Consider the following 72089-nt stretch of genomic DNA (forward strand, 5'->3'; position numbering starts at 1 on the left):
TGTGCTATAGGAAAGAGTTGCTGCCATTTCTTCTAATTAATTTCTATTTGAATCTGGATTCTAAATCATTATCCCAGCTCACCAGTGGCTCATGCTTCAAAAATGCCTTGAAGCTAACTGAACCTCGGAGTACATTTTCCCATGGAAACATGTATCATAACGTATACTTTGGTTTCTAGACCAGTGTACAAATCTTATACAGATGTTATTGCAGGAATGGTAATGTCAATCAGTCATTTTGTCTTCTAAGTTTTGAGGAACTCTATTTCTCCAAAGAACACCTCTCTAAGTGAGTCATGCGTTCCCGTGAGTTGGAAACAAGTGCCCAACAATCAACGATCTTTAGGTGAGTTCTAAGGGAGAGTAAGGTAGAGACCAGTAGGAAAGGACTCGCCAGCAAGGCAACCCAGGTTGCCGAGGTGAGGGTAAGCACGTACGCTCAACCCCTCTGCCACGCTGCAAATAGCCAGTACACTTGCCTCTAGCCTAGCCTCCAGCCTTCTTCCATCAACCACCTGGCGCATCCTTCTTACTTCTCTTTGCTTCGGAATCCAAAGTTACAGTGTGAAAGAAAATCTGTGCCGTGGTTCCAATTACTAGCTGTGAGAACAGTTGAGAAATATTTTGAAACCAGAGAGTCACTGGTCTATGTCATTTGGTTTGTTTCATTCATTCATGTATACAATGTTTGAGAAATATGTACTGAACATATACTATGTCCCAATTTGTGTCTGAGTCCATCCAGTTTGTTGCTGTAGAAGCTACCTTCTCAGGCTAAGGTCTTTACCTGGAGTAGAGGGCAGTTAACTCTTTTCCAACCTGTCTGGGCCATCTGCATGGTCACATACAAGAGGAGCCAAAGAGTGGAAATAAAACATATCTAGAGTTTTCACCACCACTTCTTCATAAACAATTCAAAATGCATACAATCATTCCACCTGTAATGCTGAGAGCACTGCTCTAAAAAAGGGGGGGTGGGGAGAGAAAAAATGCACTAGATTAGCATCAACAATTTATTACTGGTATGTAAGTTTGATTTCTGCAAAATCCAAATATTCCTAAAAGGAACAAACCTGGTAATAATTATCAAAACTGATAATGATAAGTCAATCTCAGATTATTTGGTAAGAGTTCCTTGGTGAAAAGAGAAAGAAAGAAAGAAAGAAAGAAAGAAAGAGAAAGAAAAGGGAAAGAAAGAAAGGGAAAGGAAAGAAAAGAAAAGAATAGAAAAGAAAAGAAAAGAAAAGAGAAAAGAAAAAGAGCAGCTGCCTCAGGGGGGAAATATTACAACAGTCACTGAAGTTCTTCACAACCAACTAAAATTCCAAATGGATAAATTGAAAGGAAAGGTCATTATTTAGAAATATTGCTCTAGGTAGAGGCATATCTGATAGAAGCTGTGCCAAAGAGGTTATTTTCAAACTAAACAGATTTGACCGAAGACTTTTAAGAGCCAAAGCTTTCAAACTAATGAAATACTGTGATGTTTGCTTTCTGAATAATGACCCTCCTTTTTTTCTTTATACATCTCATTTGTCCATCTCAATATTCACTTTCCATTTCTTTTTTTTCTCATGTTTATCCAATTGAATCTACTTCTTAGAGTAATGGCAAATCAGATTCCCCAGATCGATTACTCACACTGAGTAAAGCACTCAAAAAGGAAACAGAATGGACCAAGCAAGTATTTTACAAAGAAAGTGAATGATATAAATTAGAATCACACATATACAATGGATATATGTATGTAGGTATGTGCTTATGTGCTGTTAAAAAATCTCTTTGCCACTATTTGTATTTACTAGTGACTCTAAAGGAGTCAGTCTTGCTAATGTTTTTCAAATGATCGTCCAGTATCAATCTAGCCATCATGAGATGACATTTTTTATACATCTTAATGCTAATGATGTGCTGACTGGCCTAATAGACATGTTTTCAGTGTGATCTAACATTTTAAAATTTCATATAAAAAGGAAAGCTTATTACGAGTTCCAGTCTATATTTTCTTCCAGCGTAAACCTAACAACACATTTTGATTAGTGCATACATGAGATAAAAATGTGATTGCTAACAATATTTCTTGTTTAGTATCTATAAGGAACAGTTTTTAAATAAAAAAAACTGGGGCTCCGGGGTGGCTCAGTCGGTTAAGTGCCCGGCTTCAGCTCAACTCCTGATCTCGCGGTCCGTGAGTTCGAGCCCCGCGTTGGACTCTGTGCTGACAGCTTGGACCCTGGACCTGCTTCGGATTCTGTGACTCCTTCTCTCTCTGCCCCTCCTCCTCTCACTCTGTCTCTCTTTCAAAAATAAATAAACATCAAAAAAATTTAAAAACAAATAAATAAACTCAGTTTTGCATTCTTCTCAAAGGAAAAAAACCAAAGAACCATTTCAGGATATTAGTAAGTTCTGGAACATTGACAAATTGCTGGTATAAAATTGAGTGATAAATATTTGAAGGATGTAAATGAAAGAAATGTACCCTATTACAAATCAAATTCTAGTATGAAGGCATCAAAATTCCCAATGTTCATCTATGATTGGAGAGAGTTATGTTTTATTTAATATTTTGCGAAGTTGAATAACTTCCAATGATTAAAACCTTATATTCTCCTAATTAATGTTCATCTAATAGCTTGATTGTTCTATTCCTGATGTTCTCAATTTTAGTGTATTTTTTCCTGTTTTATATAAATAACTTGCTGCTGATTTATCCAAATTCTGATGAACTTTTTTTTAATCGTCGACCAGTAGTGCCTGTAATAAAGAAAATAGTGTCTGTCACTAAAGAAAAGTCCCCTGCCTGAGTAGCTAAAAGGTGTGCTAGGTGCCAACTTGTCCTTAAAGTATCAATTGTTCACCTGGCCACCGTTGGCTGACTGGTTTCTCATTTAAAAAGAGCGAGAAGGACTCCCAGTAATCTACCCAGGGTCCAGAAAGTAAGTTCTTTCATGCATCCTGCATACATGAAGGTTTAAATTAATGAAGCTTCAGGACAATTTCTGGGAGCCGTCTCCAAGAGAAGAACTGATCTATAGTAAAGAACAGACACCAAAATATTTCTTTAGGTCAGGAGGGCACAGGGCAATCTGAACAGCCCCAAGTATTATCGCAACTGTGGCTACCTGCTGTTTTAATTCTCACTTAATGCTGCTTTCCTAGGTGTAAATCATTCTCAGCAGGGCTTCTTCTGGAACATTGCCGCTTTTCTTCACTGCTCCCAGTCTCCCAGCCTAAACCAACCCACCAGATGCCTTTCTCTTTCCAATATGACGATTTTTTTCCAAGGTCTCCATTCACGTCCTTGACGCTGAACTTTGGTTGGATCCACCCAAATCCATTCCAAAAGTGATTTCAAACTCTAAGTCCTGGGGAGAGATGTTTGGAGACTATTGGTCCTTTCCTCCCAATCAATGATAAACACGTAGACAAATTGACTTGACTTGCCGTGGGCTTAGGGGCAGCCCAAACAGAAGCCGGTCAGAAGGCTGTAAATGGTCACAATATCTTTTTTCCTACCTATGACCTGCCGAACAAAGTCTCTGAGTAACAAAATCCCAGAAAGCGTACTCCAAATTACTTTCTAACTTTGTTCTCAAGTGGAGGGGGGAAAAAGAAATTAGCAGGCAAAGAGAAAAAATGCTTTTGTGGTTCTCCATTCTATCTTACAAGTCCATCACTGACACCTTACAAGAGTCCCCAAGGAACACCAAAGATCCTTTGTCACACTTTGAAAATCATTAATTTGTTATAATTGGGCACAGTGGCTTTCACGGCCTCTTCTCCCTTCCTTTTTTTTTTTTTTTCTTTTTCCATTTACATCCAAATCAGCATATAGTGCAACAATGATTTCAGGAGTAGATTCCTTAATGCCCCTGACCCATTTAGCCCATCCCTCCTCCCACAACCCCTCCAGGAACCCTCTGTTGGTTCTCCTCTAATGATATCATATGATTTACAGTTTCAGTGTAAAAACTCTGGAAAGGTTCAATTTCATTTAGCACCACTTAGGCCTTTCCAAGAAGCCTACGGCTGGGTCTGAGTTTTCAACTTAAATAGGACAAGGTTAATTGGAAGGTAATTCAGAGAACAATCTGATTTCATATTGTTGGCAAGTTGTCTTTCTTTTGATGGCCAATTCCGCTCATTCCCATCTCATTGACTCCATTATTCCCTAGCCCTAGATAACAGTGAACGCTTTCACCTTGTGGACGAGATATTTTACTTCATTTGCTACTTTTCTTTAGGAGTTTTGCATCTTAAACTCATGCTTAAAATTTATTAAACATTTTCTCAATAATTATGCATCTTTCTAGTCTCTGCCTTTTAAAATTTCAGGATAACATTTCTTTCCTTTTTTTTTTTTTTAACATTTCTGCCACAATGTTTTATTTTTTCATGCTGGCTCTTAATGGATGTAAGAAGAAAAAGTATCCAGTAATACTAAAGAGTGTGGAAGTTTTACTTTGTAGAGATTTCCCATTTAGAACCATCTCCTGCTAAATGCTTAATCTATCACTTAGAAATAGAAAAAAAATAACCTTCACGGTTTGTTTCATGTATGCTGAGAAAGTGCATTCTTCTGTAAGTTTTTATGAGGTTCAAGAAAAACTTGGAGTGTTTAAATTTGTTTTACTTTATTCTTAGAGAATTGAAAATTATCTTAATTTCCATAACCTGAAATCCCTAAAAGATTGTTTGTAAACTCAAACATTTTAAATCAACTTGGTAAAATTAGCTTACGAAAGCATTATGGTTTCATTCAATGATTTTATGAGAGTTGGGTGTGTGTGTTGGGGGCTGTTTGAGTGTGTACTTACTAGCCCTACTTTTTCACCCTTTTTTCTAAATGTATAAAATTGAACTTATATGCATTCCCCTATACTTGAAATCTTATATTAATGAAAGATTAAAATATGATATTATAGAAATTGCCTAACTTTATTTTTTACCAAATGAGGTCATGATTATATAGATGTCCTGGCTGATGGGTGAAAAATTGCCCTTGATTAGCACAGAAATATGATGCATACCTGTGTGAACCACATTCATAAGTCAAATATTCTGTTTAAAGATATAATAACATATATGTATTTAAAAAATATTTTGTAATCAAATTTATTTTATCTATCTAATGTTAGTGACACCAAACACTAAAAGGACATATGCTTCTCTGGAAAGAACTCTGATTTGTCTTATTCCTTATGCTAATCCATATGCGTTAATTTATAGAAATTATTCCATGGCCAAAACTCTATTGTGCTATGATTTAAATATCATATTTATATAAGATTAGAAATAGCTAACAAAGAGTATCTTTAAGAAGAACACAACGATAAGACAATTACCCTAAACAAAAACTAGAGAAAAATGGGACATATTTCTCACTTGTAAAATACAATATGAATTAATAATGCAGATTAGGTGAACGAGAGCTGAAGGTTGTTTTATGTGAAGGCATTATATGTAAAAATAGAAAATAATGGGTTATCATATAACTAGGTTTCTTTATTAGCACATAGTTTTATTCTATATATATCCCTTAGCTCTATTTTTTTTTTAACTCCCAGCTCTTACTGTCAAAATCAGATCTTTTTAAATTAAACATTAAAATACAAAGTGTCACCCAGATACCACACAATTCCCCATATGGCGCTGTCTTCACATTCCACACACTACTCTCGCAGACTTTTGCACATATTCTGTTGCTATGGCTAAAAAAAAAGAGTAAATTTAGCCTATGTGAAAGCAAAGGACCCCTATCATCACAGATACGTGCATCCCACGCAATTAAGAGGCTTCCTTCCTTTACTCATCTCAAGGCCACATTTGCAAAAGAAATCCTATATCGCCTTGAATTTGCAACCAGACAATCTTGATAGATAAATTACACGTAACATTCTCCTAATCGTATGGGAGTAAACTTTTCATTAAGGAACAGGAATTTTATACAATTAATCCTCTTTTACTGAGCATCTCTGAAATGCCATGTACTATGGTTGGCACTGCTATAAATAAATATTTACAACTGTAAATGAAATAGACACAGCCCCTGCGCTCAGAAAACCTTTGTTCATATGTGCAGAATAAGGTATTAATTAAGTCAAAAAGTAAATAATTACATTAGTTTGCTTGCTACCATAGAAAGCAGACCCCAGAATTGGGTGGCTTAAAGCACAGAAATTTATTGTCTCGCAGTTTTAGAGGCTAGAAGTCTGAGATCCAGGTATCAGCAGGATTGGTTCCCGCCTTTGGCTGTGAGGCAGGTTTCATGTTCCTCTCTGAGCTCTTGAGATTTTCTGAAAAGCTTATTGCTTGGCTTGTGGACACATGACCTTGATCTTTACCTTCACGTTCACATGGTGATGTGTGTGTGTGTGTGTGCATTCAAGTGTGTAAAAATTCTCCTTTTATATAAGGGCACCAGTCATTTCGGTTTAGGGACTCATTCTACTCCCATGTGATCTCATCTTAACTATATCTGCAATGATGTATGTCCCGGGTACCTAGGGTCACGTTCTGAGATACTGAGGGTTAGGACTTGAACATAAGAATTCAACCTGAAATAAGTGATAAGTGTTTTTTAAAGGGAGGACCACTATTTTATAAGAGTCTAGCAAGTTGGTCTAGGGTGTGAGGGCTGGAGATGGGCGTAGAGATAGTTTGTCTAGAAAAGTGCAAAAGGAAGGAAATAGAAAAAAAGGAATCGAAGATGGATTCAGAAATGGGGGAAAAAAGGTCATCAGAGACACTCCCTAGTTTCCAGGTGATTTTGTTCAATCGCGCCCAACACCAAAGTAGATAACTCCTTGAAACATTGAATGGGCTATCCTACTCAGCAACCGAAAGGTGAGTGGTGACCTTTTCGACTGGAATTGGAATGCATACCTACGAATGTTTATGGTGTGGACAACACTTACAAATAGGAGAACGAATGAAACTCACATGTAGGAAACATGTATTGGAATTTCACTCATTTATCAGAGACCTGAGTGACTTCCCTGATGACTGGAGAATAGACTTTGAAGAATATTTTCTCCGTATTTTTTTAAGATTTTTTTTTTAGTGTTTATTTTCAAGACACAGAGAAACAGGGCATGAGTGTGGGAGCAGGGGGCAGAGAGAGAGGGAGACGCAGAATCCGAAGCAGGCTCCAGGCTCTGAACTGTCAGCCCAGAGCCCCCACACGGGGCTCGAACTCAGGAACTGTGAGATCAGGACCGGAGCCGAAGTCAGATGCTTCATAATGTAAATACTTCCATTGTATTGGATTTCAAGCTGCCAACCTGATATCACCCAATGCAAAGTTGAGAAAAGATCAACAGCATTGACAGATTAGTAGTAGATATGTAGTAGTTCCACCACATAAATACAACTACCTCAAGAACATAGGTAATAGCAAAATAATTAGTCACAAATGGTGAATATTTACCAGGTTTCGTTTTAAATTATATAAGCCTAATGGTTTACCATTTAATTTTCAGTAATCGCCATGTTTAGCAACCGGCTCAAAAATTCCTGAAAACGTAACAAGAGAGCCAGCCCCAGCATACCATTGGAAAGAGCTCACCCTGCTAGAAGAGCATTAAGTCATCTAAATTTGGTTCAAGAATAAGAATGAAAAAGAAGATTCTGGCAAAAGATAATGTCTACCGTTTCAATTAGCACCAGGACCCAAAATCTGGACAGCTGAGCCTGAAGGAGCTATAATATAAGAATAAAAACTGAGAATTGTTGCTTTAAAATAAGGACGGCATTTGATTGTTGGGAGTTTGATCTGAAAACGGGGCCAGGAGAGAGAAATGTGGAAAGTTTTCAGTATTTCTCCTAGAAAAATGCCCAGATAGTATGAGTGGAAAGAGGTAACAGAACTATCTGTAAAACCCTAAGAAAAGCTGGGGCACCTGGGTGGCTCAGTCGGTGGGGCATCTGACTTTAGCTCAGGTCATGATCTCACGGTTGGGGGGTTCGAGCCCCGTGTCAGGCTCCATGCTGACAGCTCGGAGCCCGGAGCCTGCTTCACATTCTGTGTCTCCCCCTTTCTCTGCCCCTCCCCGGCTTGTGCTCTGTGTCTCTCTCTTTCTCTCTCTCTCTCTCTCTCTCTCAAAAATAAAATGAACATTTTAAAAAAATTAAAAAGAAAACCCTAAGAAACGCAATGAGATGGCCATCACTCAAAAACTAATAGTTCATCAGATTTTTTAAGAAAACCTGATCCCAGGTGGCACCTGAACCTGCCACCCTAAATAAATAAATAAATAAATACACTACTCTTGTTAATCTTACCAGTGACCTTGAAGTTGCCAAATATGTGTGACAATTTTAATCTTTAATTGACTTGACCTTTCCTCAGTATTTGACATCGATGTCTATCCTCTTCTTGCCGCATTTCACTCTCTGTTTTCAATGGTATCATTTTTTGTTTGTTCGTTTGTGTTTGCTCAACTTCTACATTCCCAGCACTCTCCTTATGCTCCTTCACTGACGTATTTTAATGCCAATGTTCCCTGAGGATCCACCATTAGCTTTTTTCCCTTCTCATTTCACGTGGTCCAGTGGTTTTCAACTGGGGAAATTTATTTTACTCCCAAGGCAATATCTAGAGATACTTTTGTGGTCACAACCAGGGTGTGCTACTGATTTCTAGTCGGGAGATACCAGGGATGTTGTTAACCATCCTACAATGCATCAGACAACCCTCCACAACTGAGAAGTATCCGCCCTAACGTGTCCCCTTCTGCCTCTACACTGCTAAGTTTCAAATCTGTGTCCCTGGGCCAGGATGAAGCCTGAAATCGGCCTCTGTCTTTACTCATGCATGGGTTCCATTTCGAGTCCTACAGGCATCTCACGTGAAAAGCTAAAAGGAAAATTCATCTAAAATGAAACTCATCATCTCGTTCCCAAATCTGCTTTTTCCCATGCAGTCTCTAATTTTGCCAGGGACAGCAAAAACAAAAACAAATTTATCCTAATAAACTCTATATCTTTGACGCGTATCTAATCAGCCTCTAAGTCTTGTAGCTTCTCTTTCCTGGGCCCCTCTCGAAGGCACTCCCATTACCCAGGCGCTAAAATCTATTATATCATAAGATCCTCTTAACTGATTCTCCTTTTTCCAGCCTTAGCTCCATTTAAGCCAGACTCTGACACTGCATTCATAGGCATCTTTCTAAAATGAAAATCTGAGTATGTTCTTCTCTTCTGAGCTACTGTAATGGTTTTTCCAACCTTCCAACCTTAAAATGGATTCAAACACCCCATGACCACCAACCTCATTTTGAACTTTAACTCCACACTAAATTCCCACGTTCCTGAAAAGCACAGCATTTTGAGAACAACATTCCCTCTGTGTTTTCATGTATTTGCCCAAGATTTCATTTTACCCATTCCTCCTCCGCTACATCCCCACTGCATGGCTGCATTCTTTCATCCACCACGACACTACTGAAATACCACCTGGTTTCTAATAGAATGACAATATTTTTTAAATAATAATATCCAGTATGGTAAAAGTAGGAGCAAAAAAAGCATTCTTATCTATAATCGGTAGATGTATAAATTCTAACAAGCATTTAAAGAACAATTTGGCATTTAATTGTTAATATCCTTGGGGCGCCTGAGTGGCTCAGTTGGTTAAGAATACGACTTTAGGGGCGCCTGGGTTGCTCAGTCGGTTGAGCGTCCGACTTCAGCTCAGGTCATGATCTCACGGTCCATGAGTTCGAGCCCCGCATCAGGCTCTGTTCTGACAGCTCAGAGCCTGGAGCCTGTTTCAGATTCTGTGTCTCCCTCTCTCTCTGACCCTCCCCCGTTCATGCTCTGTCTCTCTCTGTCTCAAAAAATAAATAAACGTTAAAAAAATTAAAAAAAAAAAAAAAAGAATCCGACTTCGGCTGAGGTCATGATCTCGCGGGTTCGTGAGTTTGAGCCCCACCTCTGTGCTGACAGGACAACATAGAGCCTACTTCAGATTCTGTCTCCCTCCCTCTCTTTATGCCTCTCACCTGTTCATGCTTGCTCTCTCTCGCTGTCAAAAATAAATAAACATTTATAAATAAATAAATAAATAAATAAATAAATAAATAAAATGTTAATATCCTTACTTGTAGACATTTAAAACATTCATTGTATACGTAAGGTTTGTATAAATGTGCAAGGATATATTTGAAAAAGATATCCTTTGCGGCTTTATTTGTTAAAGCAACATAATGGGGATGACTCGACAGAATGACTTTAAACTATGTAAGTTAACATTTTGGGATAACAAGTAATTTTCAAACTAAGGTTAGATTTGTGTGTGTTGATTTGAAAGTACGCCCTATACTATTGGAGGTAAGAGGACCAGTATGTTTGTATGATCTTAATACCAATGAAAGAAAAAAGTCTCTTTCACTTTTTAAAAAATAACCTTTTTATTTTGGAATAATTTTATATTTATTATATTTACAGAAGTTACAAAGGTAATACAAAGTGTTGCTGGTTACCCCTCCACGCAATTTTCCCCATGATTAAAGTCTTACATTTTTACAATATATTTCTCAGAACCAAAATACCAACATTGATATATTGCTATTAACTAAAGTTCAAACTTCAGAGAGATTTAATTTGCTTTTCCATTAATATTCTTTTTCTGTTCCAAGATCCAATCCAATAAACCACATTACATTTACTTCTTTCATTTTTGACTTTATAGGATTCTGTAAGGTTTGTATTTTTTTCAAAGCGCATATGCAACATCCAGGGTATTCATAAAGATTTGAGGGCTACCCCATCCAAAATTCTCCCCTGTCTGAGTTGAATGGCCCGCTCCAGTCCCCAAGGAATCTTGAACATCCCTCCAAGATCATACACATTAAATCCTGTCATACTCATTAATTTTCTTTTCTGTCTCCAAAACTGGTTCTAATGAGGTAACTCTGAAATAAGTGAGTTCTTAGAATTATTAGCCTATTTTGTTTCTTCATATCATGATACCCCTGGAGCCATCTGCAAGCACATTAATATAAAAACACAATAAACTAAATAGATAATAAATATTGAACATTGCGGTAACAGAACCAAGGGATAAAACTATATAAAATATTAATGCATACATCTTTATACATGGTAATGAAATCACTGAATGCTGAGAGGAAAGGTACAAACCTCACCAGCAGAGGCTCAGACCCAACTAACAAAATTTCCCTTTAAGATTAATTAGGTCAGGGGTGCCTGGGTGGCGCAGTCGGTTGAGCGTCCGACTTCAGCCAGGTCACGATCTCGCGGTCCGTGAGTTCGAGCCCCGCGTCGGGCTCTGGGCTGATGGCTCGGAGCCTGGAGCCTGTTTCCGGTTCTGTGTCTCCCTCTCTCTCTGCCCCTCCCCCGTTCATGCTCTGTCTCTCTCTGTCCCAAAAATAAATAAACGTTGAAAAAAAATTAAAAAAAAAAAAAAGATTCATTAGGTCATTAAACGATTTCATGACCACATTCCAGTCAATGTCATAGAAGATATCAGTGAAACCTGGTTATTGGATATGCTAGCTAGAGATAAGCTAGCAGAGCAAAGAGCGCTTATCACTTTTCAGTGAATGACAAACATTAATGCCAATCGTTGAGAGGTCTTAGTTGGGAATTCTAAAATATTCTTTCAAAAAGACGGTTCTCTAGGAACCATTGTATTGATGAGGGATTTTGGAAAAATCTTTCCAGAACAGTACACATCTGACCAGTGGACTTTTCTGCGCTCGTCTATAACTGAGCAAAGGAAGGCTCACAGAGGAAGAAACTTGATTAGGGTCATAGATACAGCCAGTCAGTGGTGGAACAGCACTTAACTGAAACTGACTAACGTTATTCCCCACTTCTGACTAAGCAGAAAACCCAGACTCTGTTTACCATCACTACCCGCAAAATCATATTATCATAGGGGAAGCTTCTAAATCAAAAGGCTTATTTCACATAGGTAAGGGTTTTGTTTGTGCTTAGCACAAGTGGGAACAGCTAAATGTTCAAGATTTTGTTTTCTTTCATTTTATTTTAGAAGTTGTAGAATAGGGTTGAAAGACAGAAGTCTGCCTGTTTCTAAATTGTGGTGACATCTACTTGGTTACGTGCTTCTGGGTGATGGACTTGAAGTGTGTCCGCTGAACTAAGCTGGAACTGTTTTCCAGGATTCCCTTCCCTGCACAGTTCCTGGGGTGGGGTGGGGGAGGGGTGAACCCAAAGCTGTATTTTGCGTGAGATTTGAAAGGCAGAAGTGAAGCCCCGGCCGTGTTCCTGCGGGAGGCTGAGCCCCTCCTGGTTCACCCCTGGCACCAGGGGCCCCACAGCCCCTTCCGCTCCTGCCAGACCTACTGGGTCAGCTCCTCCTCAGCCCGGTTGCCCTGCGGCCAGCACGCCCTTCCCCTGCAGGGACGCTTGGAACCAGGGAAAGATCAATGCAGGTTCCAGCCTGTTCTCAGCGTCCCAACTCGGCTGGTTCCGGTTGCACTTTGTTCACGAGTTTCCTAATTACACCCATTTTTCCTTCCAGACTATACTGCCTGTGAACTTGGGCCACCAGTGTCAGATGAACATCAAGGTCACAAAGACTGCTTAGCCCCCACACTTGTGCAAGGGCAAATACGCCTAATAAGCTCCTTATTGTGACATATCCTGTGGGTCCTCTCTTTCTGATCAAATCCTAATGTTCCATACGAACTCGAGGAGTTTACAAATAGAAAGGAGAAACGTAGGGGCGCCTGGGTGGCTCGGTCGGTTAAGCATCCGACTTCGGCTCAGGTCATGATCTCACGGTCCATGAGTTCGAGCCCCGCGTCGGGCTCTGTGCTGACCACTCAGAGCCTGGAGCCTGTTTCAGATTCTGTGTCTCCCTCTCTCTGACCCTCCCCCATTCATGCTCTGTCTCTCTCTGTCTCAAACATAAATAAACGTTAAAATTTAAAAAAAAAAAAAAAAAAGAAAGGAGAAACGTAGATTTATAAAAACCTTCTATCTGCCAGTTTGGAGGCTGCCTGGTTCTTGGATTGCTGAATGAAAAGTCTGTTAGATCAGCCAAGCAAACAAAACAAACGGATATTCCTAATTGGAGGGAAAACTTCACCAAAATTTGTCCACAGTAACAGCAAAAGAGCCAGGGATGATATATTGGTTTCAAAGATACTAAAACAACTGAAAACAATTGTCAACCAACCAAAGAGCAAAGCGTATGTAAACACCTACAAAAATAAAGAATGCCAATGCTAGAATTCAGTGGTCAATTTAATTTTTAAGGGTTTTACACTGGATTTTCCTTTTATCTAATTCAAGATATGAATATAAATATAACTTTTAAATGACGCTTCCTTAATTATAACACAATCTCAATTTCAGAGAGCGCCATTAAGATTCTTTTAAATGCAGGTGAAGAAGAAACTATATCAAGCTATTCCTTGTCTGTGCAGAGAGCAGGAGAACTAGCCAAGCCGTGTGCCCATTTCTCAGATTTCTACCTATTTCTCAGAATGACAGACCAGAGAAGATCTCTTCGGGTTGGGTGACCTGCTTACAGGGGAGCTGAGTCTGTCAATACGTTCTATAAATGTTTCTACTGTGAACAAAAATTGCCATTGAAAACCAATTGCCCAGTGATGCCGGTTTCTAAACTTGGAACACATAACAAGTCCACTGGCTATAAAGCAGACGGCTTTCAAGCATATTAATTCAACTGATGGAGTGTCGCTATTTGGAAGCTTTCTTTGATATGTGAAATAGAGAATGATGTGACTTTTTAGTCACATGTTGACACATAAAATGTACAAGCTAAGTAGCTGCTTTCTTTGATGTGTCAAAATGATAAGTTATCTTTAAGACTGTAACTGTTTACTTCTAAGCATATCAAACAGGGTGGATGGAATAGAGGTCAGTATGAAGGGAATCAATTATTGAGGGCCAATTAGGCCAAACTTAAAAGGAGAAACAAAATAAATATATCACTTGACTTTGTAGGAAAATATATCAATGTACTGCTGGTGACTATACAAAGAAAAGTTATTGATATAGCTTATATTTGCCTCTGCATTTAAAAAGAGGATTGATAATAATAAATATGGGCAAGGTGTTTACTGAACAAAAACCCACGTCCCTTTCTGTTAGGAATTATCCGTGTTTGGCATTCTATCTGCTTAGTGGCTAGAGCTGTGCATTTGGGAGTTTACTCCACCTTAAGAAAGCCTTCTGAACTTTACACACTCACCTTTTTTTTTTTTTAGTCGTCTTGCTCTTTAAACTAAATTTTCTTGACCATTTAAAAACCAAGAAATAGAAAAATGAGTGAATTGAGTGTTTAACTACAAAGAGGAAGACTAAAGAGATTGCGGCATAAGCCCCCAAATTTCCTTCTCCCTGGCAAAATGAAATGCTAGACGCTTTGCTTATGCCATCACAAGTGTGTCGGGCATTGTGAAGGGCCTGAGACCTTTCTCTTCTTGCACGATTACAAGTTAGTCTGCCACAGATTCATAGACGTGATGGGAGACATGAGACGCCTGGTACCGAAACAAGGGAGTTGATTGCTCACAGTGCGGCCGAAAGCATGAGCTGCTAGTGGTCTTGCTAGTGCTTCTTGTTCTCCAAATCCCAGGGGGTGACACAGAAAAGCCTAAGTAGATGCTGTGCATGCAGTGTGTTTGCATCACAGCGGAGGGGCCTTGTGCTAAGGAAACTCCAATCTTTGATAAAACAGGCTACGAGCAAAACTTATCTGTTTCACCAGAGGTGAAATTATCGCTATCATCCAAGACTGTTTGCTCTGCAAATATATTTGGAAATACAGTTCGGAAGAAAGATTGTCAGTGCTTCAGTTCACATGCTGTACAGAATGATGAAAAACCCATGGGGAATTATCTTCCCCAAAATGATTATACTATACTTAGTTCAACATCTTCATAATAATGAGGAATAGGCATCTGCCTAAGCTTAACCTCAGAACCTGAAATGATAAAGATAAGAAGTATTCTGTCTAGCAGGATTGAATGAAATCAAAGCTAATTTATTGAGTTTCCAATTACACATGACATTGTATCAGGACTATGTCAAGCAAATTACCTGTTTAAAAAAAAAATGTTTTGTTTCTTAACTGCCTTACATCTGTCAAGAGTAAAGTTCTAAGAATGTGTTGATTCACATTGCTATGAGACCAAAATTCTGCCTTAAAAACCAAGGCCACTAGGCAGATTTAAAGTTGGAACAGAGAAGTAAGATACGTAGATGATAGGTAGATAGATGGATGGATAGATATATAGGTAAAAATTTTGGTTTTGTTTTTGTTGGAACAACTTGACTTTCCAGGGAGATATCTGTGGATTATAGGAGTCCATCCCTGACTGTGGTTTTCATATTGGTTGTTATTTTTTTTAAATACTAGGTTTTTGGCCTCTTTATGTCATCTAATTTATCTGTAGATAAAATAGTGGTTAAAAGTCCAATAATTGTGGGCATTTTATAGATTATAGAGGTAATACATTTTAAAATCTCATAAATATAGATGACAATATGGAATCCAATATCCACACTGCTTGGGCTTATGTAGCAGCAGCCGAGCTGAGAGCCAGAGAGCCTCTGAGGCTGCCAGAATTCAAGGTTGCAGAGCGGGAAGCCTTCCACCTAAGGGTGGCACATTTAGGTCAAAATGAATGAGAATACGGTAAGAAGAAAGAGTCACAATCCCTGTATATTAAGAGCTGAACAAGAAAGAGGGTGGAATTTTTCTCTCCACGCAATGCCAAGTCATTTGTCCTGGATCTCCCCGCTAAGCAAAGTGAAGAGCCCATCAACAAATGGATTCAGAGGCATCTCATTCGATTTTACTTCTGATGGCATGTCCTTATTTGGCAATTCTGCTAGGTTTTTAGCCCCTCAAGTTAACATCTAAAATCTCTCTGTAAATAGGACAATTACTCAGAATTTGGCTGTCATATACAGTTCCCTCTGTATTTGATCATTTCACTGTTGACTCTCCAAAAGTCTATGTGTGAATAAAGAAAGCAACTATACCTTGTATCTCCTAAGCTGCAAAGAAAGGAAGACTATGAAATTTTGTCTTGTAACTGATTCAAGCTGAGTAAAAGCTTACATTTTAAAGTGACGTACATTTTTAGAGTTGAAATATTCTTTATTTATAAGATTTATTTATTTTTATTTATTTTTGAGAGAGAGAGAGAGAGAGAGAAAGACCGAGCACTAGTGGGGGGAAGGTCAAAGAGAGAGGGAGACACAGAATCCAAAAGCAGGTTCCAGGCTCTGAGCTGTCAGCACAGAGCCCGAGGCGAGGCTCGAACTCGTGAGCCACGAGATCATGACCTAAGCCGAAGTCAGACACTTATCCGACTGAGCCACACAGGTGCCCCTATGTATAAGACTTATACGTATACATGTATAAGATTTCCAATGAACAAAACTCACATTGTGTGTGTGAGTATAAAAGTAATGGCCTAAAGTCACTGAAAGCAAAGTCATGACCTAAGTTAAAATCTAACAATTATTTTTATTTCTACTGGGTTCCTAAAAAGTAAAAGATCACCTTACCTCAGAGTCTCATACACATATATATCCATTCCTTAGTAAAAAGTAAATGAAAGGCAGCTAATATACTGGAAAGAATTTGACCATTAGAAAAGAAGGAGAAAATGCCTTATTTGGTTGTAAAATCTTCTAGCAAACATGTTATATTTCAATCGTTTCAATGATGCTTTTGTGAAGCTTCATGCTGCTGAAGGAAAAAAAAAAAAATTGCCTCCAGCTCAGAATATGCAAAGTTCCTAGAGTTGGCAAGGTCTAGGCAACCTAGTGATTGACAGCTGGGAGAATCTTCATGATTGGCAGGAGGCAGTGATGCCCTCCGGGGGATTGTTTACATGCCGACACTAAAAATGATGCCAGCCTCTCTCTCCTACTCCTTTTTCCAAAATCTTTTATTAGTAAGCTTCTCCTGCTGTTCTACCTGAGCCATTAAACACATTAAACACTCCTTCCTTTTCCGGAAAGGACAAAATCATATTTTACGTAAAACAGGAGGACCTGAAAAACTGGACCACAGTGACATGTCAGAAGGCCAGGTCAAATTCCCCAGGTTAAAAAAAAAAAAAGTTGAAAAGACTTTCTTTTATTCTTTATTTTTGAAAAGGTACAAAATATTCTATATCTCCCCTATAATTGGGATTCCCCATTATACAATGCATCTTGGGTATGGTTGGTGGTCAAGAGAAGAAAGATCTAAAACATTCTTCTAATCCCAATTCTCTTTCCAAATAAAAGTACACATTTTCATGTGAAACATGCTCACCTCCTCCATCCTTTGTTTTCTAAAATAGAAGTATTTGGAAAATAGGATCAACACCGGATTCCAACCATGCTGGCCTTCTTTCCTTCCTCGAACATTCTACTAAAGTTACTCTTTTGTGTGCAACAGTTGCATTTTTTTTTTGTCAGGAATGCTCTTATCTCAAATCTTCACATGGCAAACACTTAGTCATTCACTATGTTCTCACGTCATGAGTAAATGAATAAAATAGGGAAAAAACATGCCTTAGCAAAGAGAATTAGAGGTTTCTCAGGTATTTCTTCTGTTTCGGGAAAATTAAAACGATCTTCCCCTTTCTCCCCGACAAGGGATGGTTATGCGTCTTCAATATTTTGTGGAATTAATGTCTAGATTTCCCTCAATGTCGTCTGTGGCTAAAGAGAATGGTCATTTAGAAGTTAAGTGGCTTGCCACCAGATCTGTTCTAATTCTAAATAGACATTATGGAGCAAAACATTCAAGGGACGGAGGAAAAGACTGCACTCAGTAAGCTCACACTGCTTGCAAAATAAAGTGAAGGAACATCTCCAACCCGAGAGTAGTCAGGGACGTCTCTCTTGCTCAATGCCAAGAGCTAGTATATATCATCTCTGGCAGTTGACATTTGACCTTGAGAAATGGCAATGGAGGAAAGGAGATTCCACAATCTGAAGAACAAAGCCTCTGCAATTTATACTGGTGAATAAATGGAAAAGGGAATTAGAGAACTGCTCTCCTCTGTACCACCTACAACACTTGGTCAAGAGAAGTGCCCCCACGGATCACCCTGCCGGTGTCCCCTAGTCCTTACTCCTGAATAAAATACTCTTGACTGAGAAATGTAAAGCAGGAAGTTGGATCCGGGGGCTTTACCTATGGGCAATGGGTAGAATTCCCCAAAAGAAAAGTAAAGCTTTGGTGATAAAGATGGGAAAAAGGAGAAAATCTTTCTCAAAGAGAGATGTAGAAATCAGGCCAGCATGAGCATTCCAGAACATCTGAACAAAAAAATGGCTTTCTGGGTGCTAGTAATGGAATATTTGGTGTGCAGCTTAAAACGTCTCCCCCTTGGGGCCCTTGGATGATTCAGTTGGTTGAGCGTCGACTCTTAGTCTTGGCCCAAGTCATGATCCGAGGGTCGTGGAATCGAGCCCTGCCTGGAGCTCCGCTTTGTGTGTGCGGAGTGTGTGTAAGATTCTCTCTCCTTCTGCCCCTTTCTCTCACTCATACTCTCTGTCTCTCAGCTGACCCCGAAGGTAGGAAATGGCCAGATTAAAGAATTCTTTGTTCTTTGTTTGTGGGCAAACAGCAGTCAAGTGAGTGATCCCTTATGGAGGGCAGAGAACAGGAAAGGAACAGATGGTGCTTGGGAAGAGCCATGCCACACACGATGGCGGCCAAGAAACAACCGTCTCTTCCTTTCCTAATGTCATAGAGGGAGGCCTTCCCTGATTTGAGAGAAGAAAACACACGTGGGCCCCAAGTGCTGCCACATCACACGCTTCACAGTTTGAGATTTCCATTGGGCATCGGCCATCATACAAATGTGCTACCAAAGTCTCATCACTTTGGTGCGACAGGCACGCCAATGGTGTCACACTACAGGCTACTATGTTGTCAGTGTGCCATTTGCTCAAATGTTCGCTGAAACTTACTGCTTTAAACCATTCTTAGAAAAACGTTTGACGTCAGCTCGTTCATTTCATTTCGGGGGGATGCTAATGAAATCTCTCGGTTTTCGCACAGTAGTGGAGGTTTAAAAATAATAAGGGGAGATTTAAAAATAATAAAGGGACTAACAGATAAGGTCATTGAACCAATTAATGAACACCCACATCGATGAAACAGATTTACAGGAGGTAAATATATTTTTCATAAAATGACTCAGTAGGGTATTCATTAAAAGGCCAAGATCTTTTAAAATATGAGCACATTCCCCCAAGTCAACACATCAACTTTTTGAAAACATTTCTCTTTTTCAAGAGAGATATGTTTCTGTAAATAGCGAAATCCCAGCCTTGCCAAAGACTGTTCATTTGGTGCCCAGAACGTTCTGAGATCATTCCCGTACTTCCAGGCACTCCTGCCATCAGGTGATTCTGCATACAGCCATTTGTCTGACCTTCTTAAAACACCGCATCTGTCCTGCTAGTCTTCTGGCCAACACAGTCTTGTGGTTTTTCAGCGCTCGTTAAACTTAGGTCCAGTTACTGTTTCTGGTGCTTACACACCAGCGTAGTTTTCTAGTTTTCGATTGTTGCACGACAAATAATCCCAAACCTATGTGACTCCAAACAGTGCTCATTTTAACATCTCTCCTGGTTTCTGGAACTCAGGAACTCAGGAGGGGTCCTGGCATAGAGTCTCCCATGAAGCTGCAGTCAGAGGGAGGCTGGAGCTGGAACCCTGGGAAGGAAGCAAGAAGGAAAAAAGGAGACGTCGCTCCGACTTCGTGTTGCCACCAAATTTTCTCCATGTGGTCCCTCCACAGGTGCTCCTCTGGGCTTCCTTACATCCCCGTAGCCTGGAGGCGCTCAGAATGCAGGCATGGCAGTTTAGGGCTCTGATGTGATTGCCCCAGAGAAGTAGGCAGAAGCTGTGTGTAACGTGGGCTGGAAAATAACACCGCATCACCTCCACTGTATGCGTGCGGGCAACCAGTCACCGACGCTGGCCCCGGATGAAAGGAGGTGATGCAGACCTCACCATTTACGTGGGGAGTCTCAGCGTCACATTGGGTCTCCACAAGAGTATGTGGAACTGGAGATATCAGTGGCCATCTTGGAAAATGCCATAGGCTGCACCTACTCTGATTTCAACGTAATTATTCAGCCTAAATGATGTTTTCATTTGGTTTCTACCTATGTCTTCATTTCTCCCTACTTCCCCAAATATACTCTTCGATATTTTGGTTTACTGTTCATAAAATAAGCATTCTGTCATGGTGAATGGAGCGTACTTCCTTGCTCCATTGATACTGTGTCTGTCCATGTGACTAACAGCCAATGAAAAATTAGTGGATGTGACTTAAACAGAGACTTCAGTGCGAAAGCGTGGGTCTTAAAGTGTAGTGGTCAGCCCTAAAGCCGTTGTTTCCTGGTACCGGAGGCCCCGTTAGCCTGAGCCCCAGAATGAACAAGAATACAAGAGTAGCAGTTATTTTAAATTCAACATGAGTCAACACTTCACATAATCAAGGACGACAATGTTTTTTATGCTTTCATTTTTTTGTTACTCTTATTGAATTCAATTTTTATGTAATAATAGAAACCAATTTTAAGGTAACAGTATGCGGAATTTTGCAAATGCATTCACACATGGCTACACCATTATAATTACGATACAGAACAAGAAATATTCTTTTTTTTTCCCCACTTCTTTGTTTATTGGGAACTAGACACAGGGCATATGGCAAGGTAAGAAGCAGCCTGACGCTTCCTGGTAAGCTCCAGCTTGGTCCTGCACCTTTTTGGTGTAATTCCCTGATTCCTCCAGGAAAGAGCAGTTTTGATTTCCACCATCATTATTTAGTTTGCTGTGCTACAAGTTTATATAAATGGAAATATATGGCATGTTTTTTTTCATTTGTTTGCTTCTCTTACGTATGGTAACGTTTTGACGTTCATGCATGCTGTAGTGTGTATTCATAGTTCATTTATTTTTATTACTGAGTAGCTATTACTCTAGGCATATATAAGACATCATTTGTTAACCCATTTACCTAAAGATGAGTGCTTAAGTTGTATCCAGTTTGGACTATCATAGGATAAAGCTGATATGAATATCAAAGTACATGTCCTTTTGTGGCCAAAATTTTTTATTTTACTTAGGTAAGTATCTAGTAGTGAAATTGATATGTCATAGAATAGACATACGAATAAATTTAAATTTATTCACACACTGTCAAGCTCTTTCAACTGGTTGTGCCTTTCTTTACTTCCAACATCAACGTATGGGAGGCCCAATTGTTCTGCGTCCTCATCAACACTTGGCATATACAGTCTACTTAATTTTAGCCATGACAGCAAGTGAAAGTAGCGACGATAATATTTCAATATTAGTCATATCCAAAAATATGTTTCAAAAATACTTTTCGCAAATACAATCTACCATGCACACTGAAAATAGAGATATTTTAATTAAGCCAACTTAGCACAAAATAAAGATTATTGATTTTAGGTCTTCTAATTTATCTATATTTAAATGCCTTTGAATATATTTTGAAAAGGATTATAGGGGTACCTGGCTCAGCCAGTTGAGTGCCTGACTCCTGATTTCGGCTCAGGTCATGATCTCATGGTTTGTGAGTTCGAGCCCCACATCGGACTTTGTGCTCAGTGTGGAACCTGCTTGGGAATCTCTCTCTCTCTCTCTCTCTCTCTCTCTCTCTCTGCCCCTCTCCCACTCACACTGTGTCTCTCCCTCACTCAAATAAATAATCTTAAAAAAATAATAATGAAAAGGATTATGTACCAACATTTTTGAAAAAAAAAAGAGATTGGCAAAACACACACACACACACATTTTGACTGCAGTTTTCTAAAAATCTGATTGTCGTATTCTGACTTTAGAAATGATTTTAATTTATGCTTCTTAGTGCTTCAGTGATCATTTCAAAAGAGGTGTAGGGATTCTTTTTTATGGACAAACTATAAAATATGGTAATAATCTTAAAATTCTAAAGTTTGCCACATTTTCTAACCAGGTCAAGAAAATTACATTCTTCTTAGTTCAGTTAGTGCCTTTCAGAGTAACACGACTCATCAAATTGTGTCCTGAGAAAATAGGGAATGTGAAAATTTGAGGCCAAAATTCATGATGTTACTTTGATCGCATGATTATGCGATCCCAAAAGATCACAGAAAATCTTACTTAAAAATGAATGGTGAGGAGCGCCTGGGTGGCTCCGTTGGTTAAGCATCCAACTCTTGATTTCAGCTCAGGTCGTGATTTCACAGTCATGGGACTGAGCCTGGAATGGGGATCCACGCTGGGTTGGAGTCTGCTTGGGATTCTCACTCTGCCTCTCCCTCTGTCCCTCCCCAGCTTGCATGCATTCTCTCTTTCTTCCTTTCTCTCTCTCAAAAAAAAAAAAAAAAAAAAAAAAAAGACAAAAAACAGAAAAGAATATCGATAGTTAAAGGTAGCTGAGGAAGAAGAGCGGTCTCAGCGTGAGTGCATTTGTTTTTATTTTTAAACATCTGGCTATTGTTTTAAGGAATTCTATTAATCAAGAATATTTTTAAAACCTTAATACAGTGTTGGGGCGCCTGGGTGGCGCAGTCGGTTAAGCGTCCGACTTCAGCCAGGTCACGATCTCGCGGTCCGTGAGTTCGAGCCCCACGTCAGGCTCTGGGCTGACGGGTCAGAGCCTGGAGCCTGTTTCCGATTCTGTGTCTCCCTCTCTCTCTGCCCCTCCCCCGTTCATGCTCTGTCTCTCTCTGTCCCAAAAATAAATAAACGTTGAAAAAAAAATTTTTTTAAATAAAATAAAATAAAAAAACCTTAATACAGTGTTAAAGTAAGGAAGAATACACTAAACTCAAGATAGACTTTGATGTTTGTGTTACCCACCCACATAGTCAAGGAAGCAAATGACGAAAAGGTAATTTACCTGTAATCGGTTCAATATCTCAGTCTGCTCAGTGGAGCAACCCAAATGACAAACTGAAAATCTATTACAGCTGTGGCTGATTATTATCCAAAGATGAGTCTGTATAGCGTAACTTTGAGAAAAGACATTCAACGACTAGAATCAATCATCAATCATCATATTAGCAGAATTTCATTACCCTGTCAGCCGAGGAGCTGCGGATAAAATGCATTTGATGAATCGTAATGAAAGATAACCTCTTTGCTAAGAAAGTAATTATAAGCACAATTCTATGTCAAAGAAAAAAATAAATTTAACATTTACTTATCAAAGCTACTTTACAGTACAATTGCTTTTCAAATTGATCATGTTAGTATTAACACAACACTAACTTTGTTTTACTGTCTAAAATATTCCTTACAAATCTCACAGACCCTAGGAAAAAACGTAAATACATAAATATACGTAAAATCCTTATTAAAGTACTTTGGTAATAAAAGACATAAAATTAATAAAGCAAGGTAACTATGCTTTGTACTTCTGTGGATGGTCAACTAAAGTCAAAATATGCTACCGCTGTTGAATGCCGCCATCCATGGAAAAATCTAGCACCTTTTGTGATTCCCACTCACCCCATGTCCTTGCTTTGGCCTCAACTGAACCATGAGCTTTGTTGTAGAAGACTTTTGGTGTGAGTGTCCTTGACCTTTGTGTATTGTATCTTTTCCCGCATAACTCAGCAATCTCAACCTTTCCATCAAACTGAGGCCATACCACCTTGGCTTTGTTTGAGTCTAAGATGTATTGGAGCATTTATTTATTTATTTATTAGACAATTAATCTCTAGTTAGCTTTACGAGTGTTTTTATCAGGAACAGGTCTTTTGGTAGATTAGTTACAAAGCTGCATAGGGTTCTTGTGGTCAACTTTTGACTGTTTTTGGCATAAGCATCTTTAAGTTTAATCCAATGATTCTGCAGAACAAGACGGTTTGGGGAGTTCTTTTTAGGAACATACATATTGTGTGGTAGCAGCTATGTCTCCAGTCACCCATAGCTAATCATTTGTTAGGTGTTTCTACCATCCCTAATGTAGGAGAGAAAAGGAATCTATATTTAAATATTTCTGTCCTTGCTGTAGCCTCACAAACTATTTGCACAAGCACACACACACACACAGATACACACACACACACACCACTAGTTATATTCACTCTACCAATGAGCATGATGATGATATAAAATTCCTGAATGCCATAAAGTACATTAAAATAATTTAGTGATAAATTCAGCAGCATGGTAGGTCCTTGTATAACTATGGGAGGGCATATTCACTGGGTATTTTCATTCTCAGAACAGACACAAATAATATGCACAAAATTGTTCAGTGTAATTGTATAAAGCAGTGGGAATTGTTGTCAAGACAGGACAGGAAATATCACAAGAGTTTGGATAAGGAAGATCACTGTGGATCCAAGTACGAGGTCAAACCGTATTAAGTACAATCTAGAGTGGCTGAAGAAACTGGAGAAAACAGAAACATACCCATATTCCTGAGCACCAACTTTACTTAACGGTAATTTAAAACTTTAATGTTATCATTGTGAAATGTAGTGATGTGTGCAAGTCAATTTTTTCAACATGCATGGATGATTTAGGAGAATTGTCTGTGGCGGGACAATTCAGGCTCACTCCATCACTCTTTCCATCTCCTTATTTCAGTTTTTAATTAGTGAAGTGTCAAACAGAAAATTAAGAAAGTATTATTCTATTTTTTTTATATTAAACAGAATTTATTGTCACATTGGTTTCCATACAACACCCAGTGCTCATCCCAACAGGTGCCCTCCTCCATGCCCATCACCCACTTTCCCCTCCCCCCACCCCCCATCAACCTATTATAAATATCCATTCATGCACCATCCATATTGAATATTTTGCCTTATCTGCTTTGAATCACTTTAGATGACCATTAAGGAGGTAATGCCTCGTTTGTAATCCCACTATGATATCAAACCCATGCCTCTCTCTTCAGAGTGGACTCATCTTTCTAAAGATAGTATACATACTTTCTGCCCATGTGTTCATGCTTTTCAGCCATGAACAGATAGCCTTAAACAATGTGTAATATTGCTTTCAGTATTCCACCAGTTCTCATACAAGAGATCATTTTATATAATATCATGCAGCTAGTTTTATTTCCATTCACTGTATATTTTTAAGTATTCAGATCTATCTTTAGATCACTCATTTCAATAGCTATGAAACATTCTATTCTATGAATATGCCAAAACAATTTTCTCTTCGTTGCCTTTGATAGACATTTTTCTCTATTGCAAGGAAGGCTTCTAAGAACTTTTACTGACATGTCTCCTTGGTTGCACACGTGCAAAAATATCTCCACTTTATTCCTGGAAGTAGAAATGTCAAGTAGTGGGTCACACACAGCTTCAATGGACGTTACCAAATTGTAATGCATGCCGGTGACAGCAGCGGTGACAACCCCTGGTGCCATTCACCAAATACGTCTGTCTCTAGGTGGGACCGATACGCCTGGTTCTGGACAATGAGTAGTGAACAGAAGAGTGGTTGCTTTTTGATGTTTTTAAGGGTATGAAGTTATTTTGCATTGTATTTCACTTTTATTTTCTGTGATTGCAGATAAAGAAGTTATGCATTTCTTCATTTGTTTATTGACCATTAGGGCTTCTTTGCATGAAACTTTCATCTTCAACACATTCATACCATGGCCAGTTTTTCTACTGCATTGGTTAGTCACATTTTACATTCTGGGCACATATCAACTAACATGCCACAAATGACCAGTGTTTTCTCTTAGTCTGCATCTTATCTTTCCCTATGTCTTCCATCGTAAAGAATATTTTTTTTTAATTTATTTTGAGGAAGAGTTTCAGAAGGGCAGGGGTGGGGGGGAGAGAATCTGAAGCCAACTCTGCACTGTCAATGCAGAGCCCGAAATGTGGCTCGAACTCACAAACTGTGAGATCATGACCTGAGCTGAAATCAATAGTATGGCACTTAACCAACTGAGCCACCCAGGCACCTCGGGAATATTTTTAAACTTAATGTATTTAAACATATCAACTTCTCGTTTTATGATTTATAACTCTTGGTATGTTTAAAGTGCATTTTCTTACCTCCTAAATGTAGTCTCATAATTTTGTTTTTATTCTTGTTCTGAGTGTTTCAGGAGAGGGAAAATTTTTAATTTGGGATATGGAATACTAAACTTTTTTCAAAATTAATTAGACCCACAGTCAGAGACACATAGAAAATTCACTTTATACAGTAAATTTATTTTTTTTAAGTTTATTCTTTTAGTAATCTCTACACCCAGGATAGGGCTTGAACTCACAACTCTGAGATCAAGAGTTGCATGTTGTTTTGACTGAACTAGTTAGGCACCCTGGGTAGATTCATTTCTTAAAAACTATCCAACACTGATAAATCACAATATATTTTAAATATCTGAAGATACTCTGTCCTTTATGAAACCAGTGCTAAAATATTTTGAATAGTGTGAAACCACCTTTCAATTGCTTAGAAAAGAAATTGTCTTAATTTCAGGTTTCCTAAAATTAAAATAAATAGTTCAGAGCAGAATAGAGTGAGCAAAATAATATTTTATTGCTTTTAGTGGTGCTATCCGGCTAGAAGCACATGCAATGCTAAAATCAATACTTAAGGTATTTAAAGAATCAATAAAATTGGAACTTCTGTGACCAGTAAGGCCAACCGAATAATTCAGATCAACTTTTTAAAAAAGTATTATTTTTTGAAACCTTCCTAAAACTAGCAACCATTAAGTAAATAGTTACCAAGCCAAAGCCTAGAAGAAGAAAAGAGCAAGGAAAGACAAAAGCCAAAACTCAAAAGATTTTTCTTTTTTGCCCTGACGATGTTTTTTAATTATGAGAGAAAAAACCTGAGACATAAATGAACTCTAATGACATGTAAGACCAAGGTGAAAAATCTCAGCATTCAGAATTCACCTGGGATTTGAAATGTTTGGGTTGGATTTGTAATTAATCTCTTTCCTTGGTGCACGGATTCCAAAGTTTAGGTTTTAGGGTAAGTGTGAACTGTGATTGAACTAGCCCTCTCTCAAATTGGAAATACAGCTTTGATTCATCTGGGTGGTCAGGAATTTCCAAGCGCTGAACTTGGAGTGAAGTGTTGGGGTGGGGATAGGGTGGGAAATGCATTTCCGTAGACAACTATCCATCGCCTAGAACAAGAGTTCGCAAACCACAGCTCTCTGGTCAAATCCAGCCCACCACCTGCTTCTCTAAGTAGAGTTTTATTGAACACAGCTACACCCATCTGCATACACTTATCTGTGGCTACTTTAGCTCTAGAATGATTGACCTAACTACTCCCATCATGGACAGTATTGCCCACAAAGCCTAAAATATTTACTATCTAGCTCTTTATAGAAAGTTTGCCCATGTCTGGTCTAGAGAACATCCTTCTAGGCTACCTTATTCTGAGTCTTTGGGAGTTATTTTACCATTATGTGAGTTGCAAATAATTGGAATAAATACACAATAATTCTTGCCTGGAGATGAGCAAAGGACAGACTCAAGTGATTTCTCCCTCCCCAACTGTAGCAGAAGCTAGATTTATCTCCAGTTGCAGTATTCCTGATCTATAAACGTGTTCTTTGGATTTCTCTTTGAGCAAATTTAACATATTTCCACCCTCCTAATTAATGAGTTAACCAAAATGCTTAACACATGTTCATTATTATATGTGCATGAAAGTCATGGTTGAAAATTATTCTTTAACAGTGCTTTCCGATTGAATTGTCAATATTTGAGGTTGGGCTACCTAGTTGTGTAATCAAGTCTGTCTTACAGAGCACACGTTAACTTGTTGGGTTTTTTTTTTTAATGTTTATTTATTTTGGAGAGAGAGAGAGAGACAGAGCATGAGTTGGGGAGGAGCAGAGAGAGAGGGAGACAGAATCCGAAGCAAGCTCCGGGCTCTGAGCTGTCAGCACAGACCCCGACACGGGGCTCGAAATCACGAACTTTGAGAGCGTGACCTGAGCCCAAGTCCGACGCTTAACCGACTGAGCCACCCGGGCACCCCAGCACACATTAACTTATTAATGAAATAGGGAGGATATTTGGTTTCTTTAGGCCACTTTTCTTTGTTTGTGGCATGTTACATGCAGTTTCCAATTGGATGTCAGGCTTCGGCAGGAAAATAAAAAACAAAATCAGATCCTCTCAGATCTGATAGATTGAGATACATGAACTATATGGCTCCACACGTGGATAGTTTTGCTGTTTGCAGTACAGCCATATGCTTGTCTCCGAAAAACATGGGAAAACTGTTCAATGTATTTCACGTGGTTTCCATCGAAAAGAAAATTTGGTGTGTTTAGAATTGTATGTACTGCATTCTTCAGTCTAGTTTTGAAGGACTCTCTTTCCGTGAGCGCTAAGTCTTACACCCAAGTTCTATACACCTGATCATTAAAATCATTTTGTAGCGATTTGTTCTGTCTACATATTTTGTCTCAGTCTGTGTGAGTTGCCACAACAAACTACCATAGACTGGGTGGTTTAAGCAAGACATTTAGCCCTCACAGTTCTGGAGGCTGAGGAGTCCAAGATCAAGGTGCCAACCTGGTTCAGTTCTTAGTGAGGGCCCTCTTCCCAGCTTGCAGACGGCTGCCTTCTGGCCGTGTCTTCGCACAGTGGTGGGAGAGAGAGAAAGCGCTGGTCTCTCTTCCTTTTTTTATAAGGGCAAATATTAATATCACCGGGGCCCCACCCTGTGAGTCTTCTAAATTTCATTACCTCTCAGAGGCTCCGTCCCCACGCACATTACATTACACTGGGGATTAGGACTTCATTATGTGGATTTGGATAGGCACACACTTTCAGCCCATAACACATTTCAAAATGTGTTTCTCCTATGCAACTCGGATGTTTTGGTGCTGTGTTCTAAAGGAAATGATATGCTGAAATAGGTGACAATAACTGAACTGCATATGAAGATATATATATATATATGAATATATATAGGTGACAATAATTATATATATATGTGTGTGTGTGACAATACTTGAACTATTTATGAATGTGACTATAAACTACTCAGATGTAATCCACTGAACACAAACCAAAGGCATTCCCATCTTTGTCTGCCCTTGGCTGAATCCCAACAGTACCTGAACTACCCAACCTGAGGAGAAATGTGACCACGAGGAAAGCAAAATAGAAGAATCGGTAGACTTAAGGAAATTGCCATTACAATATTTTACTTTTTTAAGGCACTGTTGGGGCCCGCAATGAGGTATGTAATACAATGTCCCTCTCTCCACTCTGGGCTCATTCATCTTGTGCCTCTGCTAGCTGAAGGCTTCTACCCTGTTGAAATATATGTAAATAATGACCGATGGCTTGAGAAAGATGACGTTTCAAATGTCATCACATCTTAATGTGATTACAGGACGAAGAGGCACAGGAAACGACCAAGACCAAGGTTTATTTGATCTTGCCTTATGGCTTTTAAAATGTAAAACAATGCTCTAAATGAAAAAGTTCTCATTTTGCAACAGCATGAAGTTCAGTCCCCAAAAGAATAATCCATCTTTTCCCAAAAGGACAAGAAATCCAACCTCCTCAGATAATCAAGAATAAAGCCTGTTATCAATGATACGTGGGAAATCAAATTTTAAAGCCCTCTATGAAATTGCAGCACAGAGTGGTTTCGAGGACCCAATTTCAGGCTTAAGCAAAGGATTAAATAAAACCAAATTTAAGGTTTTATTCTAAAGAATAAAAATTGATCTGCTTCCTATGCATAGGCCTAACTGTTCATGTGAATTGTTCTGAGTACGATTTCCATGAGACGGTGTTGGCGACTCTTGTTGCAAATCCGTGAGATCCCTGCTGCTTCGCAAGGCTTCGCGTGGGAATGGGTGTATCAGCAGAATCCCGCTTCATGGTTTCTCATCACCAAAGCCACTCCTGATGAGGAGTGTGTATTTCCTCACTGCAAAGAGCGTGTATCTATTTGACACCTTGAATTGCTCAATTTTCTAGTGATTTACAGAGACAGATGGCCCACTGTTCTGGTGACCATCACTGAATTTAGATACATTCTCCACATAAAAAAGATTTTGTGTCTGCTCTTAAATGTATAGGAATTAATGTTTCAAATGAAGATCTCGTGTTCAGTAGGAAAAGTGCAAGGCCTGCAGAATCTCTGAGACTATTCTCAATCAACATATATTTATTAAATTAGAAAGAGCACTCTGGCCAGCGTGAGTATTGATCTCGAAAAGAAGTCTTGTGCAACCTACCTTTTTAAATATATGTGCTTTCAAGTATGTTATATCATTATGCACCATAAATATTAAAAAGCTTAATCCTATAAAATAAGCTTAATCATATAAAAACCTTCCAGATGAAGTAACCATATTTGACATACACATTGCTTTAGCCTTCCTCCCAAACCCCAGCAAGTAACAGTAAAAATATAGTAATTTTAAAAGCCTTGCAATAGATTTTTATATATTTTGCAAAAGGAGATGATAAAAGGTACAAATTCAAGTTATAAAATAAAGCAATACACAATAAAATAAAATAAACAAATCACTGGGATAAAAAGTACAGCAGAAGAAATAGAGTCAATAATATTGTGTAACATCACATGGTGATAGATGGTAACTACATTTATTGTGTTGAGTATTGTGTAATGTAAACGATTATCGAATCACTATGCTGTGCACTTGAAACTAATATAACATTGTATGTCAACTATACCTGAATTAAAGAATCAAATATATATTATGTAATAATATTTACATTTTTTCCAAGCTATCTGATTGCTAGTATATCATTGTTTATCGTAATCTGTTAGCACACTATGTATTTCTGTGGTTATCTGTTGTATTGTTCTCTCTTTCATTTCTCCTTTCGCTTTGTGAGACTTCCCTCTTTTTTTTCTTAGTTATTGTAGTGAAAGCATCGCCACTTTTGTTTATTTTGGGGAGAAAACTGGTCATTATTTTCAATGTTACTATTTATTCCAACCTCTATTTTATTTATTTCTGATTTTTCTTTGATGTCTCCTTCATCTACTAAATCTCAACTAAGTTGCTTTTTCTAGTTCCTTGTGATGTAATGCTAAGTTGTTTATTTGAACTTTTTTTTCTTAATACAAGCATTTACAGCATAGACTTCACTCTAAATTTACTTTTGCTGTACCCCATAGGTTTTAGAATATTGTCTTTTCTTTTTCTTTGGTTTTGACACATATTTTGATTTGCTGTTTGATTTCTTATTTGGCCCATTGCTTGTGCAGCAGTGCATTGTTTAATATTTACATATTAAATATTCACATTGTAAAAAAAGAATCAGATATGTACTTATATTGTATATTAATAACATAGAATATATACTTATGTAATATATTAATTATGTAAGTAATTAATTGTATTATTCGTATTATATATAATTTTAAAAGCCACAAAGATAATTGGAGAGAAAACTACAGCAACAAAATGTTGGAGGTTGAAAAGTACAAGGACTAGGGTCACATGACTTAACAACTAAAAGAAATTAAATCTGAGCTGGCAGTATAAGAAGTCAATGAAAAAAACCCTGATTTATAGTGCGAAGTTCCAAAATGACTAAGAAATTCGAGGCATGAGGAGTTTACATAAAAGGAAAAAGCAGAGACTAACACTCTATGGGTGGCTTAAAAATATTTTTAAGGAACAGCTAGGTTCTTAAGTGTTGCTTTTTATATAGAGGCAAAAGGTCGATCAATAGCAAAATAGAAAACTTAAATAAAAATAATTCCTTCTGGGGCACCTGGGTGGCTGTCGGTTGAGCGTCCGACTTTGGCTCAGGTCATGATCTCGTTGTCCGTGAGTTCAAGCCCCGTGTCAGGCTCTGTACTGAATGCTCAGAGCCTTGGAGCCTGCTTTGGATTCTGTATCTCTCTCTCTCTCTGCCCCTCCCCCACTCATGCTCTGTCTCTCTCTGTCTCTCAAAAATAAATAAACATTTAAAAAAGTTTTTTTAAATAATTCCTTCTGAAGAGTGAAAAACGTGGATGAACTTAGTAAACCTTGTAAATCTAAATGCTATCTACAAAACTGGTAAAAACAAAAGTTTTAAATGTAAAAGATAAAAATAGCTATACTGAGGCCCTCATCTAGGGTCAAGAATAGGTACTAAGACCTCACTGCTGGTAGGTGTTGGGTGCATTTTGCCTTCCTCAGAGGTAGAAAGGGAATCATGGTTGAGGTGACACCAGATTCCATAGAGGTGCTTTGGTCAATCAAGAGACTAGGTACACAGGTGAGATTGTGTCTTCCCTAACTGGGCTCAAGAGTAATAGTGAGTGTCTTGCCTTCAGTTTTCACCATCACAGGTCAAGTGGCGGTCCCAGGAACCCTTCTCTATTTATTCCTGACAACCCTCAGCTTCACCACTATAACCTGCCTTGAATCTGCTTGGATGCATCTTCGTAACTGGACATTTCTCTTTGTGACAGTTGCTCCAAGCTCCCAAACTTCCAAACCACTTTTCCTCTCCTGGATTCTGAGATTCCACAAAGTTCTAGACATCGCCTGTACATAGGACTTCTCTTGTCTCTCCCCAACTCCTAAAGCCTTTCAACTATGACCTCTGGAATTAGTGATCCACTGTCAACAGAATAGTGTATCTTTAATCTATTCTCTAAATGTTCTCTTCATTTTAAACAAATCCTGGATCTTTGTTCTAAAGACACTGGTTCCGCTGTTGCCCTCTCAAGTAGCGACCATTTTCTTTCTCCCAAGGCTCATCAGCAGTCTCAGATCATTCTCTCTCCCTCCTCCCTGGAATCTCTCAGCTTGGATGCTGACATCTGATCTTACCATCCACGGTTCTCATTATTATTGCTTTCTATTGACTCCCATTACCCCTTCTCATTTCCCAATGTTATTGGCTCCTGGAGCCTTGTCATTCCTTCCAATAGGAAATTTGTATATGTGAATGTACATTGTCCTTCCAACAGTTTCTCTTCGTTTCTTGAGTTTTTCTTGCCTGATGATGCAATGCTTTTATCTGACACCCTACCTCAGCAACTCACTTCTAAGATTTTAGTCTAGATTTCTTCGCTATGAAAAGTTGCAATCCCTCTGTAGGCTCACTACCCTCTATTCCCTTTTCCCTTTCTCACCATGATCTCACTTGGTAAAAACAGACACCTGGATAGACACAACTTGACACCTATTTCCTGCCAGAACCCGTGCAGCTGTGTGCCCGAAAACAAAAACAAAGAAAATAAAGAAAAACATAACTGCATTAAGTGGTTTCCTTTTAAACCCATGAGCGCAAAACTCTGTGAGTGCTTAATGCTATAATCACACCTTACACCTCTCATCGCTGCACTCTCCCCCTCTCCTCGAAGAGCGGATATTTTTCTCCTTTCTCTTTAAGCCCGTGTCCTCCCCCTCCCTCTCACTTTCAGTTGATAGTTGTATTAGTCAGCTCCGACTGCCATAACAACATTCCATAGCCTGGATGGCTTAAACAGCAGACATTTATTTCCCACGGTTGTGGCAGCTGGGAAGTGTAAGATTGAGATGACAGCAAAGTAGATTTTATTGTGAGTTCTCTTCTCTTGGCTTGTTAGGAAGCTACCATGTCACTGTGTTTTCACATGACCTCTTCTTGACTGTGTGTGGAGAGAAGCCACTGATCCTACCATACTAGGACCAGCCCTCATGACCTTATTAACTTTAATTACCTCCTAAATGCTCTATCTCCAAATACCATCCCATTGGGGGTTAGGTAGGGCTTCAACACATGAATTTAAGGGACACAAACGTTCAATCAATAAATAGAACTCTGATTCCAACTTCAATAAGGAAACAGAAACATTCACATATTTCCACCACCTCTTCTGCCCACTGACCAGCATCTGTCCCTCTCAATCTGCCTTCTAATCTGTTACCGCAGAAGAACTATCCACATTCCTATCTAATGCCAATTTCTACCCTCATGCACTGCACCCATATTTTCTTGTATATTCACAGGTATGGTATCGGATCAGCAAGTCTCTGTTCTCAATCCTATCTAATCCAATGTTTTCCCACTCTACGGGTTCATTCCCATCAGCATGCAAACAACCTGCATGTTTTCTCATTTGAAGAAAAACTTATCCTGACCAAGCACCCCTTACAATTCTTTTGTCTTCTGCAGCAAACGTATCCATAATGACCTACATTTACTGTCTCCAATTCCTCCCTTCCTTTTCTCTTGTTAACTCCAACCAGGTTTTCATCTACCTCATGTCACTGAAATTGCTCTCATAGAAGTTCCCAAGATCCTCCACATGTCTATACCTGGATCTTTGGATCTCTTTCCTGAACTCCTGAAACATATATTTAGCTGTTGACTCGGCATCGCTTGTGTTCCTATAGGTAGCTCATACTGAACATGTACTAAATTGTACACTAACTGCTCCTGATCCTACTTAATGGCAATTCTCCCATTCTCTCAAGCCAAAACCATTTGGGGCCATCTTGACTCCCCTTCTCCTACATCTGACATTCAATCCAAAAGGAGATTCTGTTCACTCAACCTTGCAAACATATCCAGAATTCCCAGTGCATCCACTGCTCCCAGTCTGCACTTTGCCATTATTCTTTCTTATCTGGATCGCTGCCAGAGATTTCTAACAAGTCTCCCTGCGGTTACCTGGCCAACCATTCACATTCTCGTTTCAATCTATTCAGAAGTCACAGGGATTCCGATACAACTTAAGTCAGGTTATGTCCTTGCTCTAGTCAAAACCCAGCGATGGTTCCCAATGTCATGGAACACAAAAACACCGTACTGACAATCACATACAAGAGATTGTGTGCCTGTTAGCTTTCTGACCTCATCTCTCCACTGATCCCTTACTGGCCCTCCATCAAAGACAACCGGCATGCTTTACCTGTACCACTGCCTGGACAAATCTTCCCTAATATTTGCTTGCCTGACCTCATCAGCTACTTTACACCCTTCCTCGATATCACCTGCAAAGAAGCCCCTGCCTGTCCATGTTACCTAATCTCCCATCCTGAAACCCCCTCTCCATAGCACCCACAATCCTTTATCCTGCTCTATTTCTTCTTTATCCGTTGACATTCATCTCTTCTTAAGATACCACATAATGAACTTATGTGCCCCCATCCTTTACTTATTTGATAACCTTGCCATTTACTGTCTCCTCCCTCTCCTGGTGTGTATGTTCTACAAAGCAGACATTCTTCTCTTGTTCAACAATATCTTCAAATGCCTAGAGCAGTAGCTGGCACATAGTGAACCCTCAAAACATAATTTCTGAAAGCATAAATTAATATCGCGATGTGGTAAGCTCATAAAATTTTTTTTTAATTTTTTTTAACGTTTTTTTAATTTATTTTTGAGACAGGGAGAGACAGAGCATGAACAGGGGAGGGTCAGAGAGAGGGAGACACAGAATCCGAAACAGGCTCCAGGCTCTGAGCTGTCAGCCCAGAGCCCGACGTGGGGCTCGAACTCACGGACCGCGAGATCATGACCCGAGCCGAAGTCGGCCATTTAACCGACTGAGCCACCCAGGTGCCCCAAGCTCATAAAATTTTAAAACGCTCACATGGATAATTGAATAAACTGAACTGGGGATTTCAACGAATTAGAGGTTTGGGAATATGTGAGTTGAATATAGGAGGCACGGGATAGAAGTGTGCCCCATTTACAGAGCAAATAGGAAATAAAATGGGCTCAGCAAGGCAGGTGGGAACATGGATAACATCCACAACTCCAAAGACTCACATAATGTTCAAATATCTGGTTGCCACGTAGCCCCCACCAACTGAGCCACCAAGGCAAAATAATTAAGCTAAGACTCTAAAATTCTCTGGAAATGGCTCCATTGATTCCCTGGTGGTTAATCATTTTTAACTTCTAGTTTTTTTTTAATTAAGCATTAAGTGACAGGTTTAGTTGAACGCTTCATAGCTACAATTTTGTGTTAAAGAACAATCACCACAAATTTAATGTTTTAGGTTTATGTAACTTTTAAAAGAATTTTGCCTGTTGCAGTAACAAATTAATTTTTAATTTCAATTTAAAGCAGCTAAATGAATAATTGTTTTAGACTGATAATTTTAACTCTAAATCCCACTAGGTTTAAAAAAAAATAGATCTTAAGAAAACATAGAATCATCCAAGGCATAAGATTTCCCAGAGTTACTTTTGTACATGGGGATTTTATTTTTATTTTGGGTAAGGAAATTGATGCTCTTAAAATGAGAAGCAAATCCATTAAAATTATAGATTGTTTTTACAAATTAAAATATATTGAATTATTTTGTAAATTTGCCTTTAATGTGGTCATTAAAATGAATTGGGTTTATCAGGAGAAAAACGAGATATGTAGTTCAACTTAAAAAACTCAATGATGAATTGAAGCTTTAGAGCTTCTCATTTGACATTTAAGAAATGATTATTAATTTTTAAGATAAAGTGTCTCTGAACCAATCTTTTCTGTGCACAAAAACATCCACAGTTTATGAAAAATGTCACCATGACACAAATGAGTTAATAAAAAAGTTGTTGTTATTTTGAAGATTTTTTTTTAAGTTTGTTTATTTATTTATTTTGAGAGAGTGTGTGTGTGTGTAGACAAGCAGGTGAGAGATAGACAGGGAGGGAGAGAGAGAATCCCAAGCAGACTTCACACTGTCAGGGCAGAGCCTGATGCAGGGCTTGATCTCAGGAACCTTGAGATCATGAACCGAACCAAAATCAAGAGTCAGAGGGGTGCCTGGGTGGCTCAGTCGGTTAAGCAATTGACTTCGGCTCAGGTCATGATCTCGAGGTCTGTGAGTTCCAGCCCGGAGTGGGGATCTGTGCTGACAGCTCAGAACCTGGAGCCTGCTTCAGATTCTGTGCCTCCCTCTCTCTCTGATCCTCCCCCTGTTCATGCTCTGTCTCTCTATGTCTCAAAAATAAATAAATATTATTTTTTTTTAAGAGTCAGAGGCTTAACCAACTAAGGCACCCAGGCACCTAGAGTGATGTTATTTTGAAGAATCAAGGAAGGGAAAGACTGAAAATGAGGGGCTGATATTGGGGGAAGAAAGTGAGTCCTACAGGTGAAGAACTGGAATCAACATTACTTGTCCCACATGTACTCAGCCCAACAATATGAGCTGCAATGGACAGGTATCCTGCATGCTGTCAGCTGTCTGCCTCACGTACCTGCCACATCGCTCCATTTTGCTGGCCAGTAATTGTTTGCAAAGTCTTAAGAGCTCACCATGAAACTTGGGGTGCCTGGGTGACTCCGTCTGTTGAGCTTCTGACTTTGGCTTAGGTCACAATCTCACGGTTTGTGGGTTCAAGCCCTGTGTCAGGCTCTGTTCTGACAGCTCAAAGCCTGGAGCCTACTTTTAGGATTCTGTGTGTGTGTGTGTGTGTGTGTGTACCCCTACCACACTCACACTCTGTCTCTCTCTCTCTCTCTCAAAAATAAAGAAACATTACAAAATAAAAATTAAAAATAAGACCTCACCACGAAACTCAAAATTTATAGACTATAATACCGCCAGGGGCTAACATCAACTAGTTAGAGGATGTAAATCAATAAATAAATGTCCCCCCAACCTCCTGCCTATCCCTAGAATAAGTCCAAAGAGACTCCAGCATACAGGGTGCTAACCAGCTTAACACAGCCTTCTATACCAGCATTTCCTTCTATCATATCTTACTTACTTTCTCCTGCCTTCTCGGATCACATCCCAAGTAAATAACTTGCACCTAAGTCCTGTCTCCAGCTGGACTTCTAAGGAAAGGCAAAGCGAGGACAATATACCAACAGACTCTCAAAAAGACTTCTAACTTCCACCCAAGCTGAGGTAAGAGTGACTGGATTTACACACCTACTAAACATAACCAAAAACTGGACAAGAAGCAAGGACTTTCAGGATCTTGAACATCAGACAACAAGAGACAGTGACCACAAACAGATTAGAAATAAACAAAGTGAATTATTCAATCACCCTAGTAGACTGCCTGAAGACATTGTCCACAACAAGGGAAGGCAACCCAGGTGGAGCCTGGTGATGTCCCTGAATTGAGAAGGTAAAGCTGGATTGTGTGTGTGTGTGCGTGTGTGTGTGTGTGTGCACGTGTTGAGGGAAGCATGGCAGGTAGAGTTTGCGGGGATGAATATCATAAAGGGAGCTGCAAAAAGAATCAGAGAAGCCTGCAGAGCATCTCTCTTGAGAATTCGGCTGAGTACTGAGCAGCACTCTTGGAAAACTAGCCAAGAAGCAGAAAAGAATTACTTAAAAAATAGAAATAAGTGATTCTCAGAGCTCATGAAAAGCTGGGAGTACCTACTATTCTCCATAACCAATGTGGAAGATTTCATACTGCACAAGACGTTGGATAGAGCACACATTAGTGAGGACAATTAGTAGCAGCCTAAATGCTGCTCTAATCTAGCCAGCCTAACAAAGCAGAAAAACGAAATCTGAGGGGCTCAGTTGGTTGAGTATCTGACTCTTGATTTTGGCTCAAGTCATGATCCCAGGATCATGGGATCAAGCGCCATGTCAGGCCCTGTGCTGAGCGTGGAGCCTGCTTAAGATTCTCTCTCTCTTTCTCTCTCTCTCTTTCCTTCTGTCCCTCCCCAGCTTGTGTGGTCTCTCTCTCTCTCTCTCTCTCTCTAAAAAAGAAAAATAAATTAAAAAAAAACTGAAATGATCAACTATTTCCAAGTAACTTAAAGAATTCTGGAAGCAAAGCTTGGGAATATTGATAGGACTACAAAATATATCTGGTGCTTAACAAAGAAGAGTGAAGTGACATCCAACCACAGATGGCCATGTACACAAGGGCAGGAAGATAAGAGCCAACATGAGGAAGAAAATAAACTAATAGAAATAGGCACAAAAATGACACTGTTGAGTTAGTAGATAAAAAACATTAAAAGAGCTCTTATAATTGTGTTCAGTAAGTTTCGAAAAAGGCAGGAAAGATGGGGCATATTAAATAGAGACATGGAAAATATGAAAAAAAGAACCAGATAGAATTTCTAAAGTGAAAGGCAGAGCATCTGAAATATATGTACACACACACACACACACACAGGCGCATACTCAATGGAGTTTAAATGAATTAGACATTGCCCAAGAAAAGATTAGTGTGCTTCAAGATATAGCAGTTGACACTGTCCAAAATGAAACAGAAACACTCAAAGCAGAGATAAACAGACACTAGAAAGCTGGGGCCTGAGAGATGTGTCCCTTAACTTCTCAGAAGAGAGGGGCAAAGAGAAAGGCATACAGATATAAATTAGCACAAAGAAGGATGCCAATATCAGTGAACATTAGGGAAATGCAAAGTAAAACCCCACTAAGGTAGGGCTACACACCTAGGGGAATGGCTAAAATTACAATGACTGGCTCTTTACCAAGTCCCAGCATGGTTACGGAGCAAGTGGAATTCTCAGATGCTGCTGTTGGGAATATAAAACGGCACAACCACTTTGGAAAACAGTGGTTACTTCTTATGGAGTTAAACATAGCTACATGACCTGGTCATACCACTTTTAGATATTTACCCAGGAGGCATGAAAGCATAGATGCCTGTAAAAAGTCATATATAAGTGTTTATAGCACTGTTCTTCATCATCACCCGACACTGAAACAACCCAAATGAATGGTCATCCTCAGGTGAGTGTATTAACAGAGTGTGGTATAATCCATATGATGGAATCCTATTCGGTAATAGCAAGGAATGGATTATTGATACATACAACATGGGTCCATCTCAAAACAAATATGTTGAGTGAAAGAATTCCCCCAACCACCATCACACATAAAAAAGGTACACAATATGATTCCGTACATATAAAGTTAGAAATTGAAACTAATATATAGAGACATAAAAATATCAGTGTTTGCCTATAGATGAAGGGGTAGGGGAACAGGTAGAGGTGGGAAAAAGTATCATGGGGCATGAGGATATTTTTGGGTGAAAGATGCATTCACTATCTTAATTGTGGTAATGATTTAACGTGGATATACACACGACAAAACCTTATCAAATTGTCCACTGTAATAAACTATGAGTAGTTTATTATATGTCTATTATGTTTTAAAAGGCTGTTTACAGTTAAACAGAAATAATAATAAGGAATAAAGTAAGGAATTAATATCCAGAATATGGAAAGAACTTCTACAATTCAACAACAAAGCAAACAACCTGATTTCAAAATGGGTAAAGGACCTGAATAGGCATTTCTCCAAAGAAGGCATGCAAATGGCAATAAAGACATAAAAAAGATGTTGAACATCGATAATCATTAGGGAAATGCAAATCAAGCCATAAGATACCGCTTCACGTCCACTATTAATAAAAAAAGAAAAAAGAAAAAAAAACGTTACAAGGATATGGAGAAATTGGAACCATGCATTGAAGGGGGGTATGTAAACTATTGCAGAACGGTGGTTCCTCAAAACACGAAACAGAATTACCATAAGGTCTAGCAATTACCCTTCTGGGTACATACTCAAAAGAATTGAAATCAGGGGTATGAAGAGCAATCCACAATTGCTAAACTGTGGAAGCAACCCAAGTGTCCACTGATGACTGAATGAATAAACGTGGTACATACATATGATGGAATCTTATTCAGCCTTCAAAGAGAATGAGATGCTGACATGCTATGACATGGATGAGCCTTGAAAACATTCTGCTAAATGAAATAAGCCAGTTAATGAAGAAAAAATACCAGTGTTTGAGTCCAGTGAGTTTGACCTCTGTGAGTCGTCAAATTCACAGAGAGAAAGTAGACACCAGAGGCTGGAGGGAGCAGGGGGATGGAGAATTATTGTTGAATAAGTACAGAATTGCAGTTTTGCAAGATGAAGAAAGTTCTGGAAGTGGAATTGGTGATGGTTGTCCAACAACGTGTGTGTCCTTAATGTCCTCAACTATACACTTAAAAATGGTTGCAGTGGTGAATTTTATGTTATGTATATTTTACCACAACTTTTTAAAAGCTGTTCAGGGAGAGGAGTCAACATGGCAGAGAAGTAGGGAGACCCAAAGTTCCCTCATCCCTCAAACACAGCAATATTGAGGCCAGAAGACTTGGAATTCCAGGAGTCCGGGCTGTAAAGTGACAGAAACATCTCCTGGGGCCCACGGGGACAACTTTGTAGCGCCATAGGTGTGTGATTATGAACTGGGAGAGATAAAATGGGCATTGTAGGCATGGAGGAGAGGGGAGTCCCTACCCTTCTCAAGCTGTTCCAAAAATTAAAAATGGAAGGAAAGCTTCTGGACTCATTCTATGAAGCCAGCATCACCTCGATTCCCAAACCAGAGACCCCACAAAAAAGGAGAAGTACAGGCGAATATCCCTGATGAACATGGACGCAAAATTTCTCAACAAGATACTAGTAAATTGGATTCAACAGTACGTCCAAAGAATAATTCACCACAATCAAGTGGGATTCATTCCTGGGCTGCAGGGCTGTTCAATATTTGCAAATGTAATACATCACATTAATAGAAGAAAGGATAAGAACCATACGAACCTGTCAATAGATGCAGAAAAAAGCATTTGACAAAATACACAATCCTTTCTTAAAAAACCCTCAAGAAAGTAGGTAGAAGGAACATACCTTAACATCATAAAAGCCATATATGAAAATCCCACAGCTAATATCATCCTCAATGGGGAAAAACTGAGAGCTTTCCTCCTGAGATCAGGAACATGACAGGGGATTTCTACTGTCACCACTGTTGTTTAACATAGTGTTGGAAGTCCTAGTCTCAGCAATCAGAAAACAAAATGAAATAAAGGCATCCGCATTGGCAAAGAAGTCAAACTTTCACTTTTCACAGATGACATGATAATCTACATGGGAAACCTGAAAGACTCCACCAAAAAGCTCCTAGAACTGATACATGAATTCAGCAAAGTTGCAGGATACAAAATCAATGTACAGAAATCGGTTGCATTTTTATACACCAATAATGAAGCAACAGGAAGAGAAATAAAGAAACTGATCCCATTCACAACTGCGCCAAGAATCATAAAATACCTAGGAATAAACCTAACCAAAGATGTGAAAGATCTGTATGCTGAAAACTGTAGAAAACTTATGAAGGAAATTGAAGAAGACACAAAGAAATGGAAAAACATTCCATGCTCATGGACTGGAAGAACAAATATTGTTAAAATGTCAATACTACCCAAAGCAATCTACACATTCAATGCAATCCTAATCAAAGTTGCACTAACATTCTTCTCAAAGCTGGAACAAACAACCCTAAAATTGGTATGGAACCACAAAAGACCCTGAATAACCAGAGTTATGTTGAAAAAGAAAACCAAAGAAGTAGGCATCACAATCCCAGATTTTAGCCTCTACTACAAAGCTGTAATCATCAAGGCAGTATGGTACTAGCATAATAGACCAATTGAATAGAATAGAGAACCCGTAATTGGACCCACAAATGTATGGCCAACTAATCTTTGAAAAATCTTTTTCCAATGGAAAAAAGACAGTCTTTTTAGCAAATGGTGCTGGGAGAACTGGACAGCAACATGCAGAAGAATGAAACTGGACCACTTTCTTATACAAAGCACAAAAATAAAATCAAAATGGATGAAAGACCTAAATGTGAGAGAGGAAGCCATCAAAACCCTAGAGGAGAAAACAGGTAACAACCTCTTTGACCTCAGCTGCAGCAATTTCTTGCTCAACACATCTCCAAAGGCAAAAGAATTAAAAACAAAAATGAATTATTGGGACCTCATCAAGATAAAAAGCTTCTGCACTGCAAAGGAAACAATCAACAAAACTAAATAGCAACCAACAGAATAGGAGGAGATAGTTGCAAATGACATATCGGATAAAGGGTTAGTATCCAAAATCTATAAAGAACATACCAAACTCAACACCCAAAAAACAAATAATCCAGTGAAGAAATGGGCATAAGACATGAATAGACACTTTTCCAAAGAAGACATCCAGATGGCCAACAGACCCATGAAAAGATGCTCAACATCACTCATCACCAGGGAAATACAAATCAAAACCACACTGAGATACCACCTCACACTGGTCAGAGTGGCTACAATGAACAACTCAGGAAACTACAGATGCCGGCGAGGATGTGGAGAAAAGGGAACCGTCTTGCACTATTGATGGAATGCAAACTGGTGCAGCCACTCTGGAAAACAGTGTGGAGGCTCCTCAAAAAAAAAAAAAATTAAAAATAAAACTACCCTATGACCCAGCAATAGCACTACTAGGAATTTATCCAAAAGATACAGGAGTGCTGAGTCATAGGGACACATGTACCCCAATGTTTATAGCAGCACCTTCAACAATAGCCAAATGATGGAAAGAGCTCAAATGTCCATCAACTGATGAATGGATAAAGAAGATATGGTTTATATACACAACAGATTACTACTTGGCAATGAGAAAGAATGAAATCGTCCCATTTGCAACAACGTGGATGGAACTGGAAGGTATTACGCTGAATGAAATAAGTCAATCAGAGAAAGACAGATATCCTGTTTTCACTCATATGTGGAAACTGAGAAACTTAACAGAAGACCATGGGGGAAGGGAAGGGGAAAAAATAGTTTCAGAGAGGGAGGCAAACCATAAGAGACTCTTAAATACAAAGAACAAACTGAGGGTTGATGGGGGCGGCGAAGAAGGGGGGAAATGGGTGATGGGCATTGAGGAGGGCACTTGTTGGGATGAGCATTGGGTGGTGTATGTAAGCGATGAATCACGGGAATCTACCCCCAAAACCAAGAGCATCCTGTATACACTGTATGTCAGCGAATTTGACAATAAATTATATAAAAAAATAAAAAAAATAAAAGAGAGCACTTTGCCTTAAATAAACAAATTAATAAATAACTAGAAAAAGAAAAAAAGCCTCCAAAATATACTCTTAAATGAAAAGAACAAAGTTAAGAACAGTGTATATAACATGTCCGCTTGCATTTTTAAAAAGCACAGACGCACACATACACCCGCCGACGATTTTCAGCAGTAGCCTCTGGAAGGGCGCACAGTAAACAGCAGTGGTGGTTGTTTCCGGCTGGAAACTTCAGGGACTTGGGGACAGGTGTGGGAAAGAGACTGATGTTTCACTGTATGATGTACATACTTAGACACTCTTTGAAATGTCGTGTCATGTGCTTGGATTACCTACTTAAAACAAAGTCAGAATTAAAAAAAAAAAAAGGCTGTTCAAAAATAAGGAAGAAAAATACAGTTAGGGCCATTGTCAAGTTGTTACCTATGTCGCTGAGATCGTTAAGAATGGGAGAAAGTAGAAGGTGACCCTCAGAAAGAGTCACTGCATGAGGGAAGTGAGCTAGTGTGCAGAAGGTAATTGCATCAGAGTGCCGTAGGGAATTCTGTGGTGTATTCTCTCACAACTGCATGGGATTCCAGAAGCAAAGTCATGGCCACCCACAGCCCCAGGAGCAAGGCTGGGAATAAATGTAAAACAAACATTTTCTCTATTCCCAACAAATCCCGAGATTTGTTGGTCCTCGGCTGTAGGAAATGTTGACACCAAAGGCAGCAAGAGGGAGATTTATATTATATTTGCTAGTATCTGGGTTCCCACACTACCCAGCTGCACAATGCACATCAAAATAATTTCCTAATGAGCCTTGATCATTTTTGTCTCTCCACGCTGCCTGTTTTCCATAGCCTCTGTCTGAAGCTTCTATGATGACAGATCTGGTCGTGAATTAAAACTCTGGGTAGGACTCACTCTTAGTTCCTCTGTGCTTTTCTGGAAGACGTTTCCGATTTTATTGTGTAAGTTTCTTAGTAGTAAAAATTTGGAAACGAATTAATTTCGGATCTATCAAAAGCATCTATTTTTCAGTCGCCATATTTATTTTTACCTTCTATGAAAGTTTTATTCCTCCCTAAGGCATCTTTCTCTGAACGATCTCACATCCAACAGAACCTTATTTGTCCCACTTACTGCCTCTTACCTTTCCTCAGAGCCAGTACCCCTCAAAATTTCCCAGGCTTGCCCCCAAGAGCACGGACCATTCTTTTTTCACAGTAGAATTTATGTCATCTTGGAAATTACCAACTCAATGGCTGAAATATCCTCTAGTAATTTCCTTGATGTCTCTTCCTATATCTGTCCAGTTGTATGATGGTTCAGCCAATGAAATCTCTCAATTGTCATTTTTACCTCCTTACCCGCAGCTTTTGGAAGAGGTTTTTTAATGATTTTCATGATTACCAATCAATAACATTTACTGCGTACCCACCATCTGCCAGGCTCTATTCCAAGCACTATGCCTATATTAATTCTATCAATCCACTCAACAATCACCATGGAAATAGATACAATTATTAGCCTCATTTTCTAGGTTAGCATACCAAGAAATAGCGAAGTTAAACACACCAGACTACTCCACAGTTTGATTCTCATAATTCCTTTAAAAACATAGTCCTAATAACCAGCAACATATCCTATACCCTCCCTCCCCCTCCCCCACATCCCCTTTAAGCCCCTCTTTTAAAGCAATTAGGGCAAAGGATATATTCTTTTTTGTTATTGTTGTTCCTAGAAATCTCCAAAGGATATCTTTTCTTCACTTACGTCCTGGTAATCCTGCAGCGGCTGTCTAACATTTTTAAAGGATTTTTTTAATGTGTTTGTTTGAAACATCTTGCAATCTTTCTTCTGATAGATGGCTTTCCACTGCTGCTCAGACAATGTAATTCCTACGGGAAGAGAACTCTGGTCATTACATGTCTTTAGGGATTTAGGAGAGGAGGCACTCTGAATCTATGATTCATTCTTTCAGAATTTTTCTCTCTCTCCGTCTAGGTGGTGACCTCAGCATCGCCAGGTCCTCTATGCTTTCACGTAAATAAATAAAATGACTCAGGCCCCATAATAGGTGTTGGTGAGAGCTTAAGTTTCTCCTAATTATCTCTAGCTCCGAGCTCTGAGAACTGCCTCTCTTGATTTTGCCAGTTCCCTTTGATCTTTCCTCCAGTAGCCGTACCTTCCCTCTACCCCATGATGACCTAAAGTCATACAGTCTCTTTTCATCTTGATTTCCAGCAAACGCCACCCTCAGAAGGCAATTCTAAGGAACAAGCTTTCATTGAAGATTCAAGAAGTAACACCAGAGTGTTATGTAGAAACCTAAGAGAACCTAAAACTTAAAATTGAGTATTACTTATCTCTTAGCCTCTCAACCATTCCCACTGCGGGGGATTTTTCACTTCCAGAACTGGTACACCTCTAGACCACTCACTCATCCCCTTTCTCAATAACTGCCAAAGTAAAGTCAAATGTTGTCCCTGCGTGTTAGGCAAGGCAACATGTAGTTATCAAAATTTTTGCTAAAATTAATAATGAGAATTTTCGACCTATTTTCACTAAAAATTAATGATCATATGTGTGGGGAGAGGGGGATTTTGGCTCAGATAAGGTTGAAAATTGCTTAAAGATACAAAGATCCCTCCCCTGGAAGATGTCTGCCAGCCTTTGCTGTGCCATTGTGAGCTCTGTTCGGTAGGGAGATCTTGTAGGAACAATACCACTCAGCACGCAATTGGGATACTCTCTTTTTAAGTTTCTTTACCTAGAAGTTTCTTCCAGGTGGTCACTGTGTTTAGATCTTCAGAACTTCAAGGACAATGCCTGATACACGGTGGGTCCTCAATAAATCTTGGATAAATCTAAAATATATATAATGAATGAATAAATGAATGACAGAAGAAAGAATCTGAGTTTCCTGTAACACACTTCTGTTTTAGATTTATTGGTTCCCTTTAAGAATTATGGATTTTATGCAGGAGAATTATGATTATAGTCTGGTAAGATAACTGGGCCATCCCTCTCCAGTTTGAAAAGGAGATGGCCTCTAAAAAAAAAAATTTAAAAAAAAATATATATATATATATTGCAAAAGCATCATGCTTCCAACTGGCATTATGTGACCCTCCACTTAATGCAAATCTAGGTTGAAATAGAGGATGTTTAGTTACAGAAAGGAAAGAATGAAGGATACTTGAGTATGGAAGAGAAAGCAATAACTTCCACAAACTGAGACATGGAGAACAAAACAAGCCATCTGACTACACACTTTGCCTCTCAGGTCCTCTTGGGATCGAGGGGCTAAGACTGTTAGTATAAACGCAGGATCCTCAAGCCCAAAGGGAGATTTCTTCTGGTAACGAAGTTAATTGGTAGCGTCTGCCCATGATCGCCGGCCTGCTAACTGATATATTTACCACAGAACCATGAAGTCATATCCAGATCTGCTTGTTTTTGTCCTCACAAGAGAAATGTATAGATATGCAACCAATTAATTAATGTTATTACACGCAGCTAAGATGAGGGCTTCCTCCTGTATGCATTGACGTTTGCCAACAAGGTAGATCGGTCGCAGCCCCTTAGGAGCTCCCCCTCAGAGAGGGGGGAAAAATATTCGAAGTTTCGGCATTATCTTTCCTAATCCAAATCACCATAAACACTCACGACACTCATCGTTTAGGCCAATTGTATATAATAAAATATTTGTTTCGCGAAAGAAAAGAGACTATGGCACGTCGTGAGGACGTTGTGTCTGCTTAAGTGTCTGTTGTGGCTAAGTACTACATGTGATCAAATATGTTAATGCGTGAAAGGAATGCACACAACTCCAAGTCCTTCTTCTTCCATTTGATGGAGGACCAGTAGACGGCAAGGGAGAATGATACTAGACCCAGGGCTAAATCTCAGCTGACTTCATCCAGTGTCTACCACACATTTTAGAGCACAGTGCAAAAACAGCTGTAGAAGAAAGGCAAATTGTAACAGATGCTTAGACAACAATGAGAAAACGCAAAATACGAAAAGATTACTAAGACAATAATTTTCCAAAAAGCTTCAGTTTTTCTATGAAGGTATTCAAAAAAATTGATGAGGACTGGAAGTCATGCCAGCATGGATATTGTTTGAGTTTTCTGGGGGTTGAGAGCCCCATAAACCAACTTTAATGCCAATTACTGCTGAACCCTGTAGGAAATGAAGTTACCAATTTCTTTTAGAAGTCGAAGAAACTAAATGTAGATAGAGAAGGTGAATTGATCACATTTTCCTCGATTGTCATGATAATCCAGATGGACAATACATAAATGTTCAATAGATTTCATTTATTGATTCATTTTGATTGATAGATGGACACATAGGTAGGTAGGTAGGTAGGTAGGTAGATAGATCTCAATGAGAAAATTCAAAAAAAAAAAAAGTGGAAGGTGGATGTTGACCAACTTAAAGAATAAGATAAAATCATAAAGTAGATTCTTAGAAATGTATGGGACACCTGGGTGGCTCAGTCAGTTAAGTGTCCAACTTCGGCTCAGGTCATGATCTCATAGTTCGTGAGTTCGAGTCCCACATCGGGCTCTGTGCTGACAGTTCAGAGCCTGGAGCCTTCTTTGGATTCTGTGTCTCCCTCTCCCCTGCTCACACTCTGTCTGTCTGTCTCTCTCTCTCAAAAATAAAAACAAACATTAAAATTTTTTTTAAATAAATGTAATTCATAAAATTGGTTAAACATTGTAAAGTCTTACTTACAATGAACAATCTTGCAGTTTTGATACTGATGTATCACACGTACTGGTATCATTAAAGGTTGGGTGCTTTCTCCCAAATATATTTTCTTGCTAAAATGAAGTCATTGAGAGGCGCCTGGGTGGCGCAGTCAGTTGAGCGGCCGACTTCGGCTCAGGTCATGATCTCACGGTCTGTGAGTTCAAGCCCCGCGTCGGGCTCTGTGCTGACAGCTCGGAGGCTGGAGCCTGTTTCGGATTCTGTGTCTCCCTCTCTCTGACCCTCCCCCGTTCATGCTCTATCTCTCCCTGTCTCAAAAATAAATAAACGTTAAAAAAAAAATTAAAAAAAAATAAAAATTAAAAAAAAATAAAGTGAAGTCATTGAGAGACTACGCCAATATATGGAAGATTTTATAAGAACACAAGTGTATCTTTTGTTTGGGGAAACGATTTGGGGGAAAAGTTCTTATCTTATATTCAGGTATACATTACAAATACGAAACTAAACAAAATGCCTTAGCTCCCTATGTTTTGGAGAATATTTTGTTAGGAACCATGATACAAGTGAGCCATATTTCCCAAAGCATTGAAAAGCAAACGGAAGAAGTAATTATGATGTGTTAGGCAACCTGATAAAGTCTGCATTTGAAGGTTTATTGGGTCACAGTCAACACAAATTGGAAGAATTAGAGCCTGAGGGTAGGAAAATCAATTGCAAACCAAATGCACCAGTCCAAGATGAATCGTACAAAAGCCTAAACTAGGAGAGTGAGAAGAAAGAAAAAAACTAAGTGATTAAGTTTAATTCAAAGACTTCAAAGGCAGCCATAATTAGGCAGATAACTTATGCGAAATATGTGAAGAGCAAGGTCTCGTATGCATCAGATTTTTCTAGCCCAGGACATTGACAGATTCTGTTTTTAATAAGAATAGAGAAACTTCTGTAATAACTTATTGCCACCTCTATGAGAGCCAGGAATTGATTGTTGGGATCTGTCACATCCTGGGAAAAATTAGTTTTTTTATAGTGAAAAGTGGGTAAAGGGGATTTCTGGACAGACTCAAAACTTCTCCTTTAAAAGCAGTTGTGGGGGCGCCTGGGTGGCTCAGAGGATTAAGTGACTGACTCTTGATTTTGGCTCAGGTCATGGTCTCATGGTGTGGTTGGGGAGACTGAGCCCAGCAGGGGACTCTGTGCTAACAGCATGGAGCCTGCTTGGGAATCTCTCTCTGTGTCTTTCCCTCCCGTTCTCAAAATAAATAAATAGACATTTGAAAAATAGCCATGTAAAAGTTGAACTCTGAAAGAAATTTTACGCACGTTTTCCAGGTCTAATTCACATTTAGCGAAGCTCACTGTTTTTCCAAATGTGCCCTGCAAAGAGTTTCGAAGAACATGACGAGTCACATAGTTTCTGATAAAACTGAAATACAGATCATTTCCATTTCTCCAAAAAGACCTTTTGCATCACTTTTCAATCAGTCCCTTCCCCCATTTTGGCCCTTGGTGACTGACAATGTGATTCTGTCCCTACAGTTTTGGCCTTTTCTAAACTGTCATCTAAATGAAATGACAAGCCATGTAGCTTTTGTGCCATTTTTCCTTAGCCTTGGTGATCTCGGCCAGCATCCTGTGGCCACAGGAATGGTAACTAATCCATTCAGCAGCTGATAGATATTTGAGCTATTTCCAATTTTTGGCAATTATGAAAAAAACTGCTGTAAACATTCATATACAGGACTTTTTACAGACATAGCTTTTCATTTCTTTTGAATAAACACCTAGGACTGAAATTGCTGGATGGATCATATGGTAAAGATATGCTCACCTTACCAGAAACTACAAGATATTTTTTCTACATATTGAAATGTTTCATAACCTAATTCTTAAATTATAAAGCCTCTGAAAGTGAATGTAGGAGAAAGTCGATAGGACTTCAGGTTAAGGAAAGACTTCTTTTAGATAGAAGAGGAGAAACACTACCCTTTTGAAAAACATATCAATTGGAGTCAGTCAAAATAGAACTTTCATTCTTTGAAAGACATTGCTAAGAAAATGAAAAGACCAGCCACAGACTGGGAGAAAATACTCGCAAAACATCTATCTGATAAGGGTTGTGGAGCCAAATTATATAAAAAATCCTTATCGCTCAATAATAAGAAGCAGGCCAAATAAAACTTAGGCAGAAGATTTTAATAAACACTCATCGGAGAAAAGATACAGATGGTAAATAAGGACATGAAAAGATGTTCCACATCATTGATCACTAGGGAAATGCAAGTTAAAACCGTGATTAAGTACTGATATACACCTTTTAGAATGCCTAAATTAAAAAAAAACAAAGTGCAGGTGTAGATAAAAAGCAAATGGAACGTTCATAAAGCTTCTCGGCCTCTTTATATTTTGTCTCTAATGGCAGATTGATTCTTGCGAGAGAAGAATAGTCTTCTTTTGAGAGACAGGATATTTTCCTCTATAATATTGCTTAGGAGTCTTTTGGAATCAAGCAGACAAAATTCTCCCATTTTTAGCAGGCTTGTTTTGCATAAGACACTTCTCTGAAGACCCATTAATTATAATAAGTATGTTGGAAATCAAGGTTCTCCTAAGTACTGCTATAATAGATATGTTCAGTTTGAGAGACAGAGACAGAAAGAGGGAAAGAAGAAGGAAGAGAGAGGGAAGGAATAAGGCAGAGAAGGAGGGAAGGAGAAGAAACAGACCGAATTCTAATCCAGAGGCTTTAATAGCATAGAGCTACATGTGCCCTTTGGGATTTTGAATCTGTGGTTGTGAACCATCCCATTACTACAGGGAAATTTTTAAAATGTTAAACTACTTTACGGCTATAGATGGGCTTATGTTCAGAATACCACCCTTTGACACTTCCTTTTTTTTCCATTTAACTTTTATACAACAAATCTTTGGGCTACAGGTTACATTTTCATTGTACCTCCTCAGTGCACTGGCCAATAAATAAGCGCATGCACAAAAAGGCAAAACTAGGGTCCCTTCAATATGTGGTATATCAGACCCTAAAAGTACCAAAGAGCTCTGATTTAAAAAAAAAAAAAAATTCTATACACCTAACCCACATCAAAATAGACATTTCTGCCTGAATGGAAAATTTGGCAAGAGTTGTTTGGGCATTTATGTAACCTTCCATTTGCTTTACCTACATATGTCCCCACTGATACCTACTGCCGGGCTAAGCAGAATTTAGATCTGGAATTTGCAGAGTCAGTACTAAAGTGCTGAAACTGAACAGCAGGTTCAGTTTCTGGTAAAGACCCAGATCACAAGGGTGGGTGGGGGCAGCCAGGGGTCAAGGAAATTCAGAGCCAAGTGGGGCAGACGCCACGGTCAAGCACTAGAGCCAAGATGTCATCAGGAGCTCCGGATGCATCCGCAAGGACACAAGACAGGCAATAGTATCTAGAAAGATCACATGTTGCAGCGCACTCTAGGAAACTTTTATAGGTTAACGTGACTGAACGAACTCCTCTAACATCAAGATACCATCTTGACTATAAAACCCTAGGCTTGCCGAATATCCTTCTGTTATTGTTTTCGCTGTTTATAATGATTATTATCTCTATCAAGAGCACAACGATACAGCTCATTTGATATCTTCATCACTCCTTTCTTCAACCGGATCCTGGTAAACTCTTCAGATTCAAGTCATAGTTACTTTTGCACATCTTGTCTGGACGTGTGGGCACATTACAAGATTAGATACCTGATAAAATACTTGTTGACTGAACTTTTTTCACTCATAACTAGAAAAGTGATGCTATATATATGCCGAAGAAGCACAACTACGTGCAAAACATATAGTTTGGATTCTGGTATTTTTCACTACGTATCTTGGGAATCACCTACATTGGATGAGCCCCAGTTGCCACATCTGCAAAATACAGACAAACAGTACTTTTCCTCCCTGAACATCAAGACCTAGGCCAAAATGTTATCCGATAGCCACAAAAATGAAACAGACTTCGCGAACACTAGAAGAGATCTACATTAGTTGTTGGAGGAATTGTATTCGAGGTCCTGAACCTTCCACAATAGAGCTGTGTCTCTGTAGAAAATACAGCATGCATTTAAAGGCAATTCCACTGCCAGAGACTGGGGGGGGGGGGGGGGGTGGGGACAGCATCAGAACCGACAGTACCATGAATCCCACCCATTTCAGTGTGATGCCTAACAAATTGCTCTCCATTACTGTGGGGCCCTAGACCTTGGGCCTACTTTACCTTAATTCTACAACTTACATGAAAATGGGCAAACTGCACTGGTGACATATGAGAGTTTACAATGGCTCAGAAAGAAATTGTTGGGAGAAGGAGCACATACAGAAAGATCAGATTCATTGGTAAAGGAACCCGATTTCACATTCCACTTTCATGACGACGTGTTGGTCTAAACACATTTCTTCTTCCTAAAGAAATTTCCTTTTGAATCACCAACAAAAGATGGCACGTCAACATGCAAATGGAATGAAATAAAGACATTGCATAGGGACATGTACTATCCATGGCCAGGAAGGTGACGAATTTCTGGATGGTACCAAGTGGATATCACTCATCAGTAAACTTGAGGCAAACAGACTGACCCTAAAGATTAAGTGTAATATATTTTTTCAATAAAATAGCCCAAAGCGGGGTGCCGGGGTGGCTCAGTAGGTTAAGCGTCCGACTTCGGCTCAGGTCACGATCTCGCGGTCCATGACTTAGAGCCCCGCATCAGGCTCTGGGCTGATGGCTCAGAGCCTGGAGCCTGCTTCCGATTCTGTGTCTCCCTCTCTCTCTGCCCCTCCCCCGTTCATGCTCTGTCTCTCTCTGTCCCAAAAATAAATAAATGTTAAAAAAAATTAAAAAAAATAAAATAAAATAAAATAGCCCAAAGCTCACGGTCGATAGAAGAGATGACAAGGACGTCATGTGGAAAATTGCAGAGTAACTTCAAGAATGGTCCCATTCCGCAAACTGGTGCCGCCGCTCTGGAAAACAGCGCGGACGTTCCTCAAAAATTCGAAGCAGAACTACCCTATGACCCAGCCATAGCACTACTAGGAGTTTACCCAAGGGATACAGGAGTGCTGATTCATAGGGGCACAGGTACCGCAATGTTTTAGCCCTTTCAACAGTAGCCAAATTATGGAAAGAGCCTACATATCCATCAACTGACAAATGGATAAAGATGTGGTTTATATATGCAATGGAATACTACTCGGCAATGAGAAAGAATGAAATCATGCCATTTGCAGCAACGTGGGTGGAACTGGAAAGTATTATGCTAAGTGAAATAAGTCAGTCAGAAAAGGACAGATATCAGATGTTTTCACTCATACGTGGATCTTGAGAAACTTCACAGAAGTCCATGGGGGAAGGCAAGGGGGCAATAGTTACACACAGAGAGGGAGGGAGGCAAACCACAAGAGACTCTTTTTTTTTTTTTTTTAATTTTTTTTCAACGTTTATTTATTTTTGGGACAGAGAGAGACAGAGCATGAACGGGAGAGGGGCAGAGAGAGAGGGAGACACAGAATCAGAAACAGGCTCCAGGCTCTGAGCCATCAGCCCAGAGCCTGACGCGGGGCTCGAACTCTCGGAGCGCGAGATCGTGACCTGGCTGAAGTCGGACGCTTAACCGACTGCGCCACCCAGGCGCCCCCACAAGAGACTCTTAAACACAGAGAACTGAGGGTGGGGGAGGGAGGGGAGAGGGGAAAATGGGTGATGGGCATTGAGGGCAGCACTTGTTGGGATGAGCACTGGGTGTTTGTATGTAAGCCAACTGACGATAAATTATATTAAAAAAAAAAAAATTATCCCATTCCCAAATGCACCTGACCAGAGCATTTCCACCAGGCGTGGATGTGGCTTGGGCTGGCTGCTAAGAAAAGTGGGAATTCTGCCAAAGCAGACCTCGGTTATTGGTGTTAGGAGAGAAAGAAAAGATAAACGGTTCTCCAGCTAACTTCCAGCCACAGCACACACGCAGGGTAAAATGACTCAGCACAGCAATACCATCCCCAGAAACTTTCATTTGCAAAGTCAATCCTTCCTTATACTCTTTCCACGGGAAACTAAAATTCCAGCCGGAAGCAAACACCCCTAATATCCTATCATCAGAAGACAAACGTTTGTTTGGTTTAGAGCGTAGACACTAGGAGAAAACTGGTGAAGAACTCTGACAACTGTCCCATAGCCAGGAAAGCAAAATGGCTTCTCCAAGCATTACTGCCTGGTTTTCCCACAGTAAAAAATAAATATAATGATACTAATAATGGTAATAATAATAGTATAATAATAATGTTTTAAATAAAAACAAAGAAAACAACACAGACCAAAAAATCCACGTGTTGGTATTGCTAAAACATGCCTCTAGCAAAGCAAATTGATTTCCTACAGAGCTAAGGTAAGCATATTCACCTGTTGACACAGGTACATGACTCAGCTCAGAGCTTTTTGAAAGAATCCGTGTCAGCTGCAAAATATGGATCCACACCGTCAATTCTAAGAATTGGCACTGGTGTTAGATAATGTGACATTGGAGGACATTCGCTATCCTGAAAAGAAGCTCAAAGACAATAATCGCCTCTCTGTAATGAAACAAGGTTAACATAGGAAAATAGAAAGGATGTTAGTTAGTATTCTCAGTGGAAATTGAAACCATATCGCATCCATAAATCAAGAGCAGAACACTATGACAAATGAATCAAAAAAATCAAAGGAATTTTTAAAATGTGACTGCTGACATTTTAAAGCATTCAGTCTTAGCCATGGAATACATGGTGGATGCGGACATTTTCTTTTCTTTCTTTTCCAGTAGAAAATGAGTTGCACTGTATTAAAAAATCTACCCACCTGCACGTGCTCTCCTTCCAAGGAAAGTTGGTTGACAGTAACAACGAACAAAAAATAAATTAGTATTTTGAACAAATATAATACATAAAAGCAAACTTTTTTCTTTAAATACTAATACAATTAGAACTTTCTTGCAAACGTTCCCAAGAATAAAGAAATGAACGGAGGAAAAGTAACCATAGAGACAAAAAGGATAAAATGTTGTATGGGAGTAAAGTATAACATTATATTGATAAGTTTGTAAATACACATTTTTTTGGAGAATATAAATGACCAACCTCACCTAACAAAAGATTTAGAAAGCCTGAGTCAAAAACAAGGGCACCAGATGCCGTAAGACTTCACCAGTAGGTTTTAGCAAAGCGTCGATTTTGTGTGTGTGTGGTTATTCCAGAGCAGATAAACACATGACCCATCAAATATTTTTTATAAAGTTGCTATGACTCTAATATGCAAGGAACAAAGATGGCAAAAAAACTATGACAGATAGGGTCGTCTGCGTGACTCGGTTGAGTGTCTAACTCTTGATTTCGGCTCAGGTCACGATCCCAGGGTTGTAGGATCAAGCCCCACGTCGGGCTCCATGCTGAGTGTGGAGCCTGCCTGGGATGCTCTCTCCCTCTGCCCTTCTCCCTCCATTTGCAAGCACTTGTGTGCTCTCTCTCTGTCTCTCTAAAAAAATATAATAGATCAATATCACATGCATATGGATGAGTCATTAATATCCTAAAATTATTAGCTCATAAGTTCCAACAGAAGTAGAAAAATACTTTATCAAGAAAAAGTTGTTTGGGGCGCCTGGGTGGCGCAGTCGGTTAAGCGTCCGACTTCAGCCAGGTCACGATCTCGCGGTCCGTGAGTTCGAGCCCCGCGTCGGGCTCTGGGCTGATGGCTCAGAGCCTGGAGCCTGTTTCCGATTCTGTGTCTCCCTCTCTCTCTGCCCCTCCCCCGTTCATGCTCTGTCTCTCTCTGTCCCAAAAATAAATAAACGTTGAAAAAAAAAAAAAAAAAAAAAAATTTAAAAAAAAAAAGAAAAAGTTGTTCATTTGTTCAAAGAATATAAGGATGGTTCAATATTGAGAAATAGAATGATGCAACTTATTGCACATTAATGGAGAATGCTAAAATAAGGCATTTAATAAAATTAAGCATTCATTACAAACCAATACCTCACACTTATCATTTCTATTGTTAACTAATGTGCTGTAAGTCCTTGTCAATGCAATTTGTTAACAAAAATAGGTTAGATGTATAAATATTGAAGTGATACACAAAAACTATCTACCTGGAAAGCCAAAAAGCATGAGGTGGAAAATATGAGAACAGCAAGGTTGTACAATGTTGTCAGATTTTTTAAAGAAAATATATAAAAATCAATAGCACTTAAGTAATAATGATCAATTATAGCATATGAAAATTGTTTGTAAATATTATATAAGGTTAGTGCTAACATGAAATACAGCCAAAAGGTAAAAAAAAAAAAAAAAAAAAAAAAAAAGATAAAATAAAATACAAAAGGAGGTTGAATAAGCAAAAGGATAGATTTTGTACAATGGAAAGACTCAATGTTATAACGATTGAATTTGCCAAGTATTTGTATATATTCAGTGTGGGTTCAGTCAAAATTGCTGCTGTATTTTCTGGAAGTATTTTTATCTTTTTTTGTTCTAGAGTTCACCTCCAGTAAGAAATGATTGGCATAAACAATAAAACACTGATTTTAAAAAGTCATTTAAAAGCTCGTAGCCGGGGGCACCCGTGTGGCTCAGTCAGTTAAGCATCTGACTCTTGGTTTTGGCTCAGGTCATGATCTCACGGCTGGTGGATTGGAGGCCAACATCGGGCTCCCTGCTGACAGCACAGAGCCTGCTTGGGATTCTCCCTTTATCCCTCTCTCTTCCCCTCCTGTGGTTTCTCTCTCTCAAAATAAATAACTAAACTTAAAAAAAAGAATGTAAAAGCTCATATCGCATCATGGCACGGCCCTCTTGAAATACTCCAATGGCTGGTTTTTGTTTAAATCCATGGTAAAGAAGACCCTATCTTCCCATCCATCTTCTGCCTTTTCATCCCAGTGCTGCTGTGCAATCACACAACACTGCCATGTGAGCTCCTGTAGGACGCAGAATAATGAGTCCCCAAATATGTTCCTACCCTCATCCCTGGAACCTATCAATGTGTTTGATTATGTGACAAAGGGGATTAAGACTGCAGTTGGAATTGAGGTTGTTAATCAGCTGACCTCTTCCAAAGCGTCCTGTCTAAATCGACAGCCTTTTGACACTCCACCTTATTTCGTTTCTGGAAGTTGGTACAAATTGTGATTGTATTTCATCTTTGTTTGTTATCATCATCCTTCTTCACTAAGTTCCAAGTAAGGGCCTTATCTGTCTTGCTCCATGCTCTATCCCCGATTCTTCATGCTGGGCTTAAAACATATGTAAAACTGAGTAAATAAATGAATATACGAGGAACACACAGTAGTAAAATCATATGATAATGGCACACAAAAATCTATAGAAATCAACAGACAAGATAAGAGCCCAGAGACAGAAGGACAGATTTATGAATCTCCAGGATACAATAAAAATTTTACTTTAAAACTGTGAGTAAAAAATAGACTCGCTAATATATTGGGTACAGAATAACTATCCTTTAAAAGTATTATACGCTCTTGCTATGCTCTAGATGGATTTAAGACTTAAATGTAAAAACAAAAGAATACTTTTATAGCTTTAGAATAAAAAAGGCCTTTTTCATTATTTTTTTAACGTTTATTTATTTTTGAGACAGAGAGACAGAGAGAGAGAGAGACAGACAGAGTGCGAGCCAGGGAGGGGCAGAGACAGAGGGAGACACAGAGTCTGAAGCAGGACCCAGGCTCTGAGCTGTCAGCACAGAGCCCCACACGGGGCTCAAACTCACAGGCCATGACATCGTGACCTGAGCCGAAGTTGGACACCTAACCGACCGAGCTACCCAGGTGCCCTTAAAAAATAATCACATGAAACTCAGAAACAATTAAGAGAAAAGGCAAAGACATTTGAGAATCTAATAACTTAAATGCTCAAACAGCAAATAGGCCCCTAAGCCAAACGGGCAAATACCAGAAAGAAAATTTAAAAGCAGTGGAAAAATTTTTGCGATGCATTTTACAGACGTTACAATAAAAAAATATTGAAAAGGCCTACAAATTAGGAAAAACATGTACTAATAGTCTTAGGTTCAAAAATGGAAAGGAACAGGAGCAAACAATTTATAGACTTTCTAGTAAACCTGAGAAGACAAGGAAAAACAATTCACAGAATTGACCAACAGAGAAATAATAAGATGCTAACCCTTAAACAATAATCAAAGAAATGCAGCTAAGAACAAGGAGGTAGTTGTCATGCACCAGACTGACAAATATCAAAATAGTTTATACCCAGTTAAATGTGGGAAAGCCCAAGCCCTCACCACCATGCAAAGAGGGTCATTTCGTACAAAATACTTCACAGTACTTCTCATGCCTTTCAAAAACAAGGAATATTTTTAACCTTACTAACACGTTGATTTTTTGGTCTGCGTTATTTGTTTTTATTTAAAACATTATTTATTTATTTACTTACTTACTCACTTATTTACCTATTTATTTTTTACTGTGGGAAAACCAGGCAGTAATGCTTGGAGAAGCCATTTTGCTTTCCTGGCTATGGGACAGTTGTCAGAGTTCTTCACCAGTTTTCTCCTAGTGTCTACGCTCTAAACCAAACAAACGTTTGTCTTCTGATGATAGGATATTAGGGGTGTTTGCTTCCGGCTGGAATTTTAGTTTCCCGTGGAAAGAGTATAAGGAAGGATTGACTTTGCAAATGAAAGTTTCTGGGGATGGTATTGCTGTGCTGAGTCATTTTACCCTGCGTGTGTGCTGTGGCTGGAAGTTAGCTGGAGAACCGTTTATCTTTTCTTTCTCTCCTAACACCAATAACCGAGGTCTGCTTTGGCAGAATTCCCACTTTTCTTAGCAGCCAGCCCAAGCCACATCCACGCCTGGTGGAAATGCTCTGGTCAGGTGCATTTGGGAATGGGATAATTTTTTTTTTTTTAATATAATTTATCGTCAGTTGGCTTACATACAAACACCCAGTGCTCATCCCAACAAGTGCTGCCCTCAATGCCCATCACCCATTTTCCCCTCTCCCCCCCCTCCCCCACCCTCAGTTCTCTGTGTTTAAGAGTCTCTTGTGGTTTGCCTCCCTCCCTCTCTGTGTATAACTATTGCCCCCTTGCCTTCCCCCATGGACTTCTGTGAAGTTTCTCAAGATCCACGTATGAGTGAAAACATCTGATATCTGTCCTTTTCTGACTGACTTATTTCACTTAGCATAATACTTTCCAGTTCCACCCACGTTGCTGCAAATGGCATGATTTCATTCTTTCTCATTGCCGAGTAGTATTCCACTGCATATATAAACCACATCTTTATCCATTTGTCAGTTGATGGATATGTAGGCTCTTTCCATAATTTGGCTACTGTTGAAAGGGCTAAAACATTGCGGTACCTGTGCCCCTATGATCAGCACTCCTGTATCCCTTGGGTAAACTCCTAGTAGTGCTATGGCTGGGTCATAGGGTAGTTCTGCTTCGAATTTTTGAGGAACGTCCGCGCTGTTTTCCAGAGCGGCGGCACCAGTTTGCGGAATGGGACCATTCTTGAAGTTACTCTGCAATCTTCCACATGACGTCCTTGTCATCTCTTCTATCGACCGTGAGCTTTGGGCTATTTTATTGAAAAAATATCTTACACTTAATCTTTAGGGTAACTTTGCTTGCCTCAAGTTTACTGATGAGTGATATCCACTTGGTACCATCCAGAAATTCGTCACCTTCCTGGCCATGGATAGTACATGTCCCTATGCAATGTCTTTATTTCATTCCATTTGCATGTTGACGTGCCATCTTTTGTTGGTGATTCAAAAGGAAATTTCTTTAGGAAAAAGAAATGTGTTTAGACCAACACGTCGTCATGAAAGTGGAATGTGAAATCGGGTTCCTTTACCAATGAATCTGATCTTTCTGTATGTGCTCCTTCTCCCAACAAGTTCTTTCTGAGCCATTGTAAACTCTCATATGTCACCAGTGCAGTTTGCCCATTTTCATGTAAGTTGTAGAATTAAGGTAAAGTAGGCCCAAGGTCTAGGGCCCCACAGTAATGGAGAGCAATTTGTTAGGCATCGCACTGAAATGGGTGGGATTCATGGTACTGTCGGTTCTGATGCTGTCCCCACCCCCCACCCCCCAGTCTCTGGCAGTGGAATTGCCTTTAAATGCATGCTGTATTTTCTACAGAGACACAGCTCTATTGTGGAAGGTTCAGGACCTCGAATCCAATTCCTCCAACAACTAATGTAGATCTCTTCTAGTGTTTGCGAAGTCTGTTTCATTTTTGTGGCTATCGGATAACATTTTGGCCTAGGTTTTGATGTTCAGGGAGGAAAAGTACTGTTTGTCAGTATTTTGCAGATGTGGCAACTGGGGCTCATCCAATGTAGGCGATTCCCAAGATACGTAGTGAAAAATACCAGAATCCAAACTATATGTTTTGCACGTAGTTGTGCTTCTTCGGCATATATATAGCATCACTTTTCTAGTTATGAGTGAAAAAGTTTCAGTCAACAAGTATTTTATCAGGTGTCTAATCTTGTAATGTGCCCACACATCCAGACGAGATGTGCAAAAGTAACTATGACTTGAATCTGAAGAGTTTACCAGGATCCGGTTGAAGAAAGGAGTGATGAAGATATCAAATGAGCTGTATCGTTGTGCTCTTGATAGAGATAATAATCATTATAAACAGCGAAAACAATAACAGAAGGATATTCGGCAAGCCTAGGGTTTTATAGTCAAGATGGTATCTTTATGATGTTAGAGGAGTTCCTTCAGGTTTGTTAACCTACATAGATAGATCTCTACTGGTTATAGCTTATAGGATTAGTTTATGAAAATTCTGAAAGAATGTGTAATATTTAGTTTAGAAACCATCAGGACGAGTGTTCTAGGCAAAGATATTAAGGGGGAAAACAGCTCCCAAAGAAATGTTTGTGAAATACACAACAGATTGCAGAAGCAAAAACTCACAGAGCCAGACATGAGTAATAAAGAGACAATAGTGAACAAGGCTGGCTTGTCCAAGATTGGACTCTGCCTCTTGAAAGTGACAGAGAGGCAATAAAGAATTCCAAGTAGACAAATGACATGGTTGCATTAATCATAATTTTAATTAATCATAATTAACGATTAATCATAATTTTGAACATTCTTTCTAACTCAAATTCTATGACTCTATAACCCTATAGTTCTAAATTTCTTAGTAATGGAGAGGTTAAATTTGGCATTTGGTTTAAGTTAACTAGATTCTACAATAGTGTTAATAACAGTGTATTAAATAAAAAATGTTAATCATTTGATAATGTAAGATTAATTCCATACACATGATTTCATCAGACCACTCTGGAGTGCTGTTTTCACTTTGTGCAATACATTCCAGGAAAAAATGTTGTTAATCTGACAATATTTACAAAGTGTCCAGTGTTATAGGAATGATTTAGTAAACCATATCTGGGGAAGAAAGTACTTTCTGTCTTCAAATTTGAAACAGCTGTCCTATGAAAGAAAAAACGACGTAAGGGATGTAACTTTAAAGCCTGTAGATTTAAGATATATTTGTTATGTGTGAGCAACTTATAGGAAGCAAAATTCCAGTTTAGTCTACAAAAACAGAACGTGACAAACCTTAAGATTTTCAGGGGGAGTAAATTACCTTCTGACATACAACCTCAAGCAGAGGTTAAAAACACTCTCTTCTTCAGGAAGTAATGCTGCCTTCTAGATAAGACATAAAGAAGGAACTTGCCCTCTCACCATAAAAACAAAACAAAACAACCATGCACTCTTGTCATAGAAAAAAGGAGTCGACATATGAAAAAGTTGAGTTTAGATGGCTATATTTGCCTTTTGTATATATATATGAAAACTTCTTAAAATAATGGAAATACTCCATTTCTCCGAGCATGTGCCCTTTCATGGTAGTTTTGAAATAAATACAATAAATGCATTGCTGTCAAATTAATTCTTTTTTTATTTATTTTTTTAAGTGTTTATTTTATTTTTGAGAGAGAGAAAGAGAGTGAGCGGGAGTGCATGAGCAGGGGAGGGGCAGAGAGAAAGGGGATTCGAAGCTGACTTTGCACTGACAGCAGAAGGCCTGATGTGGGGCTCGAACTCTTGGATCCATGAGCTCATGACCTGAGCCGAAGTCAGACATTCCACTGACTGAGTCACCCAGGCGCTCCTAATTCTCTTTTTGAACATTTTGCTTGGTGCTTCAGATTCCGTGTCTCCCTCTCTCTCTGCCCCTCCCCCGTTCATGCTCTGTCTCTCTCTGTCTCAAAAATAAATAAATATTAAAAAAATTTTTAAAAATCGGGGCACCTGGGTGGCTTAGTTGGTTAAGCATCCGACCTCGGCTCAGGTCATAGTATCACGGTCTGTGAGTTCGAGCCCCGCGTCGGGCTCTGTGCTGACAGCTCAGAGCCTGGAACCTGCTTCGGATTCTGTGTCTCCCTTTCTCTCTGCCTCTCCCCCGTTCATGTTCTCTCTCTCTCTCTCTCTCTCTGTCTCAAAAATAAATAAACATTAAAAAAATTAAATAGTTTGCTTGGAAAACTGCATTGATGTGAATAGAAATAAAATCTACAAATGCTTTGTATTACTAGGAAATAAGGGGAAAGGACCAAGAAATCCAAAGTCAATATATTGCATGATTATCAATGGAGGACATGATACTGATGATAACAATTAAATAATTTGTATTACATACCTCCAAATTACTTTAACAATGATAATGAGAGATATCAATAGGTTTTAGAAATTCTACCAAAGTGAGCCTTTGAAACCTTATATTCCTTAATTATGCTTACTGATATTTTCTTTGCACTTAGAATTTTCACTCACTTCTCAGTTAATTTTTTGTCATGATTCTCTAATGAACCACCTTTTAAGGTGGAGAACAGTGTAACAGGAGAAGAATAACTTACAATTCAATTTCTTATACATAATGAGTTACAGTATCATAAATCATTTCCCAAGGCTAATGATACCAAGCTAAACTCTCTTAACCCTAGTTAGACATAGTCACAAAATATTCCCACCCCTTTTACATTTCCTGAGTTGCACCAACTATGGATTTTATGCTCTAAGTTGAGAAAGGATTAATAAATACTGAGCACCCACATGGGTTCAAGATATGTCATATATTTTGATATGGTTTATCTATAAACCAAGAAAATGTATTCAGGTGCACTTTGCTTATATTCATGTAATTCACTTGAAAAATTCTTTTATTTAAGTTTATTTATGTATTTTGAGAGAGAGAGAGAGAGAGAGAGCAGGTGAGGAGTGGTGGGGCTCATACTCACCAACCATGAGATTGAGACCTGAGCAGAAATCAAGAGTCAGGCACTTAACTAAGCCATCCAGGAACCCCTGAAAATTTCTTATACAGTCCTCACGGAAAAGATGAAGAAATGCACTAAGAATGGTAATATTGTTGGGCAATTGTAATTACCTTTCCAAAGGTAATGATTGATTTAATGTGAAGATAAATTCCTTATGGCTTCTTCTCAGTCATGGCTGTGTATTTTGAAAGATAGCTTTTTTTTTTTTTTTTTTGGCAGGGGTGGGGGAGCGTAAGCGGGAGAGGGTCAGATAGAGAGCGACAGAGGATCTGAAGCAGGCTCTGTACTAACAGGCTGACAGCAGCAAGCCCGATGTGGGGCTCGAACTCACGAACTGCAAGATCATGACCTGAGCCAATGTAGGGCATTCAATCGACTGAGCCACCCAGGCACCCCAAAGGTAGCTTTGATTTAAATATTGTTATGCTTATGGAATTCCAAGATGGTGGGAGGTACAAAGAATAGCCAATATAATAGATAGCAAGATGATCTGAATTTATTGAATAACATAAACTTGGAACAGATATAAATACCCATGCCTAGGTTTTTGTCTGCATATGACAGGGGTACAGGAATTTTAATTATAAAAAGTGAATGTGTAAAAGTCTCAGTGGATTCAAGTCCCAAAGAGCTTGAAAACTGAATAGCTAAAGTACCCTTCAATTTTATTTAACTGAATCCAAAGTCTTTATTTGATTTTCTACAAGCTCATTACGAATCAACAGAGTGATAGAGCTGACCAAAATGTTAATGTCATCCTGAAATGCATTTGTAAAAATATTGTGCACAGAATACAGGAACTCAGAACAAGTGAAGCCCTCGTCTGCATTGTCCAGACGGTTTGAGATGCTTGTTCTACATGGGTGCCTCTCTTAGAGGAACATTGAGAAACTGGAATGCATCTAGAAGATAAAGATCTGCAAAGCACTACATATGTATTAAGAGACTGATGAACTGAGAACATTTATCTTGAAAAGGAAAACACTTGGCATGTCTATTTAAGTCCCCCGAGAACTAGAGTCAAGATGGAATTGGATATACAAGAGATTTATTGGAAAATGTCTAGGAAGAATAAAGACGGAGAGACCAGGAGTAGGTAGGAAGAGTCTTAAGACTATGATTCAGCCTTGACACCTGGGAAGGACAGAAGAAAGAAAGAATTATATAGGAAAAGCCTCAGTACAGCATGCAGTTCTAGAAAGGTCTTGGCCGGACCTATGGGAAGTCCCTAAGCCAAACTTGCCTCTTAACAAATCCTCTATAGGCAGAAGTGGCTTCATTCCAGTATGGCAGGTGTGTTCAGTCATTGGGTAGGAGCAGTCTGGAGAAAGCACGCCCTCTCATCAGTGACCCAGTGAATCCCAAGGTGTGGCCATTGGAGAGTGTCAACCAGATAAGATCTTGCAGCAGGTCCTTCAAAGGCACACTTCCACGGCCGCTACACTTGGGAAGGCATAATAGCTATTTTTAGTTTTACCAAAAAGCTTTAAAACGAACAAAGGTCTAGGTTTCTTCTACATGACATCGAAGCACAAAAGTAGAACAAAGAGATAAATAGGACACTCAGATGTATATTACATATAGCATATAAAACATAATTTTTAATAATTAGAGCTCAGAAAGGGAATGAACAGTTTCATGAGATAATGAATCAGAAGTTAGACCAGAAGATCTGCTAAGCTCCTTCTCAATCCTGAAGTCTAATAAGATTTAGGAATAAAGACAGTAAGGACAGGAGAAACTCAATTAAGGAGTATGATTTGTTCAAACGAGCCTGGATTCAGAAGCATTGATTTTTTCTTTTATAATAATGGCACATCTTTCATTTTGGTAGAAAACTGTAAGAAATATACTGAAAACCCACTGCTTCTTATCAGTGTGAACTGATTCTCCCCCTGCATGGGATTAGAACCAGAGAACTGTAAGCTGGGATGTAAATCATAACCCTTCTGATCCCTGATGTTCTGAAAAACATTAATAATATTTGTCTTCCCTTTAGTTATTTCCTAAAAACAACAGTCTACTTTCCTTGTCGATACAGCTTATGTCCCTGCAAAAGAGTTCTCTAGATTTCAGTCACGTGATAGCTTCTGCTTCCTTTGGGGGATAAAAAATTAAAAAGCTTTCGTGCTGTGTATTTTCTCAGCCTAATCGCAGAGTTAAGTAAGCTACCATAGAGTCCTGAACTTGAGAATTGAAAATCTGGCAACCAGCCCAGAGCCGGTTTCCAAAAAGCAGCAGCTATCCTGGGCCCGTACAAAGGAGATGGTTGCCCCAGCAACAGTTTCTGATAAAAGAAAATATGGCCGACAGGTACACGTCCAGATTGCTCCAGAAAGAGGAAAATGGCTCGGCTGCTGCAGCACTCACGAGTAAGGAGTCCTTTAGCAAATCTCGGCTTTTAAAATCGAATCCCTTCATTTCCAATTGCAGGCATTTTCCGTGTAATCTAGATCAAGGTCATGATCAATGTATTTCAGAATTCGGCATTTTGTGGTGATTACTGAGAATGAATGTGCCTCCCAACGTAAACGCAGCCACCACAAATGATTGCCAAGACACATCAGCTAACTCAAAAGGCCACTTTCCAAACAGATCTGCTCAAAATAAGCATTGATTTGTTTTGTTTTGTTTTGTTTTTTTTATCCAGTCTTTAATTAAATTCTCTGAGTATGCCCCGGTTTCTTTTTTATTATTGCACAGAACTATGACTTTCATGTGAAACCTTCAAACTGCTCAGAGCTTTCATTATTTTAGTTTACATAATGATTTGCAATTTATGCTGTCGTATTTTTTTTATAAGAGACTAAACATTGCTCAGTGTCCTGTTCTTTTCACTGAATATTTCCTGATAGAATATTTTGCAGAAATAACCTTAGAGATTTTTGTCAGAGGCCCTAAAATGGTTGTGGTCAGTAATACTGTTTCTTTGATTTGATTTTATGTGGTTTTTTTTTTTTTTAAGTTCATTTATTTTGAGAGAGGGGGGGAAAAAAAAACACGAGTGGGGGAGGGGCAGAGAAAGGGAGAGACAGAAATCCCAAGGAGGCTCAACACCACCAGTGCAGACCCGGCTGATGTGAGGCTGGATCTCACAAATCGTGAGATCATGACAGGAGGCGAGATCACGAGTCAGATGCTGCACCCACCGAGGCACCCAGGCACCCCTGATTCCTTGATTTTAAAGCATTTTTCCTGAAAAGCCTGCAAAGCTTGCTTACTGGAGAATCGGATTCCCTAAATGTACACTTCAGATTGATGTATGTATAGATTTACTATAATTTCTTAGTATAGACCTGGGTATTCACTCCTATAGCAATCAGAATCTCAGTAAGAAGGGCACACATAAGCCACTGCTCAGTGAACCGGTTTGTAATATATGTCCTTTCGCTCTGCACTCCCTCCCTTAAATAGCCAGTTTTATTTCCAAAGTTCTGTGACATAAGGAAAGAGACCCGTATTCTTTTAGGACACCCAGGTCCTGGTGCTCATGTTTCTATTAGCTTATGAAATGGCATTAGTAGGGCTCTTAGTCTCTTGACGTTTTGGAGACAGCACGATGCACTCCATGCAAATGACCTCTACAATCCCTGGTTGTGCTGTTCCAGGAAAGTAAGCTCACATTGTACTGTGAGCACAAAACAAGGTTCCATTTGGACCTATCCACTAAATTTTGATTCAGGCTTCTTTATCAAGTTTTCTTTACAATTTTTTTCCTGCATAAACACTCCACCTTTTCCTCAGCAGATTAAATTACGACCAGCTTTAAAATTCTACGTAAACGGTTCATTTTATACACTGAATGAAGAACTCCAGTCGACCCTATTCAGGGGCATTTAATGCTTTTTGATCTGGCTGTTACTTGGATTGGAGTATGAAATCCCTGGGACAAATCTAAAAACGCACAGAAAGAATGTATCGATTGCCTCTTAACAATGTGGAATAGCAAAGGGTAGGATAGAGCAAAAATAAACATAAATAGTTATTCTTGACAAGGGGGCATACTAGGGTGATTTCAGGGTTTTTCATGACTAACTTGAAGGGTCCTCGAATACAGTGTTTCTAAAATCTGAACAGAACCATTTTAAAGGAGAAAAAATATTAATCCATTCACTTGCCATTGATTTGCAGTACTTTGATCATACCATGTTTATAATGTGTAAATGTGTATAAATATAAAACTAGGTATAAACATCTTATGTTCAGAGGACGTAGTTATAGAAACAAATCTACAATTTCAAGAGCAACCCAAACTAGAAAGCCAATAAAATTAAAATTAATCTTGTTAATTTAATGTGGTGAATCATCTTGTGTAGAAACTTGACGTTTGAAATTTGAATAATGTACTACTATCCCATCATGGTTTTAAAAGCATCTGGCATGCTCACGCTACCCTGGCCATCTGCTAATTCAGTTCACCTACCATTTTTCTCTACTCGTGTGAAAGCCGCATTTGCGTAGCGCTTCATGACATCACTTGGCCTTTACTTCTGGGAAAACATGGTGTATTTTCATGGCCTATTGTCTTTGGTTTGTTTTTGTTTGTGTTTGTGTTTTTTGTTTTTTGGGTTTTTTTTTTTTTTTGCTGGCTGATGACCATCATAGATGTGATCGGTGCCAGTGCGATCCAAACCTTAACAAAACATGAAGGGCAGTTCTCAAGCAGTCATCCATGTGACCCAACCTATGCTCATGTGATCCAACATTAGTTTTTTTTTTTTTTTCTCTGTAATCATAAAATTAAAAACAGAAAATCTGGAAATCACTGTAGAATATTCACAAAACCCCAGCTGGATAGATAGAAGCCTACTGGATGATTATGTCCAAAATAAGTTACGCCTTTCTTGGTTTCCAAGGTAAATATTCCCATAACCCAATCTCTTCATATCCTTGCACTGTTGACTGAATAAGCAAGCAGTCCCCCTCCATTCTCCCCTTCTGGCCTCCCCATGAGGGTCTGAGAAGAGCCAAATTCTCATTTTTGCAGACTCCTAGGTAGGGATAGCAACATGATGCTCTGTTGACCAATGCAATGGAATTTGGATTTGCTGGGAATGTGTCTTGCTTTCCTGATAGAAGGGATGGATATGAATGAGAAATTGTTTTTACACCCTCCTCCTCCTTGGTTCTGCCATGATAAGGACTTTTTTAAGGAAAAAATTCCTGGAGAGACCTCAGACATCTCATAGCCATGATGGGTCAAGACATTAAGTGCGGCAGAGAAGAAAAATAAAGAGATTCTGTGTCCTTGGTGATTTCCAGGTTTTTTAGATTTCTTGTTAGGCAAACAACATATGCCCATATGTTTTAAGCCACTGTTAATCTGCAGTTCTATTTCTCACACCCAGAAGCACCTCTGTTCCAGAGATACTATATCATCTTCCAAATCCCCCAATTTTGTATTAGATGAAAAATAATCATAGGGCACGGTGTTGGAAACCTGATGAAATATACCCTATTTATTCCATGGGGTGTTTCACATGACATTTCATGTTTTATGTTTCAAAAGTTTATGTTGTATTTGCTAGTTTTCTTGGTCCCAATATTACTTACTTGTACTAGTGTATAATGTTGATAGTAACTTGCAGTAGGAAAAATGGCTCTTTTTTTGCAGAAGTTGTTGGAATGGTTTGTCATTTGTCCAGTCCCTGCATACACTTCCACCCCAACCCGTAGAACTTTCTATTGTATCTTGACACTGTAATTACACAATTGCCTTCTCTCATGTCTTAGGTGTGACAAACTCTCTTCTTCCTGGGCTTTGCATATGCTGTTCCTCTACCTGGAGTGTTCCTGATCCACTCCTCCTACCCCTCCATCACCTCCAATGTAGCCTTCAGATCTAACCTAAAGATTTACTTCCTCCAGAAACCTTCCCAAAACCCTGCATCTAAACCAGGTCTTTTGGTGTAACTCACAAAAGCCATGTTCCTTTCCTCCTGAGCATTTGTATCAACATGAAAGTCACGTTTGTTACTGTATGTGAGTGTCAGACTCTCCCACCAGACTCTTAACTTGAAACCTGTTGGTTTTTTGCTCATGAATGCATCACTATACTCAGTACAGTGTTGGGTACCTGCTAGGCACAGAGCAAGTATTTGTTAAATAAATGTGTAACTCAATGAATGAATAGACAAATGGAAAACCATGGGAGTAAATTAATGATATTTCAAAAGCAGTAGGTATTGAAAACTGATAGCCTCTACTGGTCACAAGAAATCTTTATTTCTGTGTGTGCATATCAGCACTACTAAGTTTCAGATCCGTTGCATGGATACACGCATTTTTATTCGTTTGGCAATCCAGTGTGAGTGCCGTGGCAATTCAGCAAGGCACATAAATGAAATTATGATTCTGTACCTTAATGTACAGAAAATTAGGTTCTCTGTGAAGCATGTTAACTTGTCTATTACTTACCAATTAAATTTATTTTCTTCGTGCTGTCCTTTGCTACAACTAACCATGTTTATTTTAGATGCATCAGTGTCACCGGCAGGGATTGTTTTAGAGGTCGTACGCTTTACAAAATAAAAACTAAATATCCTACCTAATATAATTTAAATGCCACAGGAAATTTTATTTCTGTTGAGAGTCTGAATCCCATGAAAAGAATGAAGATTTTAAAATTTACAGTTACCAGTGCAAAGAATTCTCACTGAAAATTCTTTTGTAAATTTCTTCAATGTGACTCTTTCTTCCAGTATACCAGTTTGCTGTCTTAAATGAAAGTCAAATATATCATTGTTGAACTTGTCCCTTTTACAGATAACTCTGAGACCCTTTACCTAATTCTTGGAATGAAAAGAACATTGTGATTACTTCTTCTAATCTCTTTTTAATATAAAAATCAGGAAGGATAAGAGGTAAACTAAAAGTTGAAGAACAGAAAAGTTAAGATGTAAAGTTGAAAGAGTAATGCTTGCAAACTATATATTTTTTAAATTAGCAGTTTATGTTTTATTCAATATTAAGCTACACGTGTGGGGAGATAATTCAAATGGATGTGAAGAAAATATTTGGCATAATAATTGGTACAGAAAAACAGAACACAGTTGTTTTATTTTTTATTTTATTTATTTACTTACTTACTACTTACTTATTTACTTCTATGTCTCCACATAAATTTGCCACTGGCTTCGTTTTTGTGACATAAATTAAGGCCATATTTAAGGACCACATACTGAAAGCTAATAAATCTCCTTTTCATTTCATCATTGTAAACTTTTTTCTGTTGGTCCTGATTTTGAAGACCATCCAACTGGCTGGGTATTTTTGTTGGAAAAGCAACCCATTATTCAACACTGGTCAGATATCCCCATATTAATAAAGTTAGTTCCTGTCAATATAGCACTAAATTATCATATTGTATAAAAAGTAACTCCTGCCACCCAGGAAATAGAACTGATCCATCAAAATAAATAACCACTAACTCAGATTAAGTCAACTGTACATATTGACTCGGTAGAAAGTGGAACCGTTAGGACATGTTATCTTACAAGATGATGTAGTGGTGGAGGTGATTGAAGGATGTACCCTTGAGAACATGGGTGTTATGAGCTTTATTATAGAAAAAAAATGATAGGTTTTAAGAAAGCTGGATTTAATATGAAAAGCATGGGGATTACGAGCTGGATAATGGGGGGAAAAAGAATTCATATTTATTCCAACTCAGTTGCAGACCAACCTTCTCATTGGCATTTTACTGCCATTAAAGGGCAGGTGCATCTGTGGTGGGGTAAAAACACGTCATTTTAAGAAATTAAAACAAAGCTCATGTGTCTGGAGGGGAGAGCGGGGAAAGGGAAAGGCATTAGATTAGGAGAGCAAGAACAGCAGACTCCAGAAATTTCAGGGCTTTGTTAGGCCCTGATGTGGCTCTTATGATGCTTAAAATAATAGGGTGTCATTGAAAGGATTTAAACAGGTGAGGGACCCAATCAAATGCATTTATAAGAGATTATCTGTGCAATTACCATGCTGTTCAACAGTTGCACTTTTAGGCATCTGATTCCAGAGAAATGGATATTTCGGTTCACACAAAGACCTGTACCTGGACATTAATTGCGGATGTATTTGAAATAGCCAGAAACTGAAAACAACACAAATGGCCCTCAAAGCTTGAAGGGTTAAACAAACTCTGGTCCATCCATATCATGGAATACCGCAGAGTACTATT

Source organism: Lynx rufus, unplaced genomic scaffold (assembly GCF_022079265.1).
Source record: "Lynx rufus isolate CCGP_SWC_20201006 ecotype Redwood Valley unplaced genomic scaffold, mLynRuf1.p SCAF_1, whole genome shotgun sequence".
Taxonomy (NCBI): domain Eukaryota; kingdom Metazoa; phylum Chordata; class Mammalia; order Carnivora; family Felidae; genus Lynx; species Lynx rufus.